Consider the following 72,089-nt stretch of genomic DNA (forward strand, 5'->3'; position numbering starts at 1 on the left):
ATTATAATATCTATAAATTACTTTTTTAATCTTTCTTATAGTATATTTTTAAATATAAAATATAATTTATTATATAAACGGAGGGACTACGTGTCAAAAAATAATAAAATAAAAATGAAAACAAACAAAGCCGATTGACGTTGACTCGAATTCCTAATGCCTGTTTGTACCCTATCATCATTTACTGTAGTGGACCTCGGCCCAAATCTAAAAGTGGTATACAGGCCGCCCACAGTGCATCACTAGCCCAACAAAAACCGACCTTTAATCATCATGGGCTCACAGCCGCCCTTACGACGTCGTCGCAAGTATCAGTTTTGCAATTTAGTCATTAGAGAATAACAAAAGAAGAACAGAAGGAAAGTCAATATATTCACCCTCTTCCCTGAAATTGAAAATCGTTAGGGCTCCGTCTGATCGTACGCCATGGCTATGCAAGCTGGAATAGGGTTATCGAGGATCGTGTTAATAGTCGGAGCAGGTATATTGTGTTTGGATTTTCTTTATATATGTATATACTGGTGTAGTTTGATCCGAGAATGTGTAAAATTTTTTCTTGGAATGCTTGATGTGGGTTAGGTTATACCGGAACTGTGCTGTTGAAGAATGGTAAATTATCTGATGTGTTGGGTGAACTGCAGGTACTGAATTTTCCTTCTGCACTTCTTCTGAAATCACTTTAGCCTGGTTTCTTTTGACTTTTTTCACCGTATTTTTTTCTCTGAATTCATCTGTATTTTAGAATTTTAGCATAGTTTAGGTGAATTACTAACTGTGAGGCGTGTTTCTTTGCATTTTAATTATTGCACCAGAAGTGTTAAGGTTGTGTACGTGAAAGTTAATATGGTTGTCATGTACTTGACAGTTAATTCTGGGAATTTCTATTTTTTAGAACTCTGTGCACTATATATTGAGCAACTTGGGGAAATAAGCGGCTCCCTGTTGAAATAACTTAGTAAGAAATTATTTTCTTGTTTTGAGGGATAATCGAATTTATTGGCGTTTCTGTTATATAATCTTCTAATTAAGTTTTTTGATATGTCTAATTGATCTAAAAACATCATGCCCTTTTCTGCATGCTGCTTTTAATATCTTTCGTATTGAAGATCCTCAAACTACTTTGATAATAATAAGTATATAATTGTATGGCTGCATGTATGCTATGCACATGTCGTTGACTGCCTAATGATTTTTGGGTTCCATATTTGGCAGAATTTGGTTAAAGGCATGGAGAAAACAGGGGAGAATGAGGGTGACTCTGATTATTCTGATGCCATTGCGGCCCAGGTATCATCCTGGTAACTTTATAACATTGTTGTTGTATTATTTAAAATTTTTTGTTTTCTTCATGAACATATTCTCTATTTAGTCTCTCATCAATTCTTTTTTAGCATGTTATCTTTGACTGGAGCAAAATGCAAAATCATTGCTTGAAAGCTTGTATCCATTAAAATTGAGAAAGTTATATTATGGAAACTATGGGACCTTTAACTTCAAATGCCCCGTCTTGGGTGATTTTTCATTTTTGACTGTGGAAATGACTTTGGTGTAGGATTTAGTTCTTTACTTTATATCTTTGTACTACTACAAGTAGGTTCTTCCAACTTACTATCCTTTTCTTTGATGATGTATGTGCAATTGGTGTTCTTTATATATCATCTTTCTATGAGCCAAACTATGGGACTTGAGTTGGAAGCACCTGGAGTGTGATAGCTGTGAATAAATGAAGAAGTTATTCGAATTATAGGTTTGAATTTTGGTTTATTCTTTTTCAGGTTCGTAGGTTGGCCATGGAGGTTCGACAGCTGGCCTCATCTAGGCAGATTACTGTTTTAAATGGGAACTCTGGCCAAAGTCAGTATCTTGTGTTTAGCTCAGCGAGTAAGAGCATATAGGTTTTATAGTTGTCTAAGGGAGACTCTCGCTTTTGTCTCTGGACACAGGTAACTTGACATCTCTAGTAGTGCCAGCTGCTGCTTTGGGAGCCTTGGGTTATGGATACATGTGGTGGAAGGTTAGACTTAATACATTTTACATTCATTTGGGTCTGGGAGCATTCCATTATTATATTTATTGCTGAGGATATGCCTTCTGTAGTAAACAAATTCCTCTTTTTGTTGTTTTGACCCCTTCTTTTCTCCATCTTTTAAATGTTAGGGTCTTTCATTCTCAGACCTGATGTATGTAACAAAGCGCAACATGGCAAATGCTGTTTCAAACTTGACAAAACATTTGGATCATGTGTCAGAGGCTCTTGCTGTAAGTATGCGGTAATCTGTGTACGTAATCAATAGCCACCAATTTTACCCCCTAACTCATGCATCCTGATGCTGAAATCCATCAAGAAGGTTATTGTGTCTTCTTGATACTTGTTTTATAACTGGTAATCGTTTTATTGATGATTGGTGGAGCAAGAGTAGTTATGTAGTGGTCTCTCATTATTTAGTTATATAATTTTCTATTTTATACCATGTCGCTTCATGACAGAAGTTACTTGTTTCTCATGAATCTGCAATGTTATATTAGTTGCAACTTTCAGTAATGCAACTATCTTAACATGTGTTTTTCTTTATCAGGCGACAAAAAGGCACTTAACTCAGAGGATTGAGAATTTGGATGGGAAGCTAGATGAGCAAGTAGAGATTTCCAAATTAATTAGGAATGAGGTATGTTGAAGATGCAAAATTACTGTTTCTTTTGATCGTAAGGCTAGTTTCCCTATAAAGCATTGTAGTTTTGTCATTAGCATCAACTGTAGATTGGCTTTGAGACCTGTAATTATGGTTCTCGTTCTTCCGCTAGATTTAAAGATCAGATTGCAATCTAGACTAATAATATTAAAAGGCATGAGAACTTCTGTTTGAGACCATGAACTAGTGTAATTATTTCAAATTTTTTTAACTTGTGAAACAGGTCAATGATGTCCGTGGTGATCTCTCTCAAATTGGCTTTGATTTGGATGAATTGCAGAGGATGGTTTCTGGTTTGGTGGGTTTGATTTAGTCTAGTTCTTTTTTTATTTATTACCTTTTTCAGAATGATATGCATTTTTGTAGAATTTATGTCACGAAATGGGCCCGAAACTATCAATTTTGCTTATGAATCCAACTCAATCCCATTTACTGAAGCACACGGTTGTTTACGTTATATGATCTTGTACAGTCAACTGGTTAATTCACTAGGAACTGAAGAAAACTAGACTTTCTACGTTGTGACCATGCAAGAAAATGGTTGTAGAAGTGTACCTTACTTTTTTTTCAAACTTTACTCAGGTTGTAGATTTGAAATTTGAGCCTGTAGGTATAAGATGTAGTTGTGTAATGCACCCTCTTGGAAAGTGCAAAAGAGTAAGGAAACGAGAAATGGAATTTCTTATGATATTAATAGTTGTTTCAGGTTTTCAATTTTACAATGCAAATACAGGAAAATGAGTAGCAGTACCATGATTATTTATCACTAACTGCTAAGCAAACTGATCTAGGGTATGCTCTAGTTAATTGCATCTACAATGTGTTTCTGATAAATTAATCTTAACTACTAGGATTATAAAGGTTAATTAACTTGTTGAGTGTTGACATTAATGCCCAAGAAACAGATTTCCTGTGTGTGAGCAAGAGAATGCCTCAAAGCTATCTTGATATGTGGAAGGGATTGTTGTGGGCCATAGGTTAGAAATTAGGGAATGCTTTTGTAAAGGTTTGTTGTTGGCAGTATGAAAAGAGCTGGTCACTATATCTTATAAGAGATTCAAAGAACTGACCAAGTTAACATTTAAGTTCAGAATAGAGAGAGAGAAGTTTCTTATTAGCTGACAGTTGATTCTGGCTTTTATTTTACTGTAAATATAAGAGATAGAGATGCAGCCTATACTGAATACCTGTCTTAAGGCGGCACTTATAGTAAAGTATCTTAATCACGACATTCAGGGAATGAATTTGTCTTGGGCACATCCTCCATCTGTCTGACTCTCTCCCCTCCCCCCTCCTTTTTTGCCATTCGGTTTGGGTGTTCTTTCTGTCATTAGGGTGATAGTCGAATTTAATACTATCCTTTGTCTGAAGAAAACACCAAGTTTTGTCTCTTCCGACACTATTCCATGCACAAAAAGTATATGCATTCACGTTATATACTGAATGCTTCTTTATTGGTTTTGCATATTGATTGCTGTAGTTTCTTTGAGGATCCAACACTAATAAGCTGCCAATGCAAATAAGCTGCTTCCTATCACTTTGATGCTTCCTTTTGGTTTCCAAGAGTGACGATTATACAACTTAGTTCTGATGCAAGTATCTCACATTTATGGATGCACATAACTTTGTGCTTGAAATGTTGATAAAAATCATCTTTATGTGGTTGATGTGTTTTGCATTGTCATGTTTCCTAGTGCTTCATTATCTTCCTCTCCTCTCTTATCCTATATTTGGATTGCAGGATGGCAAGCTACTCACCTTAGAAGGCAAACAGGTGAAAATACTTAAAACTTTTTTCCTAAACTGAAATCTTTCCACTATACCTTTTTTTTTTTTTTTTCTCGACTCGTCCAAGCTTTAGTTGCTATTTGGGCTTGAATATTTCCAATAAACAAGTTACTCTAAATTACAATTTTAACTCTGAAATTCATAACAATGATGTTAAATGTTGATTGTTTATTCATACATTTGTTTTATAGGAGCTTGCAAATGCTGGGGTAATGTATCTGTGTAGCATTGTTAATGGAAGAAAGGTGAAAATGCCGGAAATGCTTCAGGTTTGGAATATTCTTTCTCTTGCTTCACAATCTTTGCATAAAACTAATACTCTCTCCGTGGAAAGAATTTTGGTCAAATTTGACTTGGTATGAGGTTTTCAATGAGAGTTGAATCTTTTGTGTCCTTATACACTACGTCCCACATTATTTTGATTTAGTCCTTAATTTTTAACAGAAGCATTTGTTTAGGAAATGGGGTCTGTCTTTGAAATATCCCAAATAGGAATTAGAGCGATAAAGTTTATATATGCTACATAAATCTACCAATTTGTATTGAATATAGATTGATAGACTTTGATTTCTGTTCGAAAATCTCTAATTCCAGGTGGTGTTTTCCACTTTCAAAAGGGGGTAGGTTCATAAAACAAATTACATAGGAGTTGTTTTAAATAACTAGGGGAATGAATTTCAGGCTCTCTAAGAGAAATAGTTCTTAGAAATTGAAAAACTGAAGCTTATCAATGTACGACAAGATTGTAGGTGAGCTATACCTGTCCATCTGTGGTCTAGCAATCTATAGTGACACAGCCCTTATTTTGGTGTGATCTAGTTGTTTCTTAGTTAACTAAGTATTTATAGTCCCACAATCAAGTCATTGTGATCCTATAGTGCATCCCTTACTTTTTTCCCTACTGGGTTTATAACTCTTCTTTAGAATTTCTATTCCATCTGCTTTTATTATGTTAGTTTAGTAGATTCTTTTTTCTTTGTTTGTGCTTCTAATCGGGTTATCCCAGGGTAGTCTTCCTTTCACCTTGACCGAAAAATCACGTCCTCTCTGATGTTAATTGCTTATTGTATTGAAGTGTTTAGTGCCTGTTTGTGTTAGTTATTTTATCTTTTCAATGTTTTTGTGCAGGATCAACTTAAAATTGCTGGAAACTCGTTGCCAAGTCTAATGGTACATCATATACTTTTTACTCCCTTTCTTCTAGGCACAAATTTTCGGGAACACAGAAATGATAATATATAATAAATAAATCATGCGCACAATTATTTCTATGGTAATATGTAAGAAATTTTAGTATTTTGGTAAGGAAATCAATGCTAGAGCAGGACTTTCAAGTTCACTATTATGTCTACTGTTACTGGTTGATAATTCATTGGGATTTTCTTCCTATTGTTACTCCGTACTTTGATGACAGTATCAAGTCCTGAAACAATCCTAGACCCCTGATTGTTCTTGCCATCAAAGCTGGCCTGCTTTAATAGTCTTTTCTCGCTTGGTTTTGAGGGAAGAGACGACATCATGAATCAAAAGACTGTTGATAATCCTACATGCATACTTGTCAAGAAAAATGTCATTCATAGCTTTTATGTTGGAGTTAATTTTAAGGTAGTCATGTAGATTGTATGTGTGAATACCACTAAGAAGAAAGAAGGGAACAATTCGAAAAATTATGTTGTTCCTAGATCAATTTCGTCATTCTTTTAGCTTTTTGTTTCGTCTAAACTTTCTTAATATAATCATATTAGAAGTTAAATCTATTACATCTCACATGCCATTTGATATGATTCCTTCCAGGGTCTTAAGGAGATTGCAGATTCTGGTTCTTCTGGAAATAAGTTACTGACAGATGGAAATACCCAAGATGGTTCCAATAAGATGAATAAAACCTTGATAAGGTATATTAGTTGAAGCTTTTTATCTTAAGTTGTTGCTAACATTTCTGAGCTTGTTTGGTTCGGGCAAAAAATTAATGCACAAGAAATGTGAAAGTAAAAGGGGACTATGTGGAAATCATTCATGTTTGGTTAGGGAGAATAAATGAATGGCAGTTAAATTGGATATATATGAAGCCCTGCCTAGGCTCAATTTTGTTTTTGTCCAAAATTGGGTGGAAAGTGGATTATAAAGCTAAAAAAACCAAAAGAAAAAAAAAAATACCCATTTTGTATATAGGGTATGTTTAATTTATCAAATAACGAGGAGAATGATTATATCAAATCTCAGAGGAGGTAGCTATAGCTTACCCACATATTAATTTACTATATTATGTTCAAATGTAATTTATCTATAGAACGTTTTATTTTGAAGTATTGGCATCTGGAAAGTATTTTATATTTGTTCTTAATTTTTATTCATATTTTTATTATTTAGTTTTCAGATTTAATCTTTTAATAATTTATAATTTTTTAAGTAATAACTTGTTTCTAAATAAAGAGAAAAGGGTTAATTAGTACAATATCAAAAAGTAGTATTTCCTTCTCAATTATTTTTTCCCTACCAAACATGCGTAAGAATTTGAAATTTACATTCCTTTGGATTATACCAAACAACTTAAATGTACTATTCTCTTCTCTTTTCCCTTGCACATACCCCCCCCCCCCCCCCCACACCCGTTTTTTATAGCTCAGTTTTGTCGTCTGAGTTTACTTCTTCATTTCTGCACTCGCAGTACCTGCAAATTTTGTCCTGCAGTTAAGACCAACTAACTAAAATGCAGGACCACTTCAAACATGTGTTGAGACTGCTACCCTTGTTGGCATGCTGCTGGAGCAAGATTCTGTGTGCAATATAATCTGCTCGATTATGATTCTTACTGGGAAAGTGGTGCAGCTCTTCTGTCTATTCTCAAAATGATGTGTTATCTATGCGCATAGTCTATTTCTCCCTTTTGAGATTTCGAATTTGTACTGTTAGAAAAACTTATAAGCACTTGAGTGATACTGAGCACATTTGTCAATGCCAGTAGCATTTTCCCTACAATCGAAGGATTGCATGACTTCTGGGAACTTTCGTGATGCCTATTTGTGTGCGACACGAACAAGTAATTGGATTTCACGTATGTAATCTAATGAAAGGAGATCACAACATGATTGTAACATTTTCCTTGCTGATTCTGTGAGTGATTACTAATCCATCGTTTATACAGGCTGCTGGAAGTGTGCGTAGACATTTATGTCTTGTTTCATTCTTTTTCATTTTCAGTTTTCAATTTTTGAAACATTGATATAAGTGAAATTTATTTATTTATATGATTTTTTATTGAAAATGGTTTACTATCATTCTTATGTTTTATATTTACATTTATATTAAAAATTTCAATTATTAATTTTATTAACTAATGATAATTTTTTTTCATAATACTTTGATATGACATCGTCAATAATTGAAAATCAATAAAAGACATAAATCCATCCATTGGTACGAATGTATTCTTGTTTACTTGTAAAATCAGTAGAAAAATTAAAAATGATAAATTTTAACGTATATATCAAAAATTAAATGCATTTTACCTTCGTGTTTTGTAAAATGTTGAAGTTTTTCGAGGAGTAAGAAAAAGTAAATTTTCTCCCCACGAAAATAAAAAAAGAGCAAATTCTTTTGGAATAATTACACTACTCTTCAATGAGGTATGATGTAATCAAATCTAGACTATATATGGTTTGGGAAATTACATTTTGCACCCTTGAAGTTTGCTTTCGTCTAACCCATAAGTCTTTTCATTAGTCAAAATTCACTGAATTTGTTGATATTAACCAAAAAACTGAATGAATATTATATTTACCCTCGATTGACTTATTGAATGTCGGCGTGAACATTTAGATTCCTGAATTTTGTACGGGTACAGTTCTTTCGTCTATCATTTTTCGACCTTAGTCTAGGCTATGAAATTGGGTGTTGGTTCTCATATTGGACTATGCATCTATGCTCAAAACTCGAGGCTGCGTTCACTTCATTACTCAACATAGGAAATCATTTCCTATTCGATCAATCACTGTGGCCTCGGATTTTCTGAGCCTAAACGTAGTCCAGAGCGCATAAGAGACACTGCTATCATATACTTACAGGGGACGGATCTTCTTTTCAAAATCTATCATCCTCACTACGCATTTTGGCTGCGCTGAACAATATATATAATGATCATGCCCATGACACAGTTACCTCTAGCCAGATCTAAGAAATAACGATCATGTGAATATCATGGTTCCTCAGGTGTTCAGTAACAACGACCTAGCCTCCAAGGCTTCCATCTAACGATTCCTGCGAGTTAGTTAAGTCAGCTGACCACCTTGTCAACTCACCCACTAAAATTGCATAGACGTCCAATGTCTGCTGCCGATGAAATACGAGACTCATCTAGTGAATAAAATACTTAACACAAGTCTTTATAGGACTTTCGATACCCAGTCTCGAGCTCCTCGACTTAAAAGGTTTCATACTAACTCTTAAAAAAATTTGTTTCATAACTATCATCCAATACACATTCCAATGATATGATTTATTTAATTGGTAGTGAGCATTTATTGTGAAGTTAAATTGTCGTTTAGCGAAATCAATAAACACAACAAAATGTTTATGTCAAGAATGAATATTTACTATATTTATCAAGACAATATTACTTCAATAAATATTGTTGGAACAATTTTTAAAATTTATCGATTCAATTGATTTTTTGATCATATATTTCAATAGTGATTTTCCGAGTGAACGACACATTGAGGAACAAGCATGGCCATCGTGGGTAAGAGCACATAGAGGAGGAGAGGTAAAGGAGTTGATCGAGGGAGCTAGTACCTATGCTCTACCCTCACAGGGCAACAAAGATGATAGAAGAGGGCATGACGTTGATGAGAACAGACCCCGATGGGGTGTGATTAACACCATCTCTGGGGGACCCACTAAAGGATACTTAAGAAATGGAAGAAAAACGAGCTACCTACCAAATGTTGATTAATTGAATATTTGATGATTTGATCGGGAAGGTAATGGAAGTCTATTTTGACGATATGGTCGTGAAGAGCAAAAGAGAGGAAGATCACTTGCATCATTTTAGGGGAATGTTTTTTAGGATCATAAAGCAATATGGCATGAAGTTGGATCTGCCAAAGTTCACATCTGGGGTTAAGAGAGGAAAATTTCTAGGCTATTTGGTGACTGAAAAGGAAATGAGGTGAACCCAAAAAAGCTAAAAGTTATCATTGATATGGAATCTCCTAAGTCAGTAAAAGAGATTCAACGACTGACAGCTACATAGCTTCTCTAGGAAGGTTTCTATCCAAGTCAGCCGACTGAATCCTCCCTTTTTTTAAGATGTTGAGGAAGGTGAAGGAGTTTAAGTGGACGGAAGAATGCGAAATCGCATTCCAAGACTTGAAGAGATACTTTTCCATGCCCTAAGTGTTGTCAAATCTAGAAGATGGAGAATCACTCATGTTGTATTTAGCGATATCTAACTTAGCTGTAAGTTCGGTCTTAACAAGGGAAATAGATGGATGAAATACGTTGGAGTATTATGTAAGTAAATTGTTACGAGGAGTGGAGTTAAGATACCGGAAAATAGAGAAATTCTCCCTAGCATTGGTAACGTCGGCCAAGAAGCGAATGCCTTATTTTTAGGCACACCATATGGTAGTACTCGCTATCTAATCATTGAAGCAAGTATTGTCCAAGCCAGATGTCTGGGGCAGACTGATAAAATCGACAGTGGAAGTGGGAGTGTTTTCAATTGAATTTAGCGCCAATAAAGTAGTGAAAGCCAAATTTTGGCCCATTTTATAGTTGAGTCAAGAGTAAAGGAAGCCTTAGCCCTAGAAGAAAAAATAGAAAAATGGATCGTGCATGCAGATGGATCATCAAATGATGCATGTTGCGTTGCACATATGAAAGAATTTGTATCCTTTAGGCGCCAAATATTCTTGGAGGACCTAGTATACAAATACTAGATATTATTGATGAGACTTGCACATGATAAGTTGTTCTCCAACATGTTTGATGAGTGGTATGATCGGTTGTTCATTTTATCTGGCCATGGTTATGAGCAAAGGCATATTAGTGGTAAAGGATCATATAGAACTTGATTCTTGTGGCTTGTTAGAACATACAATTGGAATTGAATTTTGAAATGTCACTAGGCCCTGATTGGCCCTCTCACATGGGCAATCACCTTGGCACTGTGATAGCGAGCATGATGTGACTTAAAAGATCATTTTTGATAAGTGAGTCATATGAGTGATCACCCTTGCTTGAGGAGTGAAGAAGGACAATGTATAATGAATAGTCGCTTTAGCTAAAGAAGCTAAGATGAGATCATATATTTGATTGATTATGAAGTATGTCCAAACTTCATAAAAAGCCCATTTTGAGCGAAATGTACGAACTACTAGAAGGCATTAACAACTGTCTGGGGGGTTCACAAGTCAGGCGCTTAAATAGCAACTGGACTTAGGTTCATATAATGTTAAGAGCAGTGACATCTCCAAGTTGAGTGGGAGCTCCATCATAACATGTATTCATACTACACGTGCTTTGTGACGACCTCTTATGCAAAGTAACCGAATGGGTCCCTAGTTCATCGTTCTGTGAGCCCATATTGTCTTTTGTACTATTTGGGACTCTACATCATGTCATGAGGTGTGAGCTTGATGATGCTATTTTAATATGATATCTAATGGCGATATGTGATTTGGTCTATCGAAGCATGTCTAGGAAAGCTGTCAAGACCAAGCTAATTCATGTGAGAGGCTAAGAAAGAACTAGTTGGTAAAGCACTTGTGTTCTATTGTTCATAGCTCGGGTGTTCTATTGTTCATAGCTCGGGTGATTGTGTTGTAAAATATCACAACCAATCATGAACATAAATACGCATTTGAATGAATTAAGCATGCTCTATTTATTGAGGGATCTAGAGATGTTTGATTAAGTGCGACTACATAGTTTGTGGAACACAACGAGATGTTGAGTTGTAGGATTATGTTAGTTCGGTGATGACTTAATATAACTCGTCTCCCTATTCCTTCTCATTTGATCGCGTGCCTCATTTCCTGTATGAAAGGATGAATGTGAGATAGAGAATTTGAGATGATGAGTATCATGAAAATTAAGCCAAATATGTATGAGTGAGAGCTGTTGGATATTGGGTTGGGTTTGTGAATCCATGACCCAATATACATCCATATTTGATATAAAATTTGAAGTTTGCCAACTTAATGGTGGGATAAGAATTCCTCTAGGATAAATATTATCTAATAAAGTTTGAGTCTTCTAAATACATGTTGGAGTAAGGAATTATTTGGGATAAACCCTATTTGAGATAGAGCTTGTAATCCTCCAAATGTATGTTGAGATATGGCACCTCTTAGTGATAGAGTTGAGTACATACACGGTTATGATTAAAGAGACAGAAACACAAGTGTGATAAAACAAATGAGTTGACGGTGACACTCTCCCAAAATATACTCTCTCCAAATACTTCCTCTCTCTAGAGGGGTAACTTTGGTAGTAATCCATAGAGGCAAGCAAAGCGTGTTGGCGATTTCCACAACATTTGAAGTAAGACCCAATGTGGGAGATCATGAATGGGTTCATCAAGTAATCTCGAATTAGTGAGAAAGGCGACGTGTTCATGACCCAATCAAGGCATGAGTTTGCCGATGAGTCAAATCCAAATATGTGGATCCGACATACTTCCGTTACTACAAGTTCAGTGATCCATATTTATGCGCCAATGTGATTATATATTTATTGTGCATATAAATAATTATTTATTATATGCGAGATTTATTTATGAGATTATTTTATGAATCCCTTATTTTTCCAACAATTTGATTATACAAAATTTCAAATTATGGGCTCTCTTCTTTTCACAAAAATATAAATCTGGTATGTAATAATACACACGCACACATATGCATGTGCATAATACCTCTCCAGTTTGTTCCAAATCTAGCTATAAATTCTCCAGAAACCACTTGGAGTTTCTTATCTCATATTGACCTCAAATCAAGAGATATTATTATTGTCACAGCTGTTGGCTATCTCAGCATCCAAACTGACAGTCTTTCTTTAACTGTAAACTGACATAGTCTACAGTTACTTAAGTAGAAAATACCTACATCCAATATGCTCTCATCCCCCATATTGCTCATTGTTCCAAAAGGACTGCGCTGTTCTGTTATACAAGGACAAAACATTTTTCTCAGTCATTCCATTGCCCTTTGCATCATAAGCAACCTCATGAGCATTCCCAGTGCTGTAGAACAGAAACTCATTGTCTCCTCCCTTGCACGCTCGTTGCTTGACATTGTTTTCTTCGTTAGCATCAGCAGCAGCAGTGGTGGTAGTCTTTTCTACTAGTTCTTTAAACAAGGAAGACCTGAGGAGGAGGCCTAGCGCAGTTGGCGATGTTGCCTTGTTACAAGGGCTGAGAGGCATCTTCCTTTCTATGATTTCATGATTCTGAGATATTGCAGGACATTTTATGCCGATGGAACTGGTATTTGAGAAATCTGGCTCATTTTTGAGGTTGTTGTAGTTAGAGTCGACTTGCAGAATTGCGTTTTCTGATCTAATCAGGGCTTGATGTCCGGCTGCATTCTCAGCAGGCCTTAGCCATCTGATGTAAGTGCTCAAGTCAAAGTTAGTCACTGCATTGATTCCTCTGTATTCAATTGCTGCAATGTCATAAGCATGTGCAGCTTCTTCTTGCGTACCTGTTACAATGTAAAAGGAATATTCCAAGTTAAGATTGAAGTCCTTACAACACGACTTTAGGAGTTGATTCAAGATATATGTATGTATGAATATCACACACCATAAGTACCAAGATATAGATATTTGTTTCCAAAAACACGACCTATTCTTGCTTCCCACCTTCCGTTATGATGATGCCTTTAAGTTCAAATAACAAGAATGCATAATCAGTAGGAAAATCAGCAACCGGTTGGCTTAAAGGAAAGAAAAGAAAAGGGAACATAAAACAGAACGAGAACTGATATTGTCTGATGTACCTTGCAACACCTCTGTACTTGGATACACCTCTTGCGAAGCCGCTGCTTCTCCTGTATCAAAATTCAGCTCGTTAGATAGTCATTACGGCTAAATTAACACTTGAATCGAGTACCGGAATCATTCTTAATTACCTTCTCAGAGAGGCTAAATATTCCTCCTTGCTTAAGCTTTGCATTATTTCTATCTCTTTGTCATAATCAGATATCTGGGAGGAAGGAATTATATGCATGTCTTATCATCACGGAAATTACAAAAAAATAAAGTATAAAGTTTGTATATGACAGGATCATACAGGGAAATTTGTGTAGGTTGAAGTACCCCAGTACTTGATGGCAGCCAAATCATATGCTCTTGCCGCAGCTTCTTCCTCATCGTATGCCCCTTAAAAATAGTCAACCATAATTAAGTTTTAGCATTCTCCAAGCTTATGTAGCAAAAAGGGTATCTGTATCAATCTCAGCAATCTCAGGAACTCACCAAGATAGACTGTTAGATACCGGCAAATGCAGCCCGCAGAGGATCAGCACATTGTCAAAAGCAACAATGCATTAGTAATAAGCATTACAGTACTGAAATTAGCAACTCAACACAAATAAAATAGTTACCTTGTTTTCCTTTCTTTTTCTGTGTTACATTCCAAGACCCTTTATCCCACAGATGAGCTTCATAACGCCCTGTCCACCGATGTCTGAGAAAAGGAAAAAGCAAGAACCAAATCAAGACCAATTAGAAGCAGAAAACGATAAAACAAATGTTTGTGAATTGAAGAATCCAGAGACCTGCTAACTCCTCGGAACCTTGAGCTCCTCTTGATTGTAGTAGTAGCAGCAGCAGCAGCAGTTGGATCAATCTGCAATGCCTGCGGATGCTGCTGTTGTTCATTGTAGCTCAGCGTCACTAACGAAGGAGATCTCCGGCGCCTCTTTGCACACTTAGTCTCTTGGCGGGCATCCGCTTCAACGATGGCGAACGAACGCTTTTCAGGGCTTGCGCAACTATCCATTTTCATGCTGCTGTTCATCACTTAATACTCCCTAAAGGGCGCACGCGGGTTCATATAAATGAGCAGAAGTTGCACGTCCTTTTGCTTGTTACTTTCTTGTTAATAAAACTTGTCACCATGTAAAAAGACAAGACAGGCAAACGATGATTACGGTGACAAGTTTAGTGTGTTTTTTGTCCGTTTGGCTGAATGCCTAATCAAGCTCACTGTTCAGATTACAGATAGTTGGATTATGATGATATTCATGCTGGATGAACGTTCGATGTTTTCCAGGTTGTTATTCACTTCTACCCTTTATTCCTAATTCGTTGGGGAAGTCCAGATTTTATTTCATAGTTATTTATGTTAGGATTATTAAGCAATGTATGACTGATGATTGAAACTCAAGTTTTAACTGGTATAAAGCTACAAAAGAGTTGAAGAAGTATAAATTTGTTTTAGTAAAACTATTACATTTTTAGTTCTAGTCGTGCATCTTTAATAATTATAAATTGGGATAATTGTACTCTCCTCCCCAGCTTTGGTGTAATTACACATAAACTTCTTGTGGTTTGGGAATTACATCTGGCACTTCTAAGGTTTGCTTCCGTCTAACAAATTAGTTCTTCCTATTAGTCAAAATTCACTGGCTTTGTTGATATTAACAAAAAACTAAATGAAAATTAACTTATTACTGACTTATATATGATTTCTCGTTAAAGGAGCGAGGTTGGCAAAATTTTTTTACAGAAGATCAAATTTAGGAAAAAATTATCAATTCAGAACCAAATGTGCGAGGTCCAAGATCAAATTTGTCAAAATTAAGATAAAATGTATGAAAGATATATAAATTGCAAGACTAAATATGTGTACCATCACAATTATAGAATTGAAAGTATAATTTTACCTTTTCCGTAATTTTCATTTGAAAAAGTATTTTCTTAGAGTTAATACTCTCACATTTTTACTTTAATAAAATGATAAATTAAGCAAATAAGTTTTTTGTAATTAAAAAACGAAGTCTTAATTTTAAATTGCAGCAAATTAATAAGTTTGAGATAGCAGGACTAAATGATAATTTAGAAAAAATTGAAATTTCGTTTGCTATAATATACCATTACTTCGGAAATCCATAAAGTATCATTAAAAGAAAATCAAAATTTAAAAAGATTTTACACTTCTAGTGGTACTAATTTTTCAGTAGGATTGTCTTTTTCTATCGACTATTATCATTACACTTTATTTTAAATTATATATTTAAAAAAATTCATCTCAATCAAATTCATTTCATTTCATTTTTTTCTTATTAACATGAAATAAGATCGCAAACATTAATGACAACCTAAATTTTTTTCAATTTATTCGGTTGAAAATGAATTTGGTCAAGACCCCAAAACAAGTCTCGCAGTTCCCACCTAATATCGCCAATTTATATGTGGACTGTTGTTTTACTATATAATAGGTGTTGTCTATTGTACTAGTAGGTGTTGTTTAAATTTCCCTTATCTGATATTGTTGATGAAGGTATGATCGTTATAATTATCTTTATTAAATATTAATATTTAATAAAAATGATTATAAAATTAAATTATTTTAATTAATAATAGTTCATTGTTTCAAATAAAAAATAAATAAATTCCCACCTAGTATCGTAATGTTACAGAAGTAACTCAAGTATAACAAACAAAACATAGAGAAAACCCTGAATTAAATTGGAAAGAAACAAATTATCACGGTGTAGTATAACATAGGATGGGAAATGTAAGGAGTAACAAACATGTCCTTTTATGCGACAAATTGTTGGATCATGTTTGTTGGTTCTCGAATTATTTTTTTCCTGGGATTGTTCGTCCAGCATATCAGAACATGGTTAATTAGGCTGCTGCGTTCGGCTTCTTTCCTGATTCGAACTTAACAGTTGATTTGTCTCATGTGTTGGTGAAGAAAGTTGGAGATGATATAATTCTACTAAAATTCCGTCTTGACGGATTCAACAATGGAATTAGACTGTATTTTATTATCTCCTTAACCAAATATCTTTTTTCAAATTTATATTAATTGTTGTGACAGTCATTTTTTTTTTTCGAGGTAAATTTGATATATTATAACTAAAAGAAGGCCAAAGTTCATACGAAATCAAAGTCAATATTATTGGAAATTGAGAAAACCAACCTAGCAGAAACCAAAAACAAGCAACCAAAACTACCCTGAAGGAAGCATCCTAAATGCCTGGGAGATGAGTATTAACGCCTCCTACCCACAACCCTCGTAACATCGTGCATTGCGGTTAGCCCACAGCAGCTAGCACACAGTAAAAAAGAAAGCGAAATCAGTCCAGCTCAGAGTCCCGTATGCCGGCCACATTCAAGCATCAGCACTGAGAGAGTCGCCAATCGGTGACACGATAAGGAACTAGAGACACCAAGGTAGGTGCTCTAGACCGAGAAGGCCCCCTTTGAGTCATAGTGCTAACCTAGTTAATCCGTCTTGCCAACCGTCACTTTAGAGAATCCAATCGGCGTCCAGGCCATCAAAAGCTACACGGATAAAGTCCTCCTGCCATAGCCCATCGCGAGTCAGTAGAGAAGACACCCTCAGTTCCGGTGGTAACGAAGGCAGGTGGCAAACCAGATGGAATGAGGAGGGATCCAGGGGTCAGGCACAATGTCCTGCCATCCCCCACAAACCACCGTAACCCTTCCACCAGCAAAGTCCTCGCTGACAAAATGGATCGGCAAGTGTAAGAGCCTCCTCCTCTCCCTACTCCCTCGAAGAAAGTGGCATCCGAGAAATATCTAGCACGTAAGACTTAGCGCAACAGACTGTCCGGATTCGTAACCACCCGCCACGCTTGTTTGCACAACAACGCCTGATTAAAATCCTTCAGGCTCCTAAATCCAAGACCTCCCTCGCTCTTACTATGACACAACGAATCCCACCGAGCTAGTGAACCATGCGATGATCGTCTTGGTGCCAGAAAAAATTTACAGATATACTCTCGAGCTCATTTAGCATCGAATCTGGGGTTTTAAAGCAGTTCATGGCATATGAAGGAATTGCTTGGATCACCGATTTGATCAGCACCTCTCGTCCCGCCTGTGCGAGCTTCTTGCCCTCCCAACTTTGCAGCTTTTGACGGACCCGATCCTTGAGCCCCTCAAATAGCTCACACTTGGAACCCAATGACTGAGGGAAGCCCCAAATATTTTGCATGGCTTGCTACCTCTGGAAGATAGCAGTCAGCTCATCACACAAAGGCTGCAGAACATTCTTGTTGAACATAATCGCCGATTTCTGAGCATTAATCAGCAATCCCGAACCGTCTGTGTAGCGTCTCAATAGCTCACAAACTGCCTCCACCTCCTCAGTCTTGGCTGTGCAGAAAATCATATTGTCATCGGCAAATAGGAGGTGCGAAATTTGGGGACTATGTCGACAAAACTCCATAAATTCGCCCCACCTGCTCTTCGTGTCGGATCATGCAGCTAAGGACCTTGGCACAGAACAAAAACAACTGCCTCCACCTCCTCAGGTTTGGCTATGCAGAAAATCAGCTAAAGAGGATCCTCTTGACAAAGGCCTCTTTTAGGCTTGATAGCCCCGAAGCGGTTACCATTAAGCATAAAGGAATGGAATACAAAGGTAATACATAACTTGATTAAAGAAACCACTCTAGAATGAAAGCCTAGCCTAATCAGCGCTCGTTCAAGAAAAATTCATTCCACGTGGTTGTAGGCTTTGCTGATATCAAGCTTAATAGAAACGTGACCCGTGCGACCCAAATGCTTATGTGAGAGATAGTGATTAAGCTCATGGGCTAGGAGGACATTATCAGTGATAAGCTGACTGGGAGACTGAAACAATACTATCAAGGAAAGGCTTCAGTTGATTAGCGATGGCTTTAGCTATTTTATGGTCAATATTACAAGAGCTAATAGGCCAAAAATCCGTGATGGTCTTCGGGTGAGTACATTTAGGAATAAGAACAATGTTAGTAGCATTCAGATGGGGATCAAGAATCCTATCATTAAGAATTTGCAGAACACACCTAGACGTATCAGCCCCTACAATGTGCCAAAACTTTTGGAAGAAAATAAGAGATATACCATTCGGTTACGGAGGTCTGAGAGGGTGCATTTGATTTAGAACCAATTTGACCTCGTTTAGGGAGTAAGGACGGATGAGCTCTTCATTCATGGTTGCACTCACTGTGGGCTCCATTCTTCAATCACACTCATGTCCGGGCACATAGAGCTGAAGATGCATCTGAAGTATCGTGACAGTCGTTTTTAATGGATATAATAAATAATATTTTATATTTTAAAATATATAAGTAAGAATAAAATATATAAAAAATTAATACATTACATTTCTAAAAAAAAAATCAAATTAATGTATTATGGGCCAGAATATTTGGAATTTGAGATGGGTTGGGGTTTAAATTTCTAAGTATATAAATTTAGATGAGTTGGGCTGTGTAGGATTAAATAGAATCCCGATGGGTTAAAAGCGAAAAATAGTAATCATAATTCGGTATTTGATTTCAAAGGATGATGATAAGTATAATCTAAATACAACACTGTAATATTTCACTCTAAATAAAACGAAGGGCTAATTAAATTTTGCCATTCAAATTATAATCTATTGGAATGAATAGTTCCTAATTAAATTTTAAAATGCATTCAGTCAGTTTAAAGGGAATTTTCGCATATTTGACGCATGATAAAAAATACTAGAGTCGTTCGCTAAGTAAAATTGAAAATTAAGCACTATGCTACGCTTGTTGGAGCCAACTCCTAAACCTACCGGACAAAGTATTATATATGAACGCATGGGAGCCACTTTTAGAATTTTGATGCGCAGCGATAGATAATAGGCTATATCAGATCTTGACAAGGATGTCTCTATATTGCAATAAGGATGTTGTACCACAAAGAATTTTAATAATCCCATCCTACATGAATTAAGAGTTGATAATTAGATACCTTGTAAGCAAGGTGATCGCAATACATCATTCCATGCGAATAAAAAATTAATAAAGTAAATATCTTATAAATTTTGATATTTTCTATATCATACTGCAAATATGGACATTGTATTTTATGGGGGTTGATTGCAATATGCCATCGAACATGAATAATAAGTGAAAATATTTTATACGTTTTGAACGAAAAACTTAAATACATTTGGTTCGCTATTCATTTTTAACCATTTTATTACAGTCGAATTTTGAAAATACATTGAACCAATACAAAAACAATTTTCGCTTATAACGAATTCACAGGTCTAGATATCAGCAAGAGGCGTAGTGCAAAATTTATTGATAATAGCCTTGTATAGGAAATTTTTTCTTTGAGATTAATAAATAGATAGGGGTTCAGCGAAACCTACCGTATAGACATGAATGGCTTTTACCAAAACAAAAAGAAAAAAGAGTGTATAGTGTGTGATCACCTTTGGTCCTGGGAGGGCTAATTGATTTCAAAGTGTTATGAGTACCTAAAAGCTATTATTATTTATGTAATGAAACCATTAATTATCATTCTTGTCTAAAACAGTTCTCTATTAAAAATATTTTATGAAAAGCAAACCTTATAAGTTAGTTTCTATTTCTTATGTTTTCAAAATTTGTAGTTTATTTAGGGAAAAGTATTATTTTAGTCCGCTAAGTATGTGTAATTTTATTTTAATTCGATAACTATGTTCATTTTTATTTAGGTCCAGTAACTTATGAAATTGCTTACTTTTAGTCCTCTGGCAGATATTCGGCCAATTTTACCCCTATGCAAGTTTTGAAAGGTATTTTTAGTCCATATGCACTCATAGGGGTAAAATTGTCTGAAAATCTGCCAGAGGACTAAAAGTAAGTAATTTTTTAAGTTATTGGATCTAAACAAAAATGGATATAGTTATCGGATTAAAATTAAAACTAGGCATACTTAGCGGACTAAAATAATACTTTTCCCGTTTATTTATGATAGTTAACAAAGTTTGACAGTGTTCAACACAATATGTTTATTTATGGTAGTTGTTAGAATTTAAAGCTTCTTAACTGTATTCTTGTCTTTAGATATTGAGAATCATTTTCTTACCTATCTATCCAACGTATAATAAAACATTAATTTCCGTAAACTGAAAAACATGTCTAAAGAGCCTCCACTTTTGAATGTTCAATATAACTTTACTAATACAATTTAATACTTTTTCACAATATGCTCATTAGAATTTGTTTGTTTGGCATCTTTTGAAATTTGCTAAATGTATTCTATTTGTATTCCACTTCAATATTAACTTTTCCCTTTATTCCTTTTATGTTCATCATATAAATTTTGGTGAGATACAACAGTTAGTGTGAAATACGATTATTCTTATTGTAGATTGATTGCTTTTTAACCATAAAAATGCAATTGATTGATGGAAAAGTGAATATCATCGCTCATGCAATAATAAATAAATAAATAAATCCATATTAAATAAACATATACGTCAAAACGAGTAAGTAAAAAAAAGTCTTTTCCAGCTACCAAAATCACAAGACAGGAAAAAAATATTAGGACCTTATATAAATTTATATAATAATTGCTTATTAATTATGATTTAACTTTTAATTTTCATACTACTTGAAAATTTCCATGGAGGAGTACCAAATATTTGAACTTGATTTGATCATACTGCTCGAGAAATTCTAATTTAAGTTTGGATTCATTAGATCGGAACAAATAATATAACAAATACAATACACTGATCGTGTGGATAGTGAGAGTGACCAATCACATGACAAGTGTATCATATTTATTTATATAATTAGTTTTATTCCATCGAACCTGATTTGTGCAAGAATTTTCCGTATTACTTTGTTTCTCAAAACCATGGGACCCTCCCAAAATAATGTCATTTAGCTTTAATGAAGAGAAGGAATAAAACTACGAAAATAGTGGGGGAATCAAGAACGGTACAAAGAGAAAGAGAAAGGAAAGTGTGAAAAAAGCAAAAAACATAATGCTAATACAAATAGGTTCTTGTCAAGAAATCTGCATTGGGTTTTATCAGTCACTCGTTCCCACAGATTTGTAGGGCACCCACATGAACTTCTCGTTGCCTAAAGTCTTTGGAAAGATTCAATATGTTTCAACTTTTTCCTTTGTTTTTGTCTATGGGGCTTAGACTGAAAACAGTATCCTATACCTATGGCAAAGACTTGGATTGGACAAAAAGTTGGACATGTTTACTGCTTTAAGTGACATTGATGTGTGCGAATGACAGGGAAAATTTTCACTTGTTTTAGTATGATTATTGTTTCTTAGGGCATCTTTGTGTATGTTGGGTATGAACATTTTGCTTCATTTCTCATTTTAATATGCTCGAGGTGTTTAAGATTAGGGAATATTGTGTTGTGGATTTTGGCTTTATTAGATAGTCGAATGTTAGAAAATACGGATCTTGACATGTTTTGTAATAACAAAAGAGTTTGAGGCTTTTGTGTAAATTTTAAGACTTTAGGGTAAAGCCCGCGTCATATTAGAATAGGAGAAAAGGGTTAATTGTATTTTATAACCTCTTACGAAAATATTAATATCCATATTATTTTTACAAATACAAAAAAATGGCAACGAGACTCTTGAATTTTTAAATAGAAGCTCACTATCTCCCGCGTGAGGGAGTACGTCAGGGAGTTAATTGACTTCCTTTCTATTTTTTTTCTTTTAAGAAGAATTTTTTTTATTATTATTATTTTTATAGGAGGTTTTATTGCATTTAACGCGGGAGAAAATATAGCAAATTACTGAACAAACGGTGAGCACCAGAATTGTTGGACTTGATGATGGGTTTATTTGTTCGGATCAATTGGATTTTTCTATTTTGAGGTGGAGTCTTACAGTAGTTTTCTAAACTCGTTAATTATGAAATTATTATTAAGACAACATTAATGATCGAAAATTCTGATTCAAAAATTAGATTTATATATATATTTAATTATATATATTTACTGTGCCATATACAATATAGGTGGCAAAAACAATAATTCTAAAAATATAGGTGGCAAATAATAATCTACAGTTAATTAATTCTTACAATTAGAAGCCTTCGGCTGCTGAAATTTCAAAAGTCGTCATTTGTTGAGTGGACAAAATTAAGATTTTTTTTTTTAATTTGGAATTTTTGTTAACTGAGAAGTTTTCTACCTTTTATCCGCTATACTGGTGCTTAAATTTAAATTTATACCATGTATATAATTATAAATTATAAAAATAAAATTATTATTTTATATAATATAGTTTTAAATAAAAAACTAACCCTCATCAGCGCCCCCACCCCCACAAATCCATCCCCCTTGCCGTTACCCACGTCTCCCAGCAAAGGTGGGTGACGTTGCTGTCGCCTAGCGCAGGGCGAGGGGATGGATTGGGGGAGGTTCCGATGGCGAACGGGTGAGGTTTATTTTTTAATAAAATTTGTAATATATAAAATATTATATTATTTTTTTATAATTTATAATTATTTATAAATAATAATTTTATCTTTCATAAATTTATATCTTTATATTTTTTGTAATGTTCATAATACCCTTAAATTGATTTTTTTTAAATTCTTTTTAAATTGATGACTTATTGTGTTATATATTTTATTCTAATTCATGATATATTTTAAAGCATGTAAGATTATTTATTATATATACATAAAGACAACGCGCCACGTCAACTAATATATTATAAATTCAAAATTTGTTTTCATGGAATTAGACGTTTTTTTTTTTTTTCATGTAAGCACTTACATAGCAAAGTATAGAGAAAAGAAAATATCCAGTCGTAAAATAACCCAAAATAAAAAAGTGTTTCAGTCTTTTTTTCCACATCATTGTTTATACAACAGGAATTTTTTTTCCGTGTAATTAGCGCTTACGTCGCAGAAAAAAGTAATTAAAAAAAAAGCTCGATGATCAAAAGCCCCAAAAAATTTGCGCTAGTTTTGTCAACTTGCCACCTTTAAAATTTGTTGGCCGGAGTCCTGCAATTACAAAAAAATAATTTATTGTAGGTTATTATTTGTCACTCTTATATTTTGAAATCCTTTTTTTGCCACACTTTATATACACGATAATAATACAATAAAACTTATATATGTGTACAAAAAATAATATAGACTCTAATGATATATACTCTTTGTTAATAAAATCAGGACGTTGGATTCCCAGTGGGGATAGTAATGTGTGTAGCTAATAACAGGCAAGATCTAGGTCAAGATTTGGTGGAATATACATCAACTGGAAACCATTTTTGGGGAAAAAAAAATTAACAATAAACCCCTTTCTCATTTTCGAGATGTTGCAATCATGCCTCAAGCCCAATTAAAGTTTACCATTAAAATTATATATTTAGCATTTAAGCAGGCATCAAATCTTATACTTTCTTTTGTCTTGATATACTTCGTGGAATCTGTGAAGCCATTACATGAACACCTGGCCTACCCGTCAGCCTATAATAGTTGTGGATCAAAAAGCACAAGTTCCGGCGACGAAATTCGAAACGATATGACCATCACAAGTTTTGTTTCATTTGGGTAGGAAAAATCCAACAGTAATTGGAGTTAATGTTTTCATAATCGAATCGGAGATCGAACTGATTAAGTTATCAAATTATTGGGATTCTGATATGACCGATCAGGTTGGATAAAAAATCGATTGACTTGCACCTTATTGTTTATATATATACACATATCATACATCAATATATATGATATATCAATATTTGGTTAAACAAAAAAATGAGAAAAATAAAAATAAATTTAGAAGAAATATACTATCCAATTTAATATAATTAATGCATAATTTCATTATAAATATTGACTGAAATAGACAAATAATTAAATAAAAGTAGTCAAATTTATTATAATTTGTAAAATCATTATACTTTTTGCCTTTTGAAGTTGACATATGAGAAAACTTGGAAGTTTGGATGAACTTTAAGGGCTTGAGGGTTGAGGCAAATCCAAATTGCAAAATGAGTAAGGAAAACCCTATACTTTCTCTCCTTTACTATAACGTTTTTTCAACTATATTTTCTTAAATAAGTCAAACCCAATCTTGACCAATTATTAGACGGACTAATTTTGACCAGTGCGCACTGATTTTTTTTTTTTTTTTGCTAGTTGTTCTATACTTATGAATCAGATTCCGAATGCATGGCCAATTCCTGATCGAACTGACTGGTCGAGGCTAGTTATGAAAAAATTTATTAGGGTCACAATATTGTAGGACTTTGCAATGGAAAATGCGGTGTCTAGCTTCTGGTATTTTTGTCCACTACTTTGTGGCAGAGTTTTGCGTCGACAATTCAATCACAAATTTGTGATAGAAATTACGATAATTTGCCAAATCAAGTTGTAGTGCCAATAATTTAGTTATTAATATAATTTATAGAAGAAACAATGTGAGTTAGTTCTACAAATCTCAAAAAGTGATTTATGGCTAGCACAATTTTCTCGCGTGACTGAGAGTCCTTTTCCTTTCGAATGAGGGTTTTCGTGAGTTTCTCTGATTTCTTGGAGATCGACGACCTAGGTTTAGGTTTTCATGTCTTCCTTTGAGGTCTATCCAATTCTATATTGGATCTCGTTTATCTGGCCACTTGATCGTATGACATGCAACACTAATCAGGTTTAAGTGAATAGGATTTCAAGTCCTTAATGATCCTGGCTCTTTTAATTCTTTTTGTTTCATCATAGTGCACTTGATGTCTCTATCCTTCAATTTTCTTTTGATTACTTTAGAATTTCCATGATATTGCCATTCTCGTTTCTTACTACGTTATTTTTTTGTGTCTTTGGTTTTCGCTGATTTTGTCTTTGCAGTGGGCAGGATTTCGTATCTGATTTGTTGCCCCCACCCTGGTGCAGATAGGCTGTACTCCAATTTTGAGACATCCAATGGAGGAGGATCTAACAATAAATTTATGGACATGAGGATGGATACAAGCGGTTTTTTCATGGTTGGGAAAGTCATCATATGGAAAACCCTAAATTTTGAAGCCTTTTGTTCTACATTGATTTCGGTTTTAATCTAATTTGTGGTCTTCATATTAGGGAAATTGAGGATGATAAAACTTTCCTCCATTTTCAGCACCAACTGGACAGTAAGAGAGTTCTTGATATAAGCCCGTGGGAGAATGAGAAGGCGCTAGTGGTTCTGCAAGAGGTTGAAAGAGATGAAAATCCTTTACATTTTGAATTAGACTGATTCAATTTCTACATAGATGTCCATAATTTGTTGATGGGGACGATGAAAAGTGATGTGGCTACATTTATTGGGAATTGTCTAGGCAGATCTCAAGATTTAGACTTGGATACTTCAAGAAATTGGTGGGGATCAAGAATACGTATGAGCGTTAGCACCAATATTATGGAGCCCCTAACTCAAGTTCCTAAGATTTTGTGTTCGATGGGGTGGGGGGGGGGGAATCTTCTCATCTTCCCTTATGAGCGGCTCAAGAAATTCTGCTACTTGTGTAGAAAACTAGGGCATCTAGTCCGTATGTGTGAGACACAATTGGAACTAGGGTTTACTGATCCAAGTGATGATTTTCCATAAGAGGGTTTGCTTCGTGCTGTATCGGGGAATAACTCTAGACAGGGGGTGGCACCATCAAGTCGTATGCTAATTTATCTCAAGCAATTCATAGAGTTCAAAGGATATCCAACTTTAGCCCTCACAAACCTATTTCCCACACATGCCTTGATCTCAATGTGTAACCAGATCTCGAAGTCTATAAAAATGGAGTCATTTAACTCACGAACCATACCTGACCTTACTTTGATGCTACCAACAAATAATTGTTATCTGTGTCCCCCTACCCAATTATTACTCGTCCCTATACTAGGTAACATCGACCTACTAACTCAGTTAGCAAATGACTAAAAAAACATCCAAAACAAATTCATTCCCAGCTAGAAGGAAATTTGTCTACCCCTTTGAAATGACAAACATCAAAGATGAATCAGACATATGTTGAGATACAACTTAAAATTTGTGGAAAGAAAAATATCGATCCAATAATTAAGACGTCAGAGGTTGTTGGCAGCCCCGCCAGATGACATGAAACTCTTAATCTAGAACTATCAAGGAATTGGTGGTGCTTTGACAATACATGGGTTGTGCCACCTCATTCGTGCACACTGTCCTGAGGTTGTTTAACTAATTGAAACAAAATATTGTCAGAGTAGAATTGACTTTCTCAAGATGCAGTTAGACATGTATGGGTTTGGAGTGGATAGGAGAGGAAGAATGGAGGGATTACATTATTTTGGCTTAAATCAGTTTCAGTGCAGGTGCAGAATTTTTCACATAATCACGTTAATGCTATAGTTGGTGGTGGGGATGGCTCTTCAGGATGGCGATTCACTAGAATTTATGGAGAGTCAACGCAAGTAAATGGAAGGATACTTGGTCTCTTTTTTTATGGCTTCACTCAATGTCATGACAAGCATGGTTGGGGGGGGGGGGATTTCAACAAAAAATTATTGGCAATTTGGAGAAAATCGGTGGAAATTTGAGGGCTTCTTGACAAAAATCTGATTTTAAAAGGCTATTCAGGAAACGAAGCTAAATGATTTGAGGGTTTTGTTGAGAAATATTCATGTGGTGTAATAATGAACTAGAGCTGGAAATGATTCGCGAAAGGATTGACCGAGTATGTGGGAATTAGGAGTGGATACAGAAAAGTTTGAATGTTCAAGTGACGCTTACTCAACGATTTGCCTTTGCTCATTAATTGATGCCCATAATTATTCACAATACTTTCGCTTTGAAGGTGTTCCGCGTTGAATCAACATGGATAAACCCACCAGAAAGTGAGAAGATCATCAAGAAATTTTTGGGAGATTCATGACCTTACTGAAACAAAATGCTCTAAAAGGGATGATCGATCGATGCAGTTAGTTGCCAAGGCTTTCAGACAAAAATTTCAATGCTATAGAGTTTAGGAAGAAGGTTAATAATCCGGAGTTCAAGATTGCAGATTTTTTAGGAAAGAACATCTAGATTGAGAGTAAAAGCATGAAAGAAGCTCTTATGAAAGAATTAGAGGAACTTATCTTAGAGAAGAGTCTTTTTGTCAACAACAAGCAAAGTCTTATTGGATGAGAGAGAGGGACCAAAACACAACCACATTTCCACTCCAAAGCATCTAGATGTTTTCATACTAATTGGATTGAGAGATTGAAAGATAATGATCAGAATTAGCTGATGGAAGGGGGAAGGATTCAAAAACTTATATTAGAACATTATTAGAGTGTCTACTACATAGATTTTCCTTTGGAGGACGTCAAAAAAACTGGGGTTGTAGGTTTGACGGCTAGGGTACACGAGCCTATGAATGAAAAGCTGTTGAGACCTTACACTATTAAGGAGGTCACGAGTGCCATATTCCGAATGACTCCTCTCAAGGCCCTCGAGTCGGATGGTATGCCTCATATTTTCTTTTAACACTATTGGCATATTTTAAAATTTGATGTATGTTGTATTGCACATTCTTCGTAAATATTATATCTATTAATATTTTAATCACACAAACATCGTTCTTATCTCTTAGTATAAACTTCCAGAATCAATGACCTAGTTTCCCCCATTCAACCTATGTAATGTACTCTACAAGATCGTTAAAAAATCTCAACAAACCAATTGAAACCATTTCTTGATAATATTTTCTTTCTTTATCAACTGGTATTCGTCCTTGGTAGATTAACCACGGGTGATGTGATAGTAGCTTATGAAGTGAACCATCATCTTAGAACCAGATCAAAAGGAAAATAGGTCACATGACTTTTAAACTCATGTTAGTAAAGCTCAAGATAAGCTGGAGTAGTTTTTTCTTCGGCGAGTCCTCTTAAAATTGAGCTTTCATAGTCGAATCGTTGATCTCATAATGTTTTTTGTGTCTACTATGTCCTATTTCTTTATGTTGAATAGTTCAAGTCTTAGTTATCTACATCCACAAAGGGGACTCTAACAAAGAGTATGTGTACAGAAGCTCTTAGTTCACTTCTAGAACAGGTGGATACTATAAGTCAATATTTCTTTATGGGTTCTGAAAGTGTCACACCTATTATTTGAAGAAGATACCTTCATCTAGTGTTGATCATCTAAGGAGGCAATTCGAGCCATTCATGATGTTTTGCAGATGTATGTTGCAGCATTCCGAAACAATAAACTTAAATAAATAAGTTGCATTGGTTACCAAAAATACGGATTAAGGAGTATTGACGAGTTTGTCTGCAATCTTGGGATCCAATTTGCAACTAGTCATGATGTCTACATGGGGTTTCTAGAGGTGGTAGGCCGATCGAAGAGGGTTATGTTTGTGTCTCTCAAAGATAGAGTTAGGGCAAAGATTAGAGGATGGCAGAACAAACACTGTCTCAATCTGGTCATGAAGTCTTTATTAAGGTAGTGACCCAAACTTTATCGACGTATGCTATGAGTGTGTTTGACTTCCAAGTATCGCATCTGAACAAAATTGAGACTCTGATTGGGCCTTTCTGGTACATAATGGGGATTCACACAAAATCTACTAGGTCACTTAGTGAAAGTTGTGTAGTCGAAATATAAAAGAGGATTAGGTTTTCCATCACTTAAGAACTTGAACACCATCATGCTTGGTAAGCAATTATGGAGATGGTGGCAGAAATCGGATGGTTTAGTAGCGCGCATTCTTAAATCGCGATACTATCCTAACATGAATCCACTAGAGGCTTCAATCGGATCCTTCCCTTCATTGGTATGGAAATAGTTTGTGCGGATTGTAAATAGAAGTAGGTGTGGGGCCGAAAGTAAAAGTTTGGGGTGATTCATGGATCCTAGGGAGTCTACTTTCAAAATTGTCACTCCAGTTCTGGTGTGCTGTGAAAATATTCGTGCTGAGGCACTAATTAATCCATTCATTAAGCAATGGGGCTTTCGCATCATTGACCATCTATTCTAGAAAGAGGATCGTGACTAAATCCTCTTAGTCCCTTTAGGGTGGAATTGTCCTAATATCACCCAATGCACTAGGCATCTATGGGCTTCTACAAGTCATGTCGGTCTATTTCCTAGCATAAAACCTTCACATGAAAGGATTCCTCTTCAATGGAGACTAATGCATCGTGGGGATTTATGTGGTATTCTCGTGTCCCTTATAAAGTGCAGATGTTTGCCTAGAGTTTGGCTTTGGATGCGTTTCCTACATTGACAAACTTTGGTTGGACGAAGAGTGGATTTCGATGAGTATTCTGAGATTAGTGACACACCCAGTCCAAAACATTGGAACATATTATCCTCCAATGCCATTTTACACAGAAGTCTAGGGAATGTTGAACATACGTTGGGACTTAATATCAAAATGGCCGAGTATCAGGGGAAGGTTAGTTTCGGCTTATGGTTGAAGAACTTCAGGGGGTTGAATTTGAATTTTGTATTGTATTTTTCTAGTTCTTATAGTGGGCAAAAGAATAAGAGGGTAATGAAAACAAATAGAGATCTTACTAGGTGTCGTATTGATTATCGCCCATATCTATCGGCTTATCAAACAACATACAGACAAAGGATTAGGAATTTCAACGAGAGAAGTATGCTTTATTGGAGGCATTCACTTGTGGGGGTGATTAAAGTAAGTGTTGATAGTGCTATTTTGTAGGAGTAGGAATTATTGCAAAAGACTCTATAGGCCAAGTGGTGGTATGACTAATCACGCGATATAGGGAACATCATCAACAAAGGATGTTGAATGGTTGGTTATTTGAGAGAGCTTCAACCTTGTTGGTCGAAGGGGATAGCAGAAGCTGGTGATTGAGAGTAACAACCTGTTGATTATCCAGTGACTGTGTTCACAAACTGATGATAATTCATTTTTCAGTCCTTCATGTCATGACATTCATACTTTATCTTTAATTTTCGATCAAACTTCTCTTTTGTCCGTAGAGCACTTAACACTGTAGCTCATAAGTTAACTCGTGGAACTAAGACCTTCGAGAGGGTCTTTCCTTCACTAGCTCGATTGTTTCCTCTTTCTTTTCAATCGTTTCTACTGACTTGGTTTAATGATACCTGATTTCCCTTTCAAAAAGAAAAAAAAAAAAGAAGAAGAAGATGGTCTGTGACAATATTTGTGATGGAATTGATATAGATATTCCCATAGAATTTGTAATGAACTTCTAATATTTATTTTTTTATTTAATTAAAAATAAGTATTTATAGAATGCAGTAGTTGAGGCATTAAAAAAATATTATTAAAAAATAAATGATGTGAAAAATTGTTAAAAATTAAATAAAATGATCCCAAGTTATCTGCATGAGGCTCGCTTCATCAATACCTGGATCCGTGTGTAGCCTTGGAGAGGAGCCAATTAGGACAACAATAGGAGGCTTGCTTGGAGGCTGATGGAACAATGTACCAACGGCCACCAAATACTTGGAGCACTTCATCAAACCTGCTCTGTATATTGAATATTCCTGACAACTCTTATTGCAATTCCTCGACTTGTTATCCCATTGTTCCAAGTGATTGTTATCTCCCAGCGATAGAATGGAAGTGCTAAGATAACGGATGATCAAGGTGGATGGTGGTTTGGGCTATCCCAGGATTGGCACAGACCAGTCCCGAAAAACCTAGTCCAAGACCGACCTACTACTATTCATGGTTGGTCCTGGGCCTTTAAATGAGTCCAAATTGAATCTATTTTTAAACCCAAACCAAACACATGGAGCAATCCGATTGATGGTCAGAAGTATCTATTTAATTTTTTATATAAAATTAAGGTGTTTTTTGCAAGGGATAATTTCACTTTTCATACCAAAACTATACCCTAATTTCAGTTTTAGTACCGCATGTTTTCAAGTCATCAAAATTGGTATCCGAATTTAATGATTTTTATCCACCTGAATACCCCCGGTTATGTGGACCGTTAAAATCAATGTTAAATCCATTTTTGGAAGAAAATTTAGGCAGTAGATTGTCTAATTAACGGCATTTTTTGCTACCATTTCATTCACCACACAAATTAGAGTTGAAAGAGTCAAATTGAGAAAAAATTTGCCAAGAATGATGAATAGAAACAGAAACTGAAAATAGACTAACGAGCAATGGACAATTACACTTGTCGACAACAATACTTAAACACTTAATTAAATCCCTTCATCAATTTTTAAAACTAGCTCAACAATAAGAGTTCTACTAACAGTCTAAATATCAACAATTCATGTCCAACTGAATACACTAGCAACAAATACAAACAAATAAATAACACAGGCCTAACAACAATAGTTTTTCATTTATCATAGCTAGATTGTCCCTTTTCTGTTTGTTGAGTACCAAGGACCGCCCTCGAATTTAGGAGGGTGATAAAGTTCATCCCTCCTCTCACGATAACCAGAGAGTTGATCCTTGAAGAATGAGTAAACTATAAAACTGCAACCAATATAAGATGATGAGAGTTAGATTACTTGTTATAGGAAACGAAAAGGTGATTTTTTTTTTTTATTATTATTATCAAACTCCGACTACACTTACATTTTCATTAACTAATGAAATATTACTTGACTTGCCAACTAGCTTCAATTTCATATTTTTGCTTCCAGCTTTCCTGATCTAAAACACGAAATCCCACGTTATATATGATAACATAGTAAATAATAAGTGAAATAGATAGATTTGCAACTTACAGGCACTTTTTTCCATCTTGGAACTCTTGTTGCAGGTTGTGAAGAAGCAAATTGTGCATTGAAAGGCTCCAAAGATATCGATTGAGTATGCTAGCTCTCTTGAGTGCTGGGGGGTTGAGATGTCCCAATAGGCATCTCTTCAGCCTGCCCACTCTTCTTCTTACATGTCCTAGCATTGTGCCCTACAACTCCACATTTGCCACATTTTAGACTTTTCGGACACTTCTTCAATCTTGTTGTGTTGGTTGTAGCAGGTGGTTCATCAGGCTGTCTTTGTCTCGTTTTGTTTGGCCTCCCAGGTTTGTTTTCATTCTTGGGTGGCAATGGTGCGGTAACTCACACATTAGCCAAAGTCTAGCACCATTTACTTCTTGGATTCATGCTCATAGCACCTCAAATAAGTACTCACCTTGCAGCATAAACACAAAATATGGACAAAGCATTTCAAAAACAAAAATTGAAACTAAAAAACTGAAACTAAAGACTGAAGAAACAGATACAGAAACTAAAAACCAAACTTTTTTACCGACCTTGGGGAACTAAAAACCTCCAAAGGAGGCGGCGAAAGCTTATTCGGAAAAGAAGCTCGAAACTAACATCTTGATGAGAGAATGAGCGCTCTTCATTTCTAGACCAAATAGCTGATATATTTTGTCTGCAAGGGATACCTGTTAAATCGCATCTTCTACAACTGCAACTTTTACTCAATAGGTCCACATTGTGCTGGTCAAATGGACCCATAATTTTGAAATGCCAGTCATCTAATTTGATAAGATACATTTTGGTGCCTCTTTGATATTTTTGGCTAGGACACCTTTTATTTTAGGGCAGAACAAGACATCCCGTTTTCTAGCTTTATCCCTATTCACTTGCATCCTAATTGTCAACAAGTTTAATGGTCTCAAGCAATGTGATGATTGGTTTGCCCCGTATAGGAAGTATGAATGCATTGAATGACTCACACATATTATTGAACAAAATATCACATTTTGGTAATGTGCTAAAATGTGACCTAGACCATTGGTTTGCTGGCTTTTCTACCAACCACTTGTATGCATTTTCATCCAACTCCTTCAATTGCTCCATTTTGACTTTGAACTCTTCAACTTATAGCTCGCCAAATCTCCAAAATTTTTTGCGATACCAATAACCCTTCACTATATAAATGGTGGGAAGCAATTTTTTGTGGTCAATTTCTATTACAAATAGAGGAAAAATGGGGACGAGTATTTGGGGATTTAGGGCTTTTGTGAGAGAGAAATGAGAATAACCTCTGAATCAAAAGACAGGCAACTGATTTGGAAGAGAAACACCCTTCCAGCTGGTCAAGTGGGTCATGTGTTCGGTTGACCGTTAAAACACGGGGGCATTCAGGTGGATAAAAAATATTAACTTCGGGTACCAATTTTGATTCCTTCAAAATATGGGGTACTAGAATTGAAATTAGGGTATAATTGGGGTATGAAAAGTGAAATTATCCCTTTTTGAAACAATTACTTAAATTTATTGTTGTCTTATAGAATAAATAAATAAAAAATCAAATCACACAAAAAACTATAATTAGAAAAAAAATATCTAAGATTGTATAATGAGTTTAAATAATAATTTGACTACAAGCTTACAATAATAAACTTAGATAAGAACAAATTCAAAAAGGACGTATAATAAAGTTTGAAAAACAAACAAAGAGTATTAATGAGTTAAGGTACTAAAACTTTAGAATTAGAACAATAAAGATAAAAAAACAAAACTTTTAAAATTTCAAAAATATTAAAAACAAACTACTAGGAACAGTCAATTTTAGAGGAATATAATAAAAATTATATGTCATATATTATTCTTTTAAAAAAAAAGGCCAATACGCCCGGTCTAAAAGACGGTAGTACTCCTAGGCCACTATGGTCCACTACAAATCTTGAACTAGTATAGGGGCATAATGGGCCTTCTACTCCATCATGATCTGACCCTTCTTGTGTCCACCTTTGGTTGTTACCTACATCGCCCCCACATTAGGTGGTATGCTTCCAGCAGACCCAACTTCATCCCAAGGGTCTATAGAATTATTAGGTGATGGAATCTGCTATAATGCACCTTGTGCGTTCTTAGAGGTATGCCTGTGAGCATGAGCAAGAGCAAGAGAGGGTGAGAAAGGAAATGTTGTAGCTAGAAATGGTGATAGGCTTTCTAGCTTTGAAATAAATGTTGTAGCTCTCCATCTCTTGTCATCAACCAACCCACTATTTACAGACCACCTTGCAAGACCAATTTGTTTTCTTCAACAGTTGAAAAGGAAGACAAATTTGTTTGTTCTTCTTGCTAAGAGTAAGATAAATTTATTTTTTTATCTTTTGAAGAGAAAACAACTTTATTTTTTTTTATTTTATGAAGAGAAAGACAATTTTTGTTCTTTCTCTTATGAATAAATTAATTTAACTCCTTAAATTCATTGACATATTTTTCACGACTATTCCAATTAATTTATTCCAAAAATTGTATCATGAAATTTGTGTATGACCCTTTAAACTCACAATGCAGCTTGATTTGGGTTTGTATCGTATATAATTTAATTGACTAATTTGTTCAGATTAATTAAATTATATTTAATTAATTACCCTTGATAACCCTTTAATCTAAGAGTAGCCGTTGCACACGGGAGGCCACTTAATTATGGTCAATGACATTAGAGAATAGGTGAATCATCGTTAATCTATAATTTAAGAGTTCCATGAAAATACAGTCTTTTATCTAGCCAATCTCTCGATCGATGTTTAAGGCATGGAATCATAATCGGTTCTCATCTAGGACTTCAATATCTATGTAACTACTCTACATTTCGCGATTCTGTTATCAACATAGAAAATTCCTTTCTTATTTGATAAACTACTGTGGCCAAGGGTTTCGAAAAACACAACGTAGAAAACGTAGGAAATTCTTCATTGTCACATTATTAGCGACGGATCCTATCTTGAAATTGACCAATCTCCATTGATGTTCTGACTATATCTGAAATATGACTTTTTATAACTAGAAAGTAAATCATAGTTGCGTTGACCAAGATCAACTCATAGTTGTCCTATGCACAAGAATACTGTGGAACCTCAAGTTAAAAGACCACTAAGTGCACTATCATAACAAAGAAGAATCAAGTTATACTAACCATGTCTCGTAAGGCTTCCAGATGACATCTTCGATGGGCCAATAGACGGTATCGTTGAACACCTGCCTCATTGCCGCAGGTATCAAAATAGGCCCATCTGTAATACTTCGAAAGGAAGGAAAATAACAAGTTTCAATACAATACTTGTAAAAAAAATAATAACATGTCTTAAATAATAAATAATAAAATTCTTATCTTCGTTTAGTTGAGCAGAATGCCCTAAACTTTACAAAATTTATTATTGGGATCATTACATTTAGCAAATGAGCACGAACATGGTGAATTACTATGATAGCCTTGACCAATTAATATAGGTTGTGTAATTAGGATAAATAAGGGATAAAATAGTACTTTCCCCCTACCAACCCAAATTAGCATGAATTTCCACTAGTATACATAACCCCCCACCCCACCATTTCTCATTTATGTTCATGAAAAAAGATTGTATTAATAAACTCCAGTGCTAGTGTGAATCGCACCCAACTTAATACAAATTCAGTCGATCCCGTGTTTTGACAGTACAAATCATCTTCCTCTTTTATTATGGGTAATTATCAATTCCTCTCTTTCTGTTATTGAAATACAAAATCCTCTCTTTTTTTCTTTTTTCAGTAAATCGATTATAATCACATGATAAAATTTAATTTTTAACAATCAATATATCAACTATCAATACGGCTTATCTATAACTAACAAACAAGTAATAATAAATAGACCAACATAGACACGTTGATGGAAATTGGAACTATGCCCTTATTGTCATATTGCAATTCCTCTCTTTCACTAATTGCCATAATTGAACTAATTAATTGATTTAACAATGCATGGGTTTATCTGATTTATGATTGAATGTTTTGAGGTACATTACAACAAGAAAACCCATTTTTTTTTAATTTCACATTAATTTCTATCATAATTGTAGAACTCTAGCTAATAAACTCCTCAGATCGGCGACCTCATACCACATGTAGAACACGAGTACATATATGGCTGGTGTTGGGGTTAAATGCAACATGCCCCGGGAAAGTATAAATAGACAAAAAATAATAATAATAATAAGAGAGAGAGTAACATTACCGCTGACGTGGGAGGAAGTGATTTGTTTATTTTTTCTTAAAAGTTCACGGGTCGAATTGCTGTTTTTAACTTGTTGAAGAGTGTTTTGTAGTTATTAATACTTTAGAAAGGGCAATATTTAACCACAATTTTTTGTGATAAAACATGAGCATTATCCATAACTAACAATTTGTAAATACTATGTAACGGATCTGTGCATGGTTCTAATAATATGTTTTGAACTATGATAGTGATCCGAACCGACGTTCAAATTTCTTTATAAAAACAACAGAAAAAAACAAAAAGAGAAGGCAAAATTATAAATTTAGTTCTGTATGCATTAGGGGAGGTAAAATTGGTCTCATAATTATGGGATTAATAATTTTAGTCCTCTTTATTTTAAATTTATAATAATTTTGGTCCTTCCTATAAAAAAGGGCCAAAATTTACAAATAAACAATTGGGCTTAGTATTTCGATGACAAACATACCTCACTTACACAATCAACATTTTACATAGATGCTGAAGTAACAAACAAAGAAGAAATAAAAGAAGTTGACCAATGAGGAGGCCATGGCCCATTATAAAATTTAATTACGGTTAATTGTTATGGTTAATAAACAAATAGCCATAGCAAATAGTTATTGACCATAGCCACACAACGGTTGTTGGTCGTGGTTTTTGTGAAGATGGCCAAAACATTTGCCATGACTAAACACCATAGCAAATAATTTTTTCATGATGAAAAAGTTACTTTTTTACATTAGTTTTGTTAAATCGTAGCTAGTAGTAGTTATTTACTATAGTTTTTAGCTATAGCTATTGAAAATGTAGCCAATAGTAATTCTTTTAGTGACTTGGATGTTTTCGTTGATAGAAACTAATTTGAGGGATGTGTGTGCTGTGGGGAGGCTAGCATAGGGGTGATGGTCTGCTAGCAAGATGATCGATGGCGGCGGAGATACGGTTGAAAAACAATGGTGGGACAGCAAAAAAATGACAAAAATAAAAACAAAGAGAATCAACCAGATAGTTGACAAAAATTGATGGGCTTGGGTGCAATTAACTCACTAGAAGATGGGAAGTCGATTGGTGGCAGTCTTGAAGAGTGGGTAGGTCGAACAATGGTGAATCGTGAAGAGAGAGAAAATAGATTTAGATTTCAGGGCAAGACTATAATCCGCAACCAGGGATACGTCATTAGAGCACATGCTGTAATAGTGCTAGAATCAACATCGGACGGGGGGTTTAGTGATGGTGCACGTGATCGGAGACTCGCTACAACTTTCATTGGCAATGAGGTGGTGGGGGTGGTGCTTAATCGTCCTTTGCTACATCAGAATCCACGTAGGATACGGACTGTGTAAGTGATGCCCATTTGGATGCTGAAACTCTAAGCTCCAATTTAATTTATTATTTTTCGACTACTTTTGACTGGAAGGATCAAGATTACTACAAATTTGAAACATATTATGTGGTCAATTTCGCCACCTCTCCATACGTGCAAGACTAATTTTACAATTTTGTCCCAAAAAAAGATGAAAATCTGATTGCTAGACGTGGATTGAATGTGACAATGTGGTAGTCCATCCATATCTTTATTGCATCCACATTCTTTGACGACTCCTTAATTCTGAGAACTACAAGTTTTAAAGTTACATTGAATACCAGCATTATCTGGTCCAATTAGTCCATTCGTACTGCTATTTTGTGGCTCCATGGTTGGGTAGTAAATGAACATGTTGACCCATATGTGAGCTTAACGCTGAAATAGAAACTCATCATAGATAGTGACATTTTCATGTCGGTATGATTAGATCTTGTTATGCATTATGAGATATATAGTATATGGTAATTAGAGAGATTATTAAAAACAAAAAAAAAGTTTATGTCTGCAGTCATTTCGTCGAGTCGAGATGATAAGTTTAAAACTTCGTTTAACTTGAATTTTTATGTGTAAATATCAACATTTGCGTAATTTTTATTTATATGACTATATTATATAAGATTATGAATAGTTCTATCTTTTTTTTATTTTTTAGTTTTACTAAACTAATCTTATAATATACTAATTACAAGGGTAAGAATGTAAAATAAGACACATACCAGTTCTCATTAATCATATTAATTACTTTTGGTATTTATTATCTCCTATTATTTACTTTTATGTTTATTAACTACTGCTACTAATTATTTTTCATATTATAGTCAAATATGAAATAATTAGAAAATATAAGATAAATTGAAAGGACACACCACTACTTTTATCTCTATATTTATTATATATCCTACCTCTTTTTCTACTATTATTTAATAACGGATATTATATGTTTGAGTTTTTTGTGTTCCGACTGAAGAAGTAGAAGTTCTGGATTTCTTTTTTTTGGTTCAAGAATGTTAGGAAATAAAGAAGGAAAAAAATAAATTACAATCAATTACAATATTTCTAGTACTAAATAATAAAGACAAAGATAAAGAAAAGAAATATATGGTTCCAGATTCTTTGAATCTCCAAATCCAAATCCTAATATTCCCACTCAAGTTGGAGCATGGATATTGGAGTCAAGCAACTGGTGTAATCGATTAGTTCCAAGTGCTTTGCTAACATATCAGCTAACTGATGTCCAGAGGAAGTTTTCTGAGGGACCAAAATTTTGGATTGAAAATGTTGGCGAATGAAATAACAGTTAATTTCAATGTGTTTTGTTCTTTCATGAATCACAGGATTGGACAACAGTATGGATAGTCGATTGATTGTCACAAAATAAGTGCACTGGTGTGGAATGAGATATTTGCAAGTCTGACCATAACTCGAGTAATCAAAGTACCTCACAAGTTGCATGGTCCATAGCTCAATATTCGATTTTTGCAGATGATCGAGATACAACTATTTGATTCTTTGATTGCCAAGAGGTGGGTGATGATCCAAGAAAAATGATATACCCTGTTGTTGATCGTCCGAGTGGAGCTACATGTAGCCCAATCTAGGTCAGAACAAACTTTTAGAAATAATGAGGTCTCAAATGTGAAAAACAGACCTTGCTCTGGAGTACCGTTCAAGTATCACAGTAAATGGAGTAAAATATCAAGATGACATTCAAGCTCTAACATGTACTGGCTTAACACGTGCAGTACATAGCAAATATCAGGATGCGTGATAGTCAAGTACAAAAATCGTCCTACTAATCTCCTGTAAAGACCCAGATCTGAACATAATGGTATACTATCAGGGATATTGATCCATGGGAGAAGATGCGGGTTTAAATTCCATGAGACCACATTCTGCTAATTCATCCAAAGTATATTTTCTTTCAAAACGATTTTTGACAGCGATCGTGCAGCTTCAATCCCAAGAAAATACTTGAGTTTCCCAAAGCCCTTTCATGTAGCCTGTCTCAATCCATATAGTGATTTTTGAAATCGGCGTACGAGCTTCTTCGCCTTTCTTGAAAATCCTTATGGTATTCTCATATAAACTTCTTCTTCTAAGTCTTCATGCAAGAAGGCATTGTCAACGTCCAACTAATGTATGTCCCAGTTCTGAACAACAACTACGGCTATAAGACATCTCACAGTAAAGTGTTTAGCCACAGGAGCAAAGATCTCATGAAAATCAATCCCTTCAATTTGTGTATATCGTTCTGCCACCAATCGTGCTTTTATATTTGACTTTTTATACCTGATGCCCCCTAAACCTTTCATGGACTAAACCCACAAACAAAGCATGTCAGCCTAGTTGGCCCATAAGTAAGGAGGAAATGCCCATAGGCTTCCCTCATACTTTACTAAATTGGCAGGCCTAAGAAACAAGCCCCTTCCAGCTGGACACATCATTATATAGCTGGACGAATACGTCATATAGCTTGCCAACACAGCAGGACACGTCGTCCTATAATATCTCCACGTGGCTCCTAGTAGATTGATAGAAAATGAGCTGGGAACCTTTGAGTAACGGATTTTTGAATTTTCAGACAGACTTGGCATGGCTTGGTAAAAATAGTCATATCTCTTACAATATTTATCCAAATCACTAGTGATTTTTTCTGTATAACAGCCAACTCAAAGGGATTCTCAACGGTGTACAACACTCTACAACAGCCCCCATATCCTGCTCTGTACATGCCTATAAATAGAAGCCTTATGCAGCTATTTAGTAAACATCAACCCTTACTCTCAAATTCTTATTTATTCTCTCATTTCTCTCTCAATTTTAAGGAGATTTAAGCCTATATTTACACTACACACGAATATATGTATTTAATCGTTATTCTATACCATTATTCTCACTTTAATTCAAGTTCCCTTTACTCTTTTTCAGTAAATCAATTACTAACTTAAGCATTGGAGTTCTAATCTTTATTTTGCAGGGTTAGTCCCAAGTGATCTTAGGATTTTCCTTGAAGATCCTTAGACCTTGTGGTGTGGCAAAAAATATGCTACAGATTATTGGCAGGTCTGTGGGAACACTTGAGTTTTGACGTGAAAAAATAGTCAATTCAGACAATGGAGGTGACAACGGATCCTACAAGGGAAACTCTTCCCTCCCTGTTAGTCCTACTATTCCACCTGCAAATCCAACTTCATGAGCTTCTAATGCTCTAGTTCCCGATCTGACCTTAGGAGCTACCAATATTCTAGCTCCAGCTGTCAATCAAACAGTTAGACCTGTGGCTATGAATTCGCTCTTCTGTGAGCAGCTTTGTAAGTTCATCACAGAGACCATCAACTCGACCCTTCGCGGTTCTCAAGCTAGCAGAGAAGAACCCTCTTCCCAGGTGATGATGGTCATTGTGTGAGAACTTGTTTCAAAGTATGTTGAATTGTCTTTTCCATGAGATGTGTTATTTTCGTTGCACATAGTTACAACTTGCCTTGAGTGTGTTCAATTTTGAAGAGGAGACTAAAATGCTAAAATAATTTTGATTTTGCTCAAGACTAGCAAAAGATTAAGTGTGGGGGTATTTGATAAGTGCATAATTTGCCACATTTCAATGATAATAATGTCTCCTTTTACTGGCTAAATACTACCAATCATATACTTTTATTGCATTTTAAGCATGAAAGGCTTGATGGGGAGTAAAGATGGTAAATTGGAGCTAAAAATGGATTTTGAAGACATTTAAAGGAATAGGGAGTAAATTGCGGCAGATTCGCAGACTCGACTAGACGCGCCCAGGCTTAATGTTGCAATCAACTCTATAGGAAAAGAAAAGGAGCGAATTTTACAAAGGAAATAGAAATGATTGTTGATTAATTTTAGTAGGATCTTTTGATTGGAAGACTTGCTTAATGCAATGAATTGATTTGTTAACTTTCTAAGAGCAATCATGTACCTACCCTTCTTTTATGTCTAGATTCATGAGGTGCAATAATATAAATAGGGAGGCAGATGGTAACTCTAAATCCATCATTCCATCCATTATTCTATTTTTTATTCTAGCTCTTGACTCCTTTTAGTTTTAATACATTGCAAATTTGCTAATGGAATTCCACTTCTCTTTAATGTATTCTTCTATAGCATGTTAGGCTAAGCTTTTTATTTTTCGGTTAAGATTATGGTGATTGCTTGATTCCTAAATGTTGTGAGATCTAATACATGCTTACTACTCTCGTTAAAATAGATATTCATATTATTCTCTGCACATTTATTACAAACAATCTGATGTATGGATAATACGGTCTATTATTCATTATAAAAAATATTTGCTTAGCTAATTGAACTTCCAAATCCGTAATTGTTTGTTTGGTTCAATAACTAGTAGCAACATAACATGGTTAATTATGTGATAGTAGTTCATTATGTTATGAGGAATGCATAATCTAACTTAAATAAAAGAATTTATTGGTTAGAATTGGGTCTTTTTAATTTTTAATGCTGTTGATGAATTAAATCTTGTGGACGTTCCCAGGGTTGTTTATTGATTAGGGAATTAGCCTATGAACATTCCTTAGTTGATGAAGAAGAAAGAAAAGGTAAGGTCGTTAGGTCATACCAATGACCATAATTGATTTATCTGTTTAAATGATTGTTATATTTGCATCGCTAATCAACTAATGAAATCAAGCATGCATCTAATTTTAACCCAAATACTCCCCTCTATTTTTAACTTTTGAAGAAACCAACTTAAACCCAATCCCTAAGGAATCGACCCTACTTACCACATTTATAAAAGTGTTTGCAGGAATTTATTTTTAGTCCTCTCGACACCCATCACGCGCGAAGAATCATCATATGGAAGCCTTTGATGGTATTCCTCGATTCTGATAGCATGGGATTTAGTTCTCGGACTTGAGGAATCATGGTAGTCACATACATGTAATGCTTGTATCTTGGGCCTGTCAAAAGATGAGTGTATATTTAATTTTGGTTATCATAAATTTTGCTCAATACAGCCAGAAGATGTAGTAAGGACAGAGGGTTCAAGATAGAATCTATCGCCTGTCATTAAATGACAGTTAGATCTCTTCTCCGTTCTAAGATGCATTTGAATCTCTTTAAGTTTGTGACCACACCAATTGATCATTGAATAGGGAATAGTTTTTTTTATGTCGATCAATAGAGTAAAACCATCTCAAGTATTGAGCGTACACTACAAAAAAAGAAGCGGGATTTGGGGCGAGTTTAGGGAGCGATTCTTTTTTCCTCTGGAACGATTTTGAATTGACGGAATTAATTTTTACTGGATTTTGGAATGGTTTACCTTCCGTCGTAATAGACGGCGTTACAAATATTTTGGAACAGTTGGTGAAGGACCGCTCCAAACTGGAACAAATATTGTAGCACACTGCGAATGACCATTCCTATTTTTTAATAGAATATAAAAAGATATTTATTTAATTGGAACGCATTGGACTAATTTTGGAACGATTATGTATTGTGATTGTGGTTTTATTGGGAACGATAATAGTAATACTAATGCTTGGTTTTTGGAACAGTATGTATTTGACCTGGTGATGTATTTTGGAACGGTATTTGAGATTGTATTGTGATTCAGATTTGAAATACTTTTAGGCACGATTTTTTTTTTGTTTGAAACAATCTCTTGCAACTATTTTAGGAATTATTTTGGGAACACAAATTGTGTTTGAATTAGTTTATGTTGCAATACATTTAAAAACAGTCAAGCATATTTAGGAACACTTCTTTAGAACTGTTTTAGGAATGAGTGTAGGAATGGTTTGTTTTTTAATATTTGTCAATTGTTTTCAATTACTATACACATTCCTAATTTTTTATTTTTTAATAAATTTTATGTTAATAATTTAATTTATATATTAAATAAATTTTAATAAATAATTTACTTTATATATTTTAATAAATAATAATTTAATTTAATAAAACTTTAATTATTTAAATTATGAATTTAATTAATTGAATAAATATGAAATAGTGGAATGTAATAGCCATTGCGAAATATGAATAATTTATGACAAAGTATTATATTAATATAAAATATTATCCAATTACAAAATTAAAATAATTAAAACCTAATCTAAACCTTCCTTATTAGCATCGTCATTCGACGTTGGGTTTGTCGAAGGATATGCTGGGGTGGTAGTAGAGGCAGTTAGCTGTGACAGTCCCGCAGAAGACGAAGTGGCCTTTATTTCCCTCATCATGGCCATCATGTCGATCATCATCGTCTCCAGCCGACCGATGCAGTCCTTCATGGCCGGGTTTGATTGTGGCGGTGGCAGTGTCGACGGGGATGGCGACGCTAATGTGTAGGTCCGGCTAGAGATGTGCGCCTCAGAACTAAGGCCGAATACACGGTCTTTGTTCTTGTCCTTGACTGTAGGCAGCCATAGTTGATGCTCGGTCATCGCCACCGAAGCCTCCGACTCGGTCGGTGTGTCATGGTCCTCGGCCATGAGCTGAGTCTGTTGATCCTCGATCATCTTTTGGAAAGTCTCCTGCAAAATAAATAAAAGTATTAAAACTTTAGCCAAAATAATTAAAATAAAATAAAATGACTAATTAACTTACCGCCACCTCAGCCGCCCTCTCGCCGCTCTAGTCGTCGTCTGCCTTCTTCTAGTAGCATCTGAAAAAAAAATTCATCTATTTGGGCGGCCGATCGAGCTCTGCTTCCTATAGAAAAAATAAACAGTTAGCATAATATTTATAAAATAATGATAAAACCTATAAAAAAAATATATTGTACTTACTATCTTCCTCTTATGCATACCGATAGAGGAGAATCTCACGCGGTACTTAGTGAATGCCTTCTTGTTTCTACAGTATGGATGGTTTGGAGAAGCAACTATCTGTGGCAGTTAAAGTAGCACGCCTTCCTACCGTTCTGCAGATAGAATGCACGTGTCTTCCATATAAACTGGACACCACATAACACCAGCAGTACTCCATCCAAATGCCATCCCAAAAGTGGGTAGGTCATTCACAGCCCACATCAAAGCAACACGCATCGAGAATGCCTCGTTCTTCATATTATTGCACGTTAGTATACCCACATGCCACAAATTCTGCAACTCTACGATCAACGGCTCCAGGAAAACATCGGTGAGAAATTTTACATTCAACTGGCTAAGAATCACCATCGTTAGGAACATATACTCAGAACTCATGCACATTCCCGATGGAAGATTGTATACTATACGTATAACGGGCCAACATGAATATGTATGACCGAACTGTCCGTGCGGTGCGAACCCATCTGTGCACAAACCAAGTATAATATTATGGGGCTCTACTGCAAAATCGGGATATATCCGGTCAAAATGCCTCCATGGCTCTGCATTAGATGGATGGCATATGGATCTCTCCTCCATTAGATGGTTGGCATGCCATGTCATATGCTCGGCAGTCACTTCTGAAGCATATAATCTTTGTAGGCGAGGGGTAATCAGTAGGTATTTAAGAATGGCATAGGGGTCTTCTTGCAGTTAGAATTCCGATCCCTGGTCGAATTGTATCGAGCTTCTCCACAAAACTTGTAGTAATTCAGATCAATGTTATCCTTCCAGTACAACATGCAACCATTTTTACATGCATCGATCTTCTCAACAGGTAAACCTAAGTCTCTTATTAACTTCTTCGTACTATAGTAATCTAGCGGTAGGTGTGGTCATGGGGCAACATATGATAAGCTTATTGGGATATTCGATTATATATTAGATAAGAAATATAACACTCGGCCTTGATATTCCCCAACTCAACAACAGATGCCAATTGAGATTGGGTGCAATCATTTCACAACGGCTGCTCGGCAACATGTATTACATCGTGAAATCGATCTGTCAGCCCAGACACATAACCATAGGGGCCCCCGCTGTAATATGAACTAGGCCCTACATCTGTAGAATAAGACCTTGTACCATCATCAAGCACACCATCCTGGTTATAATTAGAAGACCAAAAAGCTAGCGAGACGACATCAAAAACCATCCTCTACACCCCAATCTATCTGCGCCGCATTACCCCAATACGTATTGGTACCCTCCTCCTCAAGAGTAACGGGATTTTGTTCCTTCTACAAAGAGGGCGCGGTGACGACCTCAAAGTACTCTTGCACCCTCTCCTCGCCATGTGAAGTTTAATTATAATACTCCGGTATAAAACCTATCATATACAAGTAAATTTACCTCGTTTGGGATTTTGAAAACTTTATTTTGCACTTCTGACAAGAATACTTAATTTTCTCACCGTCCATATATGAATGTTGTGACTTGATCCATTCTATAAATGAAGTAAGATCATCTTCAAACTCTAAAGTAAGACCTACGCTCCTGGGCAGGTTCTTCCCATACATCTATCCCCCCAACTGTCTTAACATGATGAGTCCTATACATACACACACACACATATATATATATATATATATTATAACATTAAATTTAATTGACAAAAGTACAACAAATATAACCAATCGACAAATAAAGGGTTAAAGTTGTTACCTGACAAAAATAACTCCAAATATCAACGAAAATTCGAGACAGATTGACGAACGAGAGTATAAAAATATTAGTGGAATAGTGAGAGATCAAAAAAATTCGAGAGAGATTGAGAAAATATAGAGAATATAAGAAGAATGGAAGAAAATAGTAAGATTAAATAGAAAGAGAGAAACATATATACATAGAGAAATTTGGAACGGTTCGTAAAGCACATAAATAGTCGTTAATTTAAATTTTGTAACGGTCTTAGGATCACAAATTGGACTGTTTTCTATCCGTTGAAATATATTTGTTTGTACTGTTTTTGGAATGACAATAGTAATACATTATTAATATTACTCAAAAATCATTTCCAATTGGAACTAATTTAGTCACAGTCATTGTAACATAACAGTTTTTAAGTAAAAATCATACTTAGGAACGGATTTTATAATACTAGTCCACATTTTTACTGAAACCCTTTCAAATTGCACCTCATATTGATATACATTTACTAACTGTCATTTGTTTTTTATTCATTGTATCACATATAGGAACGGTCATCTGAAGAGCGTCACTAATTTTAATAAAGTGTTCCAATAGAGTTTCAATATTTACCTTTCCAAGTTTGGATCGATATTTGGAACGAAAATTTGTAATAGTTTTTTTGGAACACTTTTAATAACAATTTTGCAGTGCCAAAAAAATAACACAAAAATTAGAATCATAACGTCATCGACCTCCTCCCGTTCCTTTTGAGTGCCAATAACCGTTCTACATGGCACAGGCTTTGGAACAGTCCGGGAATCCATGTCAAATCCCTTTTTTTTTTTTTTTTTATAATGGTAGTTGTCTAATTCAAAATGAGAACCAACTCCCAATTTCGTACCGTATACTTAGACAGAGAAAAAGCTGATGAAAGGACCATACCTGTATGGTACACGTAGACTAAATATCCATGACAGATTCACTTAGTTTCTAATGTCATGAACCATTACTAGACCACCACCCATAATAATGGATGCTTAGGAATGATGGTTAATCAAAAATGATTAATTAAATTAGAATCAACTAATCAATTATGTTTGGCAGAAGTCCAAGTCTAACTAAGAGTGAACCTAAAGAGTCATACACCTAAAGAGTTATACACAAATCACTACAAAAATAGTAGAATTAATTTAAAATTAATTCTACAAGAAACAAATTAATTTAAATAGTTTAAATTAATTTATGGAGAATATAAATGATTAGATCATTTAAAAAGAGTACATTTAATGGATTACCCAAATTTAATTAATTGAATTAATTAAGTTTAGTTAAATTGGTTAGATTAATTTAATTGGGATTCATCTAGTTAATTGGATTAACTAAATGATGAGTTGGGCTTTAGTTTATTGGATAAAAATACACTGATAGGCTTTTGTTGGATTTTAAATTAGTTGGATTAATTTAAAATGGCTCTTGGACTTTTAGTGGGTTTAAATTAATTTAATGGTTGAATTTATTCTTGAATTAACTTGATTAATAAAAGTTAAAGAATCATTTAATTCTAATGTTGAATTAAAGGGTGTAGAAAATGAGAAGGGTGGAAAAGAGAGAAATTTCCCTTTCTTTGCACTAATTTCCTTTGACATTTGTTTTTTTAACTTAGATATAGTTATATTTTCTCCCAAAAGTGGTTTTTAATTGAAAAGCGGGCTAATTTTTCCTCTAGACTAAAATATTTAATGGCCACCTGCTGGTATATGACCTATGCTATTAAATTATATACGGAAAAATGGATAAAGATCAAAGTGTAATATTTTTAAGGAACTAAAAGTGCTAATCCCATAACAAGCAAAATAAGACTCTAGTCTAGCAGTCTAAACAAGCATGAACTATTGGAGTTGGAGGGGTTCTGATGATGCTTAGTGCATCAATTTCTTAATGCCCAATATGCAACCATGCCCATGTGGCCAAGAAGCCCCAGCTTATTAGCGAAAAAACCAAGAGGTTAAGATGCTTAAAGTCCAAAGACCAGAGTCCTCAACTAAGCTGAGGCTACTGGTGGCCAAAGACTGGATTAGATCACCTGTAGGCCATTGATAGAACAACCTACAAAGCGGATACTTCAACACCACGCTTACACATTAGACAAACATATCAACATATAACGTATCAGCAGGCAAGTAGCTAGAGGGACTTGTAGGAATTTTAGAATAATAGTTCAACTAGCTGGAAAAACTAACCGATTCCTCTTAATTAAGCACTCACAACCTGCTGATGTGGCAACACTTCCTAATCAAGTGGAACTGGCTGAAGTGGCATGCACCTGGACCAATCCACTGCCATGATGGTAACCTTACCCTGTAATCATGGCATGCCTGAATCCTATTGAACCAACTTTTAAATTTTTCTCAGCCTTCTCCTATAAATAAGAGACCATATGGGACAAGGAATTTTGCACACTTTTGAGTTCTCTCTACATATACTCTGCAATTTTTCACTCGTTTGCTAATTTTAGGCATATTTGGTCTAGTTTTTCTTAATTCATAGATGGAACTGTTACTAATTTAAGTATCAGAAAGTGCTAATATATATACTTTTCGCAAAACAACAATACATAAATATAATTAATACGGGTACTAGATAAAGAAAAGAAAAAAAAATCAAAGAAAGAAAGAGAGATTGTTTTTATTGGAAATTAATAAAAGAAATACTTTCTTATGCTTTAAATAATAGAGGAGGCAAAACCTAAAATGAAAACTGAAGAAAACCTCAAAGAGGACCTTATAGTAAATATTTGTAGAGAAACTACAGGACCTAAGTTCCAAAGAGAGAAATTTTAGGGACAAAATCGAAAAGTTGATTAATGCGTAAGTCAGTCTTATTCTTCTACACTGGAAAAAGATGGGGTAGACAAAATCAGGAGGTCTTATCACCCGTATTATTGAGATGTAATGATTAGGTAATTATATAGATATTAGGGTCTGGAAAATTGTGTACAATCTTATGCATTAATCACCTACCCAAATTTTTTGTTGAATTTATAGGAATCCTGAATAGTTTGGCACAAATATTGGGATGCCCAACGAAAATTTTAGTCCGGATCCGACTCAAAATCTTATTTGAATCAATCATATAACAAATGTAATATATTTGTCATGTAATTAATATAAAATTAAAAAAAATGACCAATCACATAATAAGCATGATATACTTACTTTATAATTTATTTGATTCGGTCAAATTTAATCCAAACAAGAAATTTTTTTAGGATGAGATGTCGAGAAGGTAAGGAAAATTTATAGATGTAGAAAATAAAATCTAATGGATCATTTATTAGTATTGAATTAATGTGGATTGGTAGTAAAGAAAATCAAGTTTCTATATAATATAATGAGCAACAGATGGAGCATCCATTCTCCGTAAAATGAATTGGTTAGCGAAAGAGTATTTGTCAGAAAGGGTAAGTATGAGTTGTTAAGGGACAAATGCACACGTTAAAAGTTTACACTAAAATTCCCTTTTCTTCTCCCAAAGTATACAGGAAATAGGAAAGAGTGAATAAAAATCAAGTCTCAAACTTGTTTCATAACTTTTCCTTTCCTATCTCTTTTTCCTCCCTTTCTCAGCCTACCCCCACGTCCACAAAAGCTTCTCACCCCCCAACCCCCTCCCAACCCCACCACCCCCCTCCCATCACTCAAGTAGCTCTTCAAGTATCACTTTCTCACATATACTTCACATCAAAGAAACAACATTCACTTCAATCTTCATTCCTCACACTTCTATCCCTCATAAACTCAAATCTTTGCAACCACTCCTCTGAATTCTTCATCAAAACCCCATCTGAAAGAGAAGAAAGCCCATAAATTCTGTCTCTCTCCTGAAACTACAGCATTCAATTTCAGCCGTAGTCCCCAGCATAATCCAATCCTTCTCCTAATCTTCTTACAACCCTAGAAAACAAGAAACGGTAAGAACACAGACACTTAGAGAAGACTTGAAAGGGAAGAGGAGAGAGCTAATTAAAGGGGAGACATATAGAGTTTAAGTTTGCGTACATGGAGCTATTTCCAGCCCAACCTGACCTTTCCCTACAAATCAGCCCACCAAACAGCAAACCCTCATCAAGCTGGAGAAGTAGTCATGAAGATGAAATGGATTTGGGGTTCTGGAAGAGAGCTCTTGACTCAAGAAACTCCTTCTCTTCAATGGCGAAGCCCCTGAACTTTCCTAATCCCACAAGGGTTTCAGACCCCATTAACAGTAGCGTTAGTGTTAGCTCCTCCACTCATTTTCACCACCTCCTCCACGGCGCCTCCGCCGCTCGTTTCCTCCATTCTTTCCAGCAAACCCACCAGCCGCCCCACCTTCTCCATCAAAGTCTCCCCGAAGAAGTCAATTTCTTGAGGCCTATCAGAGGAATTCCAGTGTACCAAAACACTCCATCTTTTCCATTTGCTGCTCATTTAGATGCATCAGTGCAATCTTCTTCTGCAGCAGCTAACCATATAAATACTTCTTCCTCCGCACCTACTTACCAGTCTCAAGGGCTAATGCGATCGAGGTTTCTGTCAAGGTTTCCGGGTAAACGGAGCATGAGGGCTCCCCGGATGCGGTGGACGACGACACTCCATGCTCGTTTCGTTCATGCTGTGGAGCTCTTGGGCGGCCACGAGAGTAGGCTCCATATTTCTTTAACTCTCACCTATAATTTCTGCTTTTTTCCGGCTAACATATACCAAAAATCAAGTACTAACATATCTTTATCAGTTCAATTACCTCTACCATATTCGTATCTATATACTATAAATTGATGCGGGGCAGTATGTTTAACTCATTGTTGTGCATCTGTATTATGCAGGAGCTACACCCAAGTCAGTTCTTGAGCTTATGGATGTGAAAGATCTTACCTTAGCACATGTTAAATCCCACTTACAGGTATATATATTATGAATTAAGCTGATCTTTTCTCTCTACTCTTTTTTTTTTTTTTTTTGTTGGTATTTTGTTTTCTTTTTCCAGCAGCTGGAAAGGGTTCTTCTTGGTAAAAGTTTTCGTCGGCTTTTCAGGGGAAAAAGAAAAAGAGAGAGAGAAAGAGAGAGAGAGAGAGAGAGGTTAAATTATCGTACTTTTGTTTGTGAAATTTAGAATTTTGATCATATCAAGAAACAAAAAATTGAAATTTTGACAATTTAGAAGTGGCATTAAAAAGGAAGAAACTCAGAAGGTGTTGATAGACCGCAATTTCAAATTCCAATGCTTAATTTCTTTCTCAACCTGCAGACGGGCTGTGCCTCTCAGATCCTCAGCCTGTTTTTTCCTACTAGATCTGATGCCTCTGCTACCTATCAACCAGCTTTTTTGCCTGGAAGAGCGAACCATCCATGTACAAGAAAAAGATAAATGCGCGTAGAGGAGAGAGAGAGAGAGAGAGAGAGATTAGGCAGAGCACAAAGAATTGAAAACAGTTCAGGACAAGTTTACACACAAACACATTAGTAGTTTCAGCAAGATTTGTTTTTATTTTTTATTTTCCTAAATATATATATAGAGAGAGAAAAAAAAATAATAATTACCATCTTAACTGAAGAAGTGGCTAGAAACAAGAGAAAGTACAAAACACTATCATGACACAATGATATACACATGTCTTTGGAGTGAGAAATCCATTTCCAATTAACCTCGAAAAAGTAGACATGTATCTTATTACATGCACGTATTTACGTACATACATGTCTCATATATAACCAAAAAGTTGTCTAGCATTTATTTCAAAATCTACGTTACCTCTATGAAAAATATTTACCCTCGCTTTTTCTTTCATTATTTTGAATTAAAAGCAGCATGTCTAAGTAGCAAAATGTAGCCCATATTACCAAAATACTTTACCCAAAAAATAAACAAATATAAAAAATACGAGTATTATTTCGAGTTGTTTGGTAATATATATGTCTTTTTATGTGTGCAAATTCTACACATAATTTTTTTATTTTTATAAATTGGTGATAGTAAAATTCGATTTCAAAACTTCCTTTTTTCTAGACTAAAGGTATAAGCGAACAGAGAGAAGAATTATTTAATACTGATTATATATCTTAACACAATATATATTCTGAAATAGATGCGATGGGTTTTATGGTTTTGCAGATGTATCGAACGGTGAAATCAACTGATAGAGCTGCAGCGAGTTCAGGTTTGGTATATATATATATACTTAACTACTTTGTTGCGCAATTCAAGTTCAAACTTCCAGCAATTATATCCTTATTATTTTCGCAATGTTTAGGACAATCTGACGCGTTCGAAAATGGGTCGTCGGGGGATACATCCGACGATTTCCTCTTTGACATTCAGAACTCACACAAGTCTGAAGTACCATCCCAACATGGAGCACAAATTAATATGGACAATGCGAAGGAGTATCATGCTCTATGGAGCAATTCCTCAAGGTACACTATCATGCTCTATTGTGCATCTTTCTTTACTGGTATACATACACATATATAGAGAGAGGGAAAATTAAAATTTTAGTCTTCATTTTGTACTGTAATTACAAAAAATTTCACACATTGAGGTAAAATGATCGGGAAAGTGCACATGATCAGTTTAGCAAATTCCAGTCTTTTTGTCCTCAATGTGCGAAATTCTTAAAGTCATCCGATGAAATTATCAAAATATTATTAAATTGTCACCACCTATACTTACAGGCCCGTACTTATAGTTTTCATGGAAGTTTTGTTTTCTTCTCTTGCCTGGTTTTTAAGGTTTCACAGAGTATATGTAGATGAAAAAGTACAATTTTGATCATAATAAAACTTACCACCCTTATAATGCTAAGACAAAATGGCACTGTCCTAATGCGATACATATCTTTGTATAAGCACGCTTTTTATGCATTTCTATAGGTCCTAGCTAGGCAAACAGTAGTCGCATTTCTTGACAATATCTAATTACAAAAACGACGACGTGGTAGTAATAGGGCCACAGGTTGGTGCATTAACAGGCGTGTATAGTTATAAATTGTGGTGGGTGGGAGAATTTAAGGAAAGAGAAGCCATCACCTTTACACTCTGCAATGCCTTAACTTTGAATTCTAAAAGCTTTCAATAATTTAACCGAATTAATTTATTAAAGTGGCTGAGGGAAATAAATTTGGCCTCCTCAACCATATATACACATATATATATATATATATATATATTAGCAGTAAAGAATAAATAATAAATAAAGATGATGCAAAGAAGAGGTATTAATATTACTGCTTTTGTCCCTGCCTTTTGAAGGCCATGTTTGGCACAGCAGCTCCATCATGCCTAAATAATTAGAAAAAGAATAGGACAAATTTTTCATGAAACTAATGTAAAAATCACCTATATTATATATGGGCATATCTTTCTTCCTTGGATTTTGGGCACAGATGAGGGCATTAGAATGGGGCCCAGTAAAGAAACTTTCTCTCAGAGCTTGATTCACAGGGACAATTCCAGTATAATACACATATTATGTAATTAATATATAATTTATGATGAGTGACTAATATAAAAATTATACTTTTGGTCATGTAATTACAGAGGTGGAAACTTAATTATCCTATTGAAATTGAATTTAGCAATATAAGTTTGGCCAGGATTTGGCTTGTGCTCCTCACGTGAGCCGACCAAACTACAAATTTTAGCAAATTTTGTCATTGTATCGATTCTTTTATACTGCAAGGACGTCGGTTCTAATGGAATTAAAGCTTTATTTTTTCATAACCAATTATATGACAAATGTATCGCACTTACTACGTGATTATTGGATTCGATCAAACTTGATTTGAATAAGAATTTTTCAACTGACAGCGTAATGGACCCAAAAGAAGAAACTTTTGGACTAAATTGAGACCCTTTTTGAAGGCAACTTTAAAATTTAATTTAGGGTTATAATAATAATAATTTAAAAAGGGTAGGTGTCACATGAGTGGGTTTCACTTTATTTTGTACAATAAAGTGAAAAAGAGAAGTATAATTAATAAGACAGTAAAAAGATGGGTTTCTTTGCAAATTATAATTGCTTTAATTTTCTTTCTTGTGCATGTATGATTAATTTCCACTGATTGAGACATTCTCTTGTAGCATGGAGGCTTGGTTGCATAGCAGCCCCAACGACTGCCAAGGAAACACAAAATCTCTTCAGGTATATATATTCATACACTTTTGAAAAATCTGTGCGCTACGGTGTTGCTTTGCGTGTGTCTGTGTATGTGCATGGGAGTGTTAAATGTTGTGAGAATAAAGTAAAATGAGAAGCTTTTCTGAGTAAAGCTGGAGGGCCATTTATTATCTATACTAAGCTATCCGACACCATTCAGTGTGTGTGCATAATTTAAGTTTTTTGTTACGCGTATTTAATTGTGCAAGAAAATAAAATGAATATTTGATACTTTTATTAATTTTATAAATTTTTAATGTGGGTCGATAGAATATTTTCATACACAAATTTAGGGAAATGGTCATTATATTTTTGTCTAAAATTAGGAGGATATTTTGATCGATATATATTTTATCTATCAAAAGTGGTTATTCTGATCCCTTGCACTTAATAACCAGTACTACATATGGTAAATTACAAGGGGTTTTTTGAGATTTGTCTTAATTACAAATACTCCATCGTTGTTTAAAAAATTATGAATACTCCCTCAAATTACAAATAGCATCCTACAATGAGCTGTCATAATATGGTATTTGTTAGAGTATTTTTAATTTCAGGAGAGTATTTGTAATTTTTCAAATAACGATGAGTATTTATAATTACGATAAATTTTTAAATAATTTATTATATATATATATATATATCTAAAGAGAAAGTGAAGTAAAAGCAAGAAAAGGTATCCATAGGAAATGGAAAATTTTCTTTTAGTAGCTTTTGGCAATGGATGAAACATAAGTGCTATGCTTTGTTCACCTCGTACTTTGTCCGTTGATGACCACTGATTATTTCTAGTGACGAAGCAAAAGTGTTTGCTAAGTTGATTTAAAATATTTTTATAAATTCGTATAAAATTTTCGAGCTAATTACAAGATGTGAGATATATATATCTTATTTTTTAAATTAATTTTTGAAGTCTTTTGATCAAGTTATGATACTTAATTAAGTATATAAGGTGTAAATAACGATAATTTTGTAATTAATGGAGTTAATATTGAAAAACATTATTAAAAATTTTAAAGTAATTACTTAGGAGCGTCATCATACCTTTTTAGTTTATAAAATTTCACATTTTATGTTGGATTTTGTAAATGTATTTGCTAAAAAATATCACATATTCTTACCCTGTTTAAATATATAAATATTTTACAAAATGTTACAATTTCTTTTATATAAGCTCATGAAAAGTATTATTACAACTGAATTTAATAAGAGAAAAACACATGTAATTATGTTTCAAGTCATGTTTGGCTATTGAATTTTAAGGACACTAACTGCTGCATCTTGGGTAAATTGGAATTTTCGTGCTTTAAATATAAGGGGTGACATTTTTTATTCGACAATAAAGGATAATAAATTTAAAAAATGGGATATTGAGGATATTTGTCGCCCAAAATGCCAAATTTGTAATCATCATGTGACACACATCTGATATTTTCAGTGAAATTTGTAGTTTTTCGTGACGAATTTACTCGATGTGTTATTTTTTTTTAAGTTATTATTCTTTATGATCATAATAAAGTTTAAATGGATCAAAAGTGTCACTCTTATACTTCCATGGTGAAAATTATAATTTTTTGAGAATTACAATTTTAGCCTTTTAACTTAATGGATTAACATTTTTTGTCTTATAGGAATTGATTTTGCAATTTAGTCCTATAATTTTAAAATTCTAATAATTTTATTCATTTTTCTGTCAAATTAATTAAAAAATTACATATGACTTGACACGACCCATTTTAAATTGGGGATTCGGTGAAAAATAATTAAAATTATCAAAATTTTAAAATTATAAGAACTAAATTACATAAATTAATTTGTATAGGAAAATAATATCACCCTTTAAATTTGAGAACTAAAATTTTATATTTTCTTATGCTGCAACTTGGTCCAAAACATTATGGTACAGTCCCTCAATGCTTTATTTTCAGTACTTTTCCTTAATTTATTTTTCTATTTTGACCAAAGCCCAATGCCCTAAAGCAGCATTAGTACTAACCATGTAATTTACAAATGACCTATCCAAATTTCTCAAAATGATTTTAATTTCTCTAAATGTTGTATATAGTTGGAAAATGAAAAATAATAGCATGTTTTTTGGTGCTGTTTTGAAATATTAATATCAAAAAGTTTATTTAATATATTAAATTTTTAAATGAAATAATTAATTAAGATGATATTAGCCAGAGTCAAATTAAATAAGAGATTTTGAGTTTCAATCTCATTGTTAAAGAAAGATTTCACGTGCAAGATTTGTACGTGCAATAAAAGATAAAAAGTTTCACGTGACGGACATATTAAAATATTACTTTTAAATGAGTCTTTATTTCAATAATCTAATCCTTTGAATTACAGACATATATACATACATTCATACTTATGTACCTAGGCCTGGTTGTGTACATGCATGCAGAAGGACATGGAACCGAAATGCCTGAGTTCAGATGTGAGCTCATCCAGCATATCAGAGACAAGCCCTAAGAAGCCTAATTTGGAGTTCACTCTGGGGAGGCCACAGTGAGAATCTTTGTTCACTCGGCAGCACTACAGATTTTGAATCATTATATGCCTGACAGGGAGCTGGTGAAGAGAATCAGGTGCCCATTGGGAGAACCAGAGGGAAAAGGAAAGGGTGAGGAAAAGGAGAAAACAAAGGAAAAAAGAAAGAGAGGTAAAGAAAGACAGGGAGACAAGAAAGACAGAAAGCATACAAAAAGGGTGTAGTTGTGCTTGCTGTCAAAGTTATGAGATTCTAATCAACTTACTTATGATATCTTTTCCTAAGTAAATATTAAACAAAAAAACAAAAAGTTAACTGATTTTGTATTATTGCTATAATGCATGATCAGTGCTATTACTATTACACCTCTTCGTATATATTGTTGTTTCCTTTTCTTTTCATAGTTTACTATTGTTATTGCTGTCGGCGTTTGTTTATTTAGGTTTTGGTTAGGTCCGTCTATGTCTGGGCGGAGGGTATCACGTCGACCCTTGATTTATTAAAACTTATGGAAAGAAGGGTTGTTTACAATATGAAAAAATGTAAAGAATATGAAAGGTGTAACTTCATTTAAACCGAAACAATGGCAATTGTGGTCACTAGTTGCCAGAAAATCAGCTGCAGCATTCCCTTCTCCAAAGACAGAGGCATCTTCACCTCCAAACCCATATCCGTGCATTAGCTACCCGAACGGTAGCGCAGCGATTTCCAGTCCCCTGTTCGCCGTTTATGCATGAGACAGTATCGCTTTAGTACATCCAAGTTCAATCCATAGACGTCTGATGCCGTTTCATGAACAAGTCCCAAACTTCTCGCGATAACAGCTAATTCGGCAAACGCAATTTGTATCTCCACTTGGAAAGCCACAATCACCTTACTTTCACTATATCTAATCAATTCTCCTGTTCCAGCTAAGGCCACAGCCATTTGTGTTCAGTTTTAACCAACCAAGAGGTGGTAGGTACCTACCATCTAACAAGCCCAGGCAGTATCCACGATAATATTGGTGGATATTGTTCCACATTGATCGCGGCGTATCGAGATATTTTCGAGCGATACGAAGTAAATGTGTTATACAATACTTTAAAAATTCTCAAAAAATTAGTAAAATCATATAAAACGATTAAGCATCACAAATTATTATAAAATTTACAAACCAAAAGTTTTTTAATATCAAATATCGATAAAATAATTATAGAAATACTTAAGACATACGTGCATATAGTCGAAAGAAAGTGGATCACCATCAACATCATCAACATTCCTCCTATAATATTTTTATTTCAATTAAAATTAATTTTGATAGAGTTTTTAATGAATAATTTGATATATTTAACAAAATATATTGAATGTTATGATATTTGAGAAGAAAAATTTAATTAAAAAAATGAGAAAAATAAAGTAGTGATAGAATTACAGTGTCATTATATCCCTCCAGCTGAATGCTCTAAGCAATTATCTTATCATCACTTCTTTAGTTTCTTGCTCTCCCAACGATACTTTGATAACTTCATTTTTTACATATTCATATCGATAACATCAGATATTATCAACGATATTATCATATTCAAACGATACTATCATTGTATCGGGGATAATATCGGATATTATCGATAATATCAAATCATCTTTGATAATAGGCTTAAAGGCAATTTTCGTCACCTAACTTCATGTCATTCTCATTTTAGTCCCCTAAGTTAATAGGGTTCCATTTTGGTCCCATAAAATTGAAAAAATCTCAATTTTTGTACAAATTTGATCGTAAAGTTGAGTCACTCGTCGGAAAAAGTCACATGCCAGGCATATGAATTTTTAAATTGAGGCTTGCATTGTGATTGGCTGGAAAAGATGATGTGGTGAAAACATAGCCTGAAATTAGGGAACTAAAATGAGAATGGCCTGAAGTTAGGGAATGAAAATTGCCTTTAAACCTTTTAGGATGGGCAATCACAATGCAAGCCCCAATTTAACAAGTCACATGCCTGGTATGTGACTTTTTCTGGCGAGTGACTCAACTTTTCGATCAAATTTGTATTAAATTTCAGATTTTTTCAATTTTACGGGACCAAAATAAAATCCTAATAATTTAGGGACTAAACGAGAATGGCCTGAAATTAAAGAACGAAAATTACCTTTAATCCTTAATAATATGGGATGTTTGGGAATATCAAATAGACCGATATTATTAAATATCAACTGATACTTTGAACCATGCACGGCTAGCGAGCCAACGTTGTTGAGCCTCACCAAATATGGATGCCTATTCGAACAGTAGCTGCTATGCATAAATTCGGCACATAGACAGTCTGTCTTCCTGAACCCCCATCATAGTGTTACTGAAAAAAGGGATATAATATCCACCAGTCAACACATCCATAAACCTCATTCCTCCACGGGATAGCACAACTTACGCAGGATGTCCAATAAAGGCATTTATTATATTCATACCACTACAAAACGAATACGGGATTTGGAGTCGATTCAGGACTGTTTTTCTTTTTTTTTTTTAATGAGAAATTAATAATTGAGCATTGTTGGGCTAGATTTTGGAACGGTCATGGAACGGAAGTCCTTCCATTGTAATAGACGATGTTTCTAATTATTTGAAACGACTTGGTGATGACCGTTCCTAATTAGTAGTGAAATTTGTCCTACTTGTTCATCTACCATTTCTAAATACGTCTGACTATCTAAAAATGTAAATTCTTTTTTTGAAAAACTTTTTTTCTATTCGGTACTGTTTTTTTTTTTTTTACATATTTTGGAATGGTTATTGTAATATAAAGTACATAAATTTGAATTTAAGAAAGTCGCATGTTTCCACTCCTTTAAAAAATAACTGTATGTCCGAGTGATATATATATATATATATATATATACATTTGAATAGGCATTGGAGCATAATTTGAACATTCCTTTGAAATATACTTTGAAACGATTGTGTCATTTATTTGAAATATATGTTTGGAATACATATTTGAAACGATTATAGGATTTGTTTTGGATCTGTGGCTATGGTATTTAGTCGTTATATTAGGAATGGCATTTTTTCTTAAATTTTGTAAATCGGGCATTAGAATAAAATTTCAACCTTTAATTGGACTACCCTTTAGAACAACAGTGCCCTTTGCCTGGAATACAAGTTTGGAATGATTTTAGGATTTATTTTGTGATGGTTCCTTTGATATTTAGTAATTAAATTTAAAACGGCATTTATTTTGTCTGAACACATTCACTCACCATTCTAAAGCCCAGTCCTAAATTATAAATAAATTAAAAAAATATTTTTTTTTCTAATTTTGAATTAATAAGATTATAATTACAATTAATTAGTAAAATTATTTATCTTTTTTCAATTTGATTAATTAAATTAATATTGAATAATTGAATGCAATGACATTGAAACATGGATAATTACGAAAAAAATTAATATAAAAATTGAACATTTACAAATATAAAAAAGAAAACCTAATCTGCATCCCGCCCCCCTTATCATCAGCATGATCCATGTCATCATAGTCTGGGGCACGGGGGTCTATAAGAGGCTGTGATGGGCCGTTACTCGAGGCATTGGGTGGTAACGAATCAACAATCGAGGCAGTAGCTTGCGACACACTACAAAAATATGGTGCGACTACTTTACAATTGTACAAGACGTACGTCTTATTTATGTGAAATTCGGAATCGTTGAGCCACCACTTGCTTGGCTAGAATGGTTGAAAATAAACTGTTGCATACAATCGTCGTTGCTCATTAGATCGTAGTTTCTACAGGGTCTGCTTCGCATATGCGGCTCAAAGTAGTGAAAAGTGAATAGCCCGATTTTTTCAACAATGTATATAACTCCAACAATTGACTCCTCGACGTCTGCTTCATTTTTCATGGAGGAATCTATTCATACGAATATTTATTAAAATACAGATGACACTAGAACCACTAGAAAAACTATAATTTTCATGTACTTACATCTCAAATGGGTATATCCACCTGTATTAAATGGGCTTTCCTACACGAGCTTTATATGACAGGTAAATAATTAGGTGCTCCATTGAGTTGAAAAATGTTGAAGAAAATATTTTCTCGAAGTTGCACAAGATGACCGCAACACTACCTTCCAATTCTTATAGCTTGCTGACATCTAGCGTGATTGAGTATAGATTCTGGAATAGAAGGCTCACTTCCTCGGTGCAGTCCACACATGCTAGGGAAACATCTCACAAAAGACAACTGGGATCAACTTTTACATAAATACGTGACAATTATAGCTCTTCATACATGCATTCTCAGCTCTTTCATGTCAACGCAATGGGCCAAGTTAAATTGTACATCGACACAAGCTCAAATCTAGATGAAGGTAGACCTATAGAGTCAAACACAAATCATTACGTGTATAGTAGAACTAATTAATGAATTAATTTAAGAAGAAGTACATTAATTTGAAGTGTTAAATTAATTCTAGAGAGTTAAATGATGTGATCATTTATCGAAGAGCACATTGAATGGAAAACCAAAGTTTTAATTAATGGGTCGGAGCCCATTCGCATTTCAAAAAGCATCTTGCTAGAAAACTATGCTTTTGGACTTACTAGACACTCAAACTTATTATTTGTAATCGATGTGTGACGCATACCTATATCATAATTCCTCCATCTCGGAATTATAACTCCTTTTTACTCAAATTATTTAAGAGGATAGTTTTGAAAAAAACAGATCATTCACAAAAAGGTAACCTTATAAAAATGAAAATTGGAATTGCAACAAACAAAGTCCATACTTCAAAAATTTGACCTAAGATATGGTGAGAAATTTAACAAAGTTACCTAAAAATTAAAATATATTAACACTATGAAAAAAGAACTTTCGTACACAAATCTCATAATTGTCGAAACATAAGTTGTCTTAATGATAAGTTGTCTTAATGATTCAACTAATGAACAACAGTATCAACGAAAGCTACTGACAATGAACAATCTATAAAGAACACAATTGTGGGATAACTTCTCAACAAACTTTTGGGTGACCCAAAACCAACTCTATCACTATTCGTTCATAAATTGCGTGGTCCATCCATCATTAAAGGACTCCTAACTCTAGCTTATATTTTTAAGTAATCAGCTCAAAACGGACTTAGATATTTTCATTATTAAATTAGCAATTTATAAATTTATTTTATTAAATATTTTTTAAAAATATTAAACGGAATCATAAGTACTATTAGAAATTCTATGAGATTTATACAAATTCCAAAATATATTAATAAAAATTCAATAAAAATAAAATAATAGTGAAATTTCACTCCCAGAAACAATGTGTCACTAATTGTGTACAGTGTCAATTTTGTGCATAATTTTTTGTTAGTAATTCTTGCAATCGCTATTTGTATAGATCAAATAATAATTACAACTATATATTAGAATCATGAAATTTATTATTGTGAAAAAAATAAAAAATTTTGTCACTAAATATAAATCATTACTACCAATACTAAAAGGAATAATTACATTTGTGCCCCATAACATATTGTCTATTTATACAAATCACTTCTACATTTATAAAAACTAAGCGTACATCCAACAGAAAGGTCAATATCATTAATTTACACAAATTTTGAAAAACTACATATATACATTTCTAAAAATATCAATACCATTACGCAAACGGACTGCTATGCGTGGTTTTGTAATCATGCAAAAAATAAGATTGTTTTATGTAAATAGAGGATAGGTGAGTCGATTTATTACTTTTTCTTTACTACTAATCTTCTTCTAAATACCCAACTGTTTGGACTAAAAATTTGAAAAGTTAAAAATGAATAGGACAGGTCCATACATAGGGAAAAGACTTGTTTATTATTGGGTGCAGCTTGAAATTTTTAAAGTTGAACTGCTTTATCAGATTTGACCCAGAAATCTACTGTACATTTTACTATTTCCATTCGATTATTATTGTTCTGTATGGCTTCTTTCAATTCTCTTGTTACGTCCAAAAAGCAAATGCATGTGGGTACGGTTGCAAAAGAAAATTAGACTGAAGCAGCAGTACTTCCAGTGGAGAGAGAGAGAGAGTCAGCAGTAGTAGGTAGCTGCTGGTGCTGGGACTGTCCCAAGAATGTCAAATTATTTAACCATCATTACGCTATCATTCACCATCGATTTTGACTGTTCATTACACGTGTCACGATCCTGATGGATTGGGAAATGGATCAGGACCGTGGGATGTGAAGGCCTGTTTGGGGACAGTGACTTATGAGTCTGGCATTTTTCTTTCTTTATTTGTCGTAATTTTTACAGTGAAATTGCTCTGGAGGCACTTTTGCATGGAGAAAGGTGAGAGTTAAGCGAGTGCAACCCCCCATGCAGGCCCACGGCTGATATCAAAATAGGGCGTTGAAAATAAAGCTTTCTTTGCGGGGTGATGGGATTTATGGTCTTTTTGCCCTTGGAGTTTTTATGAGTAGAGGACTTTGAGCCCTTCTGACAAACACTCTCTCAATAATTTTTTACCCTTTTACATTATATATTTTACTAGTTGTTGTGGTAGGATGTTCTTACATATTAGTAATAAATATTTTTTTATACTTTAAAATATATTATAAATTGAAATAACAAATACACCAATTAACTCTTTATTAGAAAGAGATTGAAATCTCTCCATTTCTTGAATTGTGATTTGAATTTATTTTGAGTATATTTGGTGGTATGAGAAAGAATTCAAACGCTAAAATTTTAAAGGTACTGTCGACACAATAAATTATTAGTATTAGTCCTTTAACTCAACAAAAACGATAGTACACACTTAATATGGTAATAATGAAAACAAATGGATGAGATGCAATTTATCCCTGTGATATAAAAAATGAATAAAAAAATTCCAAACAAATTAGTCTTGGCTATTGACAAGAGGCAAAAAAAAAAAAATCACTCATTTTATCATCACATCAATTTTTACTGTTTATTTTAGTGAGAGGTTAGGACAACTAATTCGTTTGGAATATGTAAATGTAACAATGCATAATGGAAATGAATGCGATGTAATAAAAAATGGAGAGCCCGCCTTGAATGCCGGGTAGAGAAAGACAGGACTGTCTTTCAAGGGGCAGATCAGCAGATATACAGAAGCTCTGAGTGTGTGTGAGAGAGAGAGAGAGAGAATGGTCTCAATCAGAGGCCACCCTCCTCATTCCCAAATCAATAGTACTATAAAAACGCTGTGTGTCATTTACTACTGATCATTACTATGCACAATAAGCAACCCCACACCTCTGTACTCTAGCTGCATGTTAGACAAGTACAAACATATCAAAAATAAAACTTCCTTTTCTTTTCAGACAATTCTTGCATGTATAATTTAAGTTAACATGACTAATCATTGTTTCATACATGACTCACAACTCACAACTACTTGATCAGTGTTGAGAAATCTTAAAAGAATTAAACTCGTCTTTTCATTTTCAGCGGGAGAATAACATTTTTAGTCTCATAAATTAGGTTCATGTCATTTTTAGTCCTATTTACTACGAGATTAACACTTTTAGTACCATAACTTATAAAAATTAGCATTTTTGGTCCTCATGCACTTTTTCATCTACAATTTAACGATGTAGGTAACGTGCCGAGCATGTTGCTGTTAAGTATTTTTTATTGGAGGAAAATTGGCCCCCTTTTTTTAATAGTAGCATATGAGTGCTTCATTTGATTCACTTGTTGAAAATATGATTTTTTGTGTTACTTCTACTTTGCTTCAACTTATAGAAATATGAGAAGGATTAGGATTAAATTTTTGTGAGAAAATAGAGAAATTGTTATGTTTTTTTTTCTTTTTGCCAATTTTCTCTCCACCCAAAAAATACTTAATGATCACATGCTAGGCACATGGACTATATCGTTAAATTACAGACAAAAAAGTGCATGATGATCAAAACTGCTAATTTTTGTAAGTTATGGGACTAAAAATGCTAATCTTATAATGAATGAGACCAAAAGTGAAACGAGCGTAACTTATGGGACCAAAAATGTAATTCCCCCATTTTCAGTCGTCACTGTTTTTTAGCAAAATTTCAGACACATTTTTAAAATGCAAATAGTTGTCATTTTAGACAAATTTTATATGAAATTAAAGCTGTGCGAGTTTAGTTTCAAATGGTTTAAGTTTCAAATCTATTGGAAGTTTCTGCAAAAAATTATGACTATTTTACCCAGAGCTGCCAGAAGAAGACAATTATGTTTAGAATTCAATCTTTTCATTTATTCGATATTATAGTTGATGTTTAAGCCTATAAAGAACTTGTAATATAATGTTTTCCAAGCGAATAGAAAAGCACAATTTAGAGTATAAAAATTTTAAGACATACTCTTCCTCTCTTTCTTCAAAAGTATAATTATACAATTAATTAAATCCACCATAACCTCCAATAATTTAATGGCAAATTAATAACCAAACAGTAGTCCATAAATTTCATCCTACTTCTCCATAGGAAATACCCCAAGTTTTTTTTCAGAGGAAAAGAAAAATTTAGTTTTAGATAATTAAGAGAGAGAGAGAGAGAGAGAGAGAGAGAGAATAAGGAATAATTGATTGGTTTTTGTGGGGTGGGGGGGCATTAATTTGAGTGGGGCAGGTGAGTCAGGTGTCAATCATAAAGCAATGGATTGCAAAATCATTGAATGATTTCTGGTCCCCATTATCTTTCTTTTTCCTTTTCTTTTCTTGTCAAATTCATGTGCTTGGAATTTTATATTTGTATGCTTGCGTTTTGTGCTAACAATTCTGTATGACAAGTCGCTTCCACTCACTCGTGTTTCTTTTGTTTATTTTTTCATTATGTTACAGATTCCTTTCCACCCAAAGCGTGTGCAATTTTTCGCCCTAAAAAAGAAAATAAAAACTTGTGTCGAATTCCATCTATCGGAGTTTACCAAAAGGTTCCTATGTATGTAGAGGGAGATACACTTCCCGATTCTTACAACTTCTGACATTGAAATTCAAATCTTGAATTTATAAACAAACACTTTTTTCTGCACTTTAAATCTTCCATGTGAGAGTGATTAATTCGGATATCTCACTTTTATTTTTATCTGAGAATTAGGACTTGCATTTTTTGAATGAAATGGAACCAAGTGGGAGAATGCTGTGGAATGAGTCAATTTGTCTGATTTAATGCAATTGATCCCCTTATAATATTGCAAATGAGCAAATTATCCCCCTATAAAAAGAAATAGTAGTTTATCCCTTTTCTATTCATCGAACAACAATGTATAATTCTTATTCATCCCAAAAGAATTAAGACAAAATTAATTAATAAGATAAAATATCCCTAAGAACTAAGGTCCCAATGTAGTCACCATCCCAAATGTTGTTACTATCCATCTCTGCCCCTAATGTACATATACAGGAAATGAACGAACAGTCACGAGCTATAGCTATATGAATATATAATTAAAAATTGTAATCATAATTGCTGAAAATAAAGTTGCAAATTCTAGTGGAAGCAATATAAGTTAGAATGCAGAATGCCATAGCTTCAAATTGGAAGTATTTGTTTGGATTATATTGTTATTGTGTAAAGTTGTTGTTATGTGCTTATCTGTGGTTACGTCATAAGAAAGATGAATGAAAGATTGTGTGATATTATATTTGATTGTTGAATAGTATTCAAAATGGTTAAGTTATTGATGGAGATATTAATTGTCGAATAGGGATGAATGATGAAGTTATTGATTGGGATATTGTAAATTGAGATAAAAAGATGGTTTATCTAACTAAGGGGCATATTTCAATTGCTTACGTGATATGAATGATGACAAACTGCGTGTTATCAATCAATCAATGGAGATGTGTGATGTGTGGTATGGTTGATGATGTGATATATCATACGAGTTATGTGCTGTGTGATACAATTGATGGAGGATATCATACGAACTACATGTTGTGTGATATTGGGAGAGAAAAAAAAAGAGACATTGCACTAGAAATGATGATAGCCAACAAAGACCATCGAATGATGCACTCCAACTTAGTTAAGAAAGGCCGTAAGAAAATAAACAATAACCACGAGTGTATTACATTGTGTATCCATCTATAATTGTAGTTATAGGTTACTTCATGAATTATGGTGATAGCTGACTTAAGAAGCCACAATAGCCTTGAATGGGGCGGTTGTATCCTGATTTTAGCTGAAGTGGCTACATAAATACGTGGTTGCCAAAAGCCTCATTCAAGTAAAGTCAAAATTTGCATGGGGGTTGCTACGTTCCAAGATAGGATCCACTGCCATCATAAGATGATGATGATTTCATATGTTCTCTAAGTTGTGTAAATTACTAGTAGTCTGTGACCACAACTGTCGATCAAATTATTTCCTATTGATTAAAGAGACATAAAAGTAGAGTAGACACATGGATTTCGAAGTCGAATATGAGAACAGATTACCAATTCCATGCCGTATGGTATCCGTAGGTTACAGGATCATGCAAGTTTCACTGGTTCTCAAGTGTCATGGGTCGTAGCTAGACAAACACCCATGGTAAAGGAAACTCCTTGGTTAAGGAACTAATTAGGAGTGACTAATTAAATATAATTTGATTAATCTAATACAAATGAGTTGCTAATTAGTCTAGTTGAAGACAAATCTAAAAGTCACATGCAAATCATTAATTAAAGTTAGTAAATTAATTATAGCAAGAGAAAGATTAATTCAAAAAGAGCTTAAATAAATCATTAAAATAAATTATTTATTTTGATTAAGATCCTATATGATAGGAAGCCTATTTTATTAATTAATTAGATCAATTAATTTTGAGTTAGGCTTAAATTATTTAGGTTAAATGGTAAGGTCCATATACTATTTAGATTAATATTTGGGTTTGAAGTTTAACTAATTAGAGGAATTAAATCAAACTTATAGTAATTGGACCAAGCCCAAGCCCATACACCTAGTTGGAGTAGTTTTCGAAACTCCCCCAACTTATAAGGAAGTGGCCGAAAATTAGAGAGTCAGGCTTTATTCTCTCAAAGTTTGGTTTCCTCAAAAAATCTTTAGAACTATCTTCCTCTATCTATAGTCGGTCTAACCCTTTTCTCACCTCTAAAAGTTGTACAAAATTTGAAGGAACTCCGTTAGTGTGCTGTGGGCTTGATCAAGTACTTCTGCTTGGAACTCAATTTGGTGCGTAGTTTGTGGGTACACTACCTACACACATAAACATTCATTACACAAAAAATAAAGTATACTAAGCTTTTATTGGATAATTATGAGCCCAATCTTATGCAATCCACCGAGATTATGGTGGATCATTGGTCAATCAAAAGTGTTTAAAATGGTAACAGGCCCATATTATTACGTTTGGTATCTATGGGCCTTTTGAGTCCTTCACTTTAGACTTTTATTCTTGCTTCATCTTCATAGGTCGTCGTGGGGGGAAAAGATTTTCAGAAAAATGGGGGCGGGGAGGGGTAATAAAAGAAGAGGGAAAGAGAGAGATCTAATCGTGAATAAGAGAGAGAGGGACGGCGAACGGCGGCTGGCGATTGACGGATAAGGCAAAAAGTCGCCTGACGGACGAGGCAGAAAGAGAAACAAAGTGAGAGAGTGAGGGAAAGATTGGGGAGAAAGTAAAAGAATCTGCTAAGTGTCCAATATATATAAAATTTTAGAACGGTCGCTTGTAAAGAAAATCGTTCCAAAGGTCGTTCCTAACTAAATAGAACGATGACGTTTTATGTGCTATAGATTAGTGTTCCTCGCACTTCAATTTGGCAAGGTAATGTAATTTTTTAAGTGTTCCTAGACCGTGCTAAAACAACCTAAATGACGATATTTTGTCTTCAGACGATAATTTGTTTTAGTGGTCTCATAGAAAAACTTTTCCTATATATATGCCGCCCGTTCCTAATTGAGTCGGAAAAAAAATTATTAAATTGAAAAAATTAAAAATAAAGAAAAAACTATTCCAGACCTGTTAATGATAAAAGAAAAGTCGACCATAAATTTATGAAGACGATTGGACACATGTAATTCTTTTTGATAAATTGATACATATTCAGCAAATCAAGTATATTTGTATATCCAAGATTGTTAGTATTACGTAAATGTTGTTAGCATCTTATACTGTTACCAATTCCTCTGGACCAGCAACCCAGCCCAAGCCTCCATAAGTGCACCAGAGCCCAAACAAGATCCTTATGGCTGAATGATTCCTACTACTAAAGACATTTTAGATAGGATTAAGTTTGTTAGGGCTACCAAAAGATAATAAGACACTTATCAGCAAAAAATTCAATTTTTGTTGTATCAGCATTAGTATGAGGAATGAAACGGAGAGATTGGATCTTGTCAACTTTTTCTTTCATCCTTATTTTTTACGCCTTATTTCGTACTCAAATTAGGAACAACATAGCCCATAGCCTTATCATAATTTAAGACAAAAACAAAGAGGATCAAAATCCTCAACACTACAAAGAGCTGCTCTAGCTTGTAGGTAGCTTCATTAGCAGAACGCTTGACAAAACTTAATGCAATTTGAGCAATGTTCAGAGACAGTGTATAGGTTTCTATGATGATCCAACTTGAGAAGGATCAAGTGTTGCCACTCCCAGCTTGCTCATTACTTGAAAACAATCACCTTCTACACTGAAACACTACCAGCCATGTCGGCAGCAGTGATCCAAGTCTAAGTGAGCTACAAGAGCTATTCCAAATTCAACACCTAACAACTCAAGTGTACATTCATTTTGACCAATTGATTTTTTTACCATCAGACCTTTAAGTTATTGAAAAAATATACAATAATTCCAATGAAAAACCTATTTGTAAGACCATGCTTCGTTCCCGCCAATTTACTTTAGTAGGCATTTTGCCAATTTAAAATGGATGTTGAGTGTGAGTATATGTTTGCCATAAATGCTCGTAATCTGCTTATAATATTCTCTACATTAATATTTGTCTTCTTCTTCTTAGGAATTAAGGCACCAAACTAATCCATTTCGCCAATAGAAATACCTTTTTATAGAGGACATTCGTTATAAATATAGGCTCCATCGTACCAAAGGTCCCATTGATTTCATTGAAAATTAATAGAATCAAACCCTAAATTTTTGTTCACCACCATCGCCGATGGCAGATCTTGAGCCATTCAGCATCCCCGACGGTTGGAAACTTGTCAAGAGAGTTGATAACAAAGGAACCATTGTCAAGGTTTGTGCATATGATATCTGGTTTTTTTCTTTCTTTATCCTATTTTATTTCGAGACACAATCTCCGTATGCTATGGTTGTAGTCAAAATCAATGTGAAGCTTCTATTTTCACATTCTTTGTGTTGATATAAGTGGTTTGTGTTGGATTTTGAGAATTTATATGGATTTAATGGAAATCAATACTATTTATTGGAATGTTGAGGACAATATTTATTTTTATTTCATTTAATTTTCTTTATATATTTGTTTTGTGAAGAATATTCAATTGCTCTATAATTTTTCTCTTTTGGGATTGTTATGTTCCAGAATGTGTAGATCTATTGTTAATTTTTAAGATCTTCAATTTTGATATTGCCTGGTTTAATTATTTTGATATTAGTTTATTCTATATGTCCAATTGAGGATAATTCATTTATTGATATGTTTTTTTTGTCAAAATTCCAAATGTAATATAGTTAAGAAATAGGAATTTTGACTTTTTCAACACGATGATATTACCAAAAATATTCTTTGCTATAATTTTGTCAATCGGAAATGGATAGAAAATGATAATATCTCCACTTTGCATAATTGAATATTAGGGATCATCTAATAAGCTTATTTGCTGCATAATGCCATCTTCAAGAGGGTATGGGTTTAGGAGGCTTCTGAATATATGATTCAAGGAGCATTAGTAATATGTTATCTTTTAGTAGATAGTAATAATGTATGAGACTAAACTTTCAAGAACATAAAGTATTGTGCTTAATGCAATCTTTTAATCTTTTATATTCATTATTATCTACTTTAGGGTTCTTTATAAACTCTTGGGAGACTAACTTTCCCTTGCACTCATGCATATATATATACATAATGCAATCTTTTGAAGGACTTGATTTTGCTTTAATTTCTTTGTGCATATGTAACAACAATTAGAACGCGCACATTAGCCGCACTTATTGCTTACGAGTGTTTGAAAATGCATTCATTTCTGATATATAGTGGAATATAATCTTATACGTAGAATATCAATTCACTTCTCAACAAGCTGCATTAATTTGACTGGTATTTGGCATGCGCAGTACTATACGAATGTTCTAGGACAAAAGTTTTACAGCAAGGAAGATTTACTACGGAACATAAAGGATGCGAAAGAGAAAGGACTATCCATATATGGTCCTGTAAGTTTGTACTAATTATGTATTTTCTCTTTTATTATTTCTGTATTTTATTTGCAGTAATCTATGAACTATGTGTTAAGGTCTTTATGCTTATGTAAATGGAACCTAGCTGCAACTTAAGGAGCATTGCACGTGCTCCTTTCGTTAATAAATTTAATAAAAATGGTTAATGGGGCGTAAATTGCAATTTCTTTTACTTGTAGGACTAGATCTGCAGAGTCGTAAAACAATAAAAATTAAAAATCACAAATGGGATAAATTATGAGACGTAAATTACAATTTTTCCCTCAAAGACACCTACATTAGTGAGAACCACCTAGTTATGTTTTACTAGATATGCAAAGTCAAAGAGAAATACTATTTACATATATATTGGTTTAACCATAAAGCATTAATGGAGGAAATGAATGAGAACACAAAAGAGAATTGGTTGGACTTTGAACTATATGTGCACAGGTAATAATATACGAAGTTTGAATGACTCATGCTTCTCGGTTCAAAAACCTAATATATGTATGATTTTGAGTGGAACTTTTAGCTACCAAATATATGAACTTCATTATTAAATTTCTTTTGCTACGTTGAGCAAATATTTGTTAATATATTATATGACATTGTTTTGTGTACTTTCAATACTTATAAAAGATGGTTCATTTAATTACAAAATAAAATTGTATAAAAAACTCAAAGAGTCGTTGTTTTTATGTATAGGTGAGTTTCAAATATGTATAAAATTCATTTTAAGAGGTTTTTATAGAATTTTTTCTATAAAATGGAACTATATATTTAGAAAACCTCTATAT

At 34.2% G+C, this 72,089-nt stretch overlaps 4 protein-coding genes and 1 pseudogene across 8 annotated transcripts in view; 3 read left to right on the forward strand and 2 right to left on the reverse strand.

The window, feature by feature from the left end:
- Positions 1-323: 323 nt before the first annotated feature.
- Positions 324-7,575, forward strand: LOC105156013 (GRIP/coiled-coil protein, putative (DUF1664)). 2 transcript variants are annotated; one of them, XM_088877948.1, is made up of 13 exons: positions 324-481; positions 580-641; positions 1,213-1,287; positions 1,776-1,854; positions 1,944-2,014; positions 2,158-2,259; positions 2,577-2,666; positions 2,914-2,988; positions 4,432-4,464; positions 4,670-4,747; positions 5,607-5,648; positions 6,273-6,373; positions 7,147-7,575. In XM_088877948.1, exons 1-13 carry the CDS (start codon positions 427-429, stop codon positions 7,181-7,183), a joined length of 900 nt encoding a protein of 299 aa, XP_088734074.1. In that variant the 5' UTR covers positions 324-426; the 3' UTR covers positions 7,184-7,575. The 2 variants fall into 2 exon arrangements, with proteins under 2 accessions (XP_088734074.1, XP_011070330.1); XM_011072028.3 differs by having other exon boundaries at positions 7,195-7,575.
- A 4,852-nt stretch (positions 7,576-12,427) lies between these two features.
- On the reverse strand, positions 12,428-14,659 carry LOC105156293 (AP2-like ethylene-responsive transcription factor BBM2). Its single transcript, XM_011072390.3, has 8 exons — positions 14,261-14,659; positions 14,087-14,169; positions 13,959-13,967; positions 13,774-13,862; positions 13,613-13,686; positions 13,481-13,531; positions 13,285-13,361; positions 12,428-13,183 (listed from the first exon to the last, which is right to left on the reverse strand). The coding sequence occupies exons 1-8, from the start codon at positions 14,500-14,502 to the stop codon at positions 12,600-12,602; spliced, it is 1,209 nt and encodes a 402-aa protein (XP_011070692.3). The 5' UTR covers positions 14,503-14,659; the 3' UTR covers positions 12,428-12,599.
- A 16,881-nt stretch (positions 14,660-31,540) lies between these two features.
- On the reverse strand, positions 31,541-33,238 carry LOC110011611 (uncharacterized; annotated as a pseudogene).
- A 16,669-nt stretch (positions 33,239-49,907) lies between these two features.
- On the forward strand, positions 49,908-57,311 carry LOC105156014 (putative transcription factor KAN2). Of its 4 annotated transcripts, none has more exons than XM_088877946.1 (6): positions 49,908-50,924; positions 51,109-51,185; positions 52,395-52,445; positions 52,534-52,696; positions 54,362-54,422; positions 56,824-57,311. In XM_088877946.1, exons 1-6 carry the CDS (start codon positions 50,306-50,308, stop codon positions 56,870-56,872), a joined length of 1,020 nt encoding a protein of 339 aa, XP_088734072.1. In that variant the 5' UTR covers positions 49,908-50,305; the 3' UTR covers positions 56,873-57,311. The 4 variants fall into 4 exon arrangements, with proteins under 4 accessions (XP_088734072.1, XP_088734073.1, XP_011070331.1 ...); XM_088877947.1 differs by having other exon boundaries at positions 49,911-50,924; positions 56,848-57,311; XM_011072029.3 differs by having other exon boundaries at positions 49,911-50,924; positions 52,395-52,440.
- Positions 57,312-69,930: 12,619 nt separating this feature from the next.
- Positions 69,931-72,089, forward strand: part of LOC105156015 (uncharacterized) — a 4,982-nt gene continuing 2,823 nt past the window's right edge. The window contains exons 1-2 of the mRNA XM_011072032.2: positions 69,931-70,126; positions 71,188-71,286. Of these exons, the coding sequence (XP_011070334.1) occupies positions 70,046-70,126; positions 71,188-71,286 (180 nt within the window). The 5' untranslated portion in view covers positions 69,931-70,045. The remainder of the gene's footprint in view (positions 70,127-71,187; positions 71,287-72,089) is intronic.

Source organism: Sesamum indicum, linkage group LG2 (genome assembly GCF_026168435.1).
Source record: "Sesamum indicum cultivar Baizhima isolate 11 linkage group LG2, ASM2616843v1, whole genome shotgun sequence".
In the NCBI taxonomy this organism is placed as follows: Eukaryota; Viridiplantae; Streptophyta; class Magnoliopsida; order Lamiales; family Pedaliaceae; genus Sesamum; species Sesamum indicum.

Excerpts from the sequence above, each read along its gene's own strand:
- LOC105156013 (XM_088877948.1), top strand. The coding sequence starts at position 427 with ATGGCTATGCAAGCTGGAATAGGGTTATCGAGGATCGTGTTAATAGTC. Across the intron at positions 482-579 it reads CGTGTTAATAGTCGGAGCAG|GTTATACCGGAACTGTGCTG; the intron begins GTATATTGTGTT and ends GATGTGGGTTAG. Across the intron at positions 642-1,212 it reads ATGTGTTGGGTGAACTGCAG|AATTTGGTTAAAGGCATGGA; the intron begins GTACTGAATTTT and ends CATATTTGGCAG.
- LOC105156293 (XM_011072390.3), bottom strand. The coding sequence starts at position 14,502 with ATGAACAGCAGCATGAAAATGGATAGTTGCGCAAGCCCTGAAAAGCGT. Across the intron at positions 14,170-14,260 it reads AGGTTCCGAGGAGTTAGCAG|ACATCGGTGGACAGGGCGTT; the intron begins GTCTCTGGATTC and ends TCCTTTTCTCAG. Across the intron at positions 13,532-13,612 it reads TATTTAGCCTCTCTGAGAAG|GAGAAGCAGCGGCTTCGCAA; the intron begins GTAATTAAGAAT and ends ATTTTGATACAG.
- LOC105156014 (XM_011072029.3), top strand. The coding sequence starts at position 50,306 with ATGGAGCTATTTCCAGCCCAACCTGACCTTTCCCTACAAATCAGCCCA. Across the intron at positions 51,186-52,394 it reads ATGTTAAATCCCACTTACAG|ATGTATCGAACGGTGAAATC; the intron begins GTATATATATTA and ends ATGGTTTTGCAG. Across the intron at positions 52,697-54,361 it reads CTATGGAGCAATTCCTCAAG|CATGGAGGCTTGGTTGCATA; the intron begins GTACACTATCAT and ends ATTCTCTTGTAG.